We start from the raw sequence: 71106 nt of genomic DNA, 5'->3' as shown, positions 1-71106 counted from the left end.
CATATATACATATACATACACAAATACCAATTTAAAACATCACCAGCATCCACAAGAAAAGGACAAAAAAAATACATAAAAAGAATCACTTCCTATCATTGATATTACTAATAGGGGCTCCAGTTGTACCCCAAGTAGGATGATTATCGAAAGTGGAAAAAAAGAAAGAAAAAAAGAATTAATAAGAAAAGGTAAGCCAAAAGAAAAAGAAAAGGAGAGGGAAGAAAAGGAGAAAGAAAAAAAAAGGGAGAGAGGGAAACAGAAAAGAAAAGAATTAGGATAAAAGAAAATCAACAGTAAGCATCCACAGTTAATCTTCTAGATGTACTTCCACTGCTTTTACAACGGTTCATAATTCTAGTTTGTACTTTCTTCAATCTGTCATTTTTTTATACTTTCACCCTTATATACAAATCTTCAATTCTCTTCTCTACTTAACCATACTTTCATCTTTTTTATTCTAAACACAACCAGTATCTCTCATTCACTCCTTGCCTACTCAAATAATCATTAAGATATTTCCATTGATTTTTTACTATATCTTTTGATTTACCTCTGATAATATCTGTCAACTTTGCGAGTTCCAGATACTCTGACACTTTGCTTTGCTTTTTGGGGAGGAGGGGGACAAATTGGAGAAGATTAGCGTAGGTCTAGCACACCTCCAGTCTTGAGAAAACCAGGAGAGGGAGGCCGTGCTCTGGTGCAATTCCCCTACATTTTGTCGTTCTGGGAAAAATGAGAATCTGATCGCTCACCGAGTCACATCTCCCCCCCCCCTCTTTTTTTTTGCATTGGTGCAGCGACAATGATCCAGTTTTGAGAGTGGTTTAAATTTCCTGACATATTCTGTGAGCGGGTCTTTGCCTCTGCTTTGACAACATCTCATGCGAGAAGAAAGGGGAGACGAGAGAAAGGACAGCAGAAGAAAACGGGAAGGAAGTGGAAGAGTTAGGGTAGGGTGGCAAAGTCCAGTTCGCAAAGAGCAAATCGGTTAAGGCCTTGATTGTCTGAGACAGGCATGTCCAACCAGTAGATTGCGATCTACCGGTAGATCCCCAGCTGATCCTGGTAGATCGTGGGACCCTTATTGATTGATTGTGGGATTAAATAAAGTTTACCGAAAGTTAACAAATAAAAGCTGAAGAACTCTGGTCAATCCTACCCCACAAAAGCTCAACGACTCTGGGCTCAACAACTCTGGGCAATCCACCCATCCCACGCATGCTCCTCCTCCCTCCAATGGCTATGGGTAGATCACTGCCAGTTTTTTTTATACTGGGAATAGATCGCAGTCTCTTGGGAGTTGGGTGTGCCTGGTCTAAGACATTCAGAAAATCTTGCCTAATGGAGGTCTCAGGAGCAGGGCCATCTTAAGGGGATCGGCCGCCGTGGCGCAACAATCCCTCGGCGCCCCCGGCGTGCCGCCTCTCAGCCCGCCTCCCTCCCGCACTGGCCGCCCGCCCGTGGGGGCGGGTGCAGGTTGGGGAGGGGGCACCCGGTATGCCGGCGGGCTCACGGGGGTGCCCCTGGGGGGCCCAGCGCCCTGACATGCCGTGCCACCCAGGCCCTATGACGAGACGGCCCTGCTCAGGAGCGTCCCTCCTGGTTTGCACTGCAGTGGTACCTTGGTTTTCGAATGTAATCCGTTCCGGAAGCCCGTTCGACTTCTGAAATGTTCGAAAACCGAAGCATTTACTTACAGAAAAAGCATCTACTTACAGAAGCCGCATGGCATGTTCCACTTCTGAAAAGCGTTCAAAAACCGAAACAGATGCTTCTGGGTTTTCGGTGTTCAAAAGCCAAAACGTTTGACTTCCGAGATGTTTGAAAACCGAGGTACCACCGTATATTAATAAGCTGCCTCAAATGATTGGAGGACCAGAGTAGAAACATCTTAATAGACAAGGTTGTTGGATGTTGTCCTTGTCAAACCTGAAAATCATCCTCATAATTCCAAAACAGTATTGCTGGAAGTCCACCAGCCAAAGGAATACGAATGAAGCAAATGCTCTGATTAGGTAGTGAAGCTCAATCCAGATAAGACTAAGAGACTGTTAGTAGGAGGTTTCCTCGACCGAATGGATGGGAGGCTGCCTGCTCTTGAGGGGGTTACCTGCCCTTGAAAGGAGCAGGTATCAGCTTGGATCCATTGCTATGGATTGAGGTTCGGGGGGCCTCGGTGGCCCAGCTATGCCCCTATCCAGATAGCATACCATCCAAGTGTCCCAATTTTCCAGGGAAGCCGTACCTGTTACTGATTTGATCCTGGCATGTACCCCTTTTCCATTTTCCTCCCCTCCATGTCTCGGAGAACAATGAAAACTCAGGGGTGCAAGAACAGAGTCCTCTTTACACAGAAAATAATAAAACCCCTGCACCAAATGAAGGAAATGGTGAAACTAGCGTACAAAGCCCTTCCTCTAATTTTGAAGGAAAAGTTCACCAATCCACATTAAATTCTTTAATTGCAATGCTTCAGCAGCCGGCCTTTTCTGAGGAAACACAGGGAACGTCGATTCCTTTATTGTAAAGGGAGCCTCACCCTGTCTACTCAGAAGTAAGTCCCACTGCATTCCATGGAGTTTACACCCAGGTAACTGAGTAAAGATTGGGCAGTCTTACACTGCCATCCTAAGCATGTTTATTCAGAAGTCCCACTGAGTTCAATAGGATTCACTCTCTGGTATGTTCCTGATCATTCTCACAGATTCTGTTGTTGTCGATAAGGATAAGGATAAAAGTGCTGAAATCTCATTTCATTCCAGAAGGTGTTGCCAACCTCCCATTGCTCTCACATCTTTTCTTTACAGCAATCTGAGGTGGCGACTGATGCAGATGTGTCCAGAGGAGGGCAACCAAAATGGTCAAAGGCCTGGAAATGATGCCTTATGAGGAACGGCTTAGGGAGCTGGGTATGTTTAGCCTGGAGAAGAGAAGGTTAAGGGGTGATATGCTAGCCATGTTCAAATATATAAAAGGATGTCATATAGAGGAGGGTGAAAGGTTGTTTTCTGCTGCTCCAGAGAAGCGGACACGGGGCAATGGATTCAAACTACAAGAAAGAAGATTCCACCTAAACATTAGGAAGAACTTCCTGACAGTAAGAGCTGTTGGACAGTGGAATTTGCTGCCAAGGAGTGTGGTGGAGTCTCCTTCTTTGGAGGTCTTTAAGCGGAGGCTTGACAGCCATCTGTCAGGAATGCTTTGATGGTGTTTCCTGCTTGGCAGGGGGTTGGACTGGATGGCCCTTGTGGTCTCTTCCAGCTCTGTGATTCTGTGGATATTAGGTCTATGTGCACAGCAAGATTGAATGTCCCCTTTTTCATCAGAGAAATGTTGGCGGGAATGGGATGGAGATAGCCTTACTTCTGTTGCCTGTGCTGTTATACCTCTGAAGGTATAAGATTGCCTCTGAAGACAACCTGGAAGCTCCAGCTAGTGCAGAATTCAGCAGCCAGATTGCTCAGCAGGACAAGACGGGGGTTTGAGCATCTTACACTGATCCTGGCCTGATCGCATAGAATTTTGAGCTATTTTTTGCTAAATCGCACAGAATTTTGAGCTATTTTCATGGAAAGTCAGCGAACAATAACTGGATTGCTGTGCATCCGGATTTCCCCAGAAATTTTACCAAAAATTGATCTATCAATGGCCTTTTAAACTGGGGAGGCGGGGGGGGGGAGAGAGATTGCTTTCTTTTTTACATTGTTAGGCATTTTTGTGTTGTATATTGCAAACCGCCCTGTGACCCTCCAATGAAGGGCAGTACAGAAATTTAATACATAATAATAAATATAGGTACACATTTAGTAGACCTGGTTTCAAAGATTATTGCTGGCATTTGAAGTCCATTCAAAATGAAGTGCATTTTCCATGGCACCAGCTTAATATTTTACTTAAATCTTCAGCCCACTGAGCGACACAATTGAAGGCATTGGAAAACAATGTAAATCACATTGTGTTACATATGGCCTGCATCAAGGGACATTTAGATCTCCAGCAAAGTCTTTACAATGGAGCCAGGAGGAGCTCCCCGGCTGATGTTTATCACTGTATCAGTCCAGTTGCGGGTGCTATATAAAGCTCTCAGAGGAAATTGCTTTCTCCAGCCTGCGAAGTTCAGGAGTGACCAGTAAGGACGAAGGTAAGGAAAGTAGCAAGTGGTAGAGGGTTGAATTGTCCGATGAGTAGAGGGAATGGGGCAAAGAGTTGGTTGGAAAGCAACCTGGGTGGCTAAGCCACTACTTTTTTTGTTGATTAGTTGTTTAGTCGTGTCCTACTCTTTGTGACCCCATGGACCAGAGCACGCCAGGCACACCTATCCTTCACTGCCTCTCACAGTTTGGTCAGACTCATGTTGGTAGCTTCGAGAACACTGTCCAACCATCTCATCCTCTGTCGTCCCCTTCTCCTTGTGCCCTCCATCTTTCCCAACATCAGGGTCTTTTCCAGGGAGTCTTCTCTTATGAGGTGGCCAAAGTACTGGAGCCTCAGCTTCAGGATCTGTCCTTCCATTGAGCACTCAGGGCTGATTTCCTCCAGAATGGATAGGTTTGATCTTCTTGCAGTCCATGGGACTCTCAAGAGTCTCCTCCAGCACCATAATTCAAAAGCATCAATTCTTCGGCGACCAGCCTTCTTTATGGTCCAGCTCTCACTTCCATACATCACTACTGGGAAAACCATAGCTTTAACTATATGGATCCTTTGTCGGCAAGGTGATGTCTCTGCTTTTTAAGATGCTCTCTAGGTTTGTCATTGCTTTTCTCCCAAGAAGCAGGCGTCTTTTAATTTTGTGACTGCTGTCACCATCTGCATGGAACCCACTACTCTAAACATCAGCATTAATTGCAAGATGCTGTGATTTCTGTGCAAAGGCTTTGAAGGGGAGTGGGGTGGGAATGTCACAGAATAGAACAAGTAGATTCATTTGAGTCCTGTGCATTCATTAAACTGCATTTTGTTGGCACACTTCCCCCAGCTATTCAATGGGACCACAAACCTGATAATTCAGCAGAGACCCAGAGAGATTTGAGAAGTCTTTTCACTTAAGGTTTTGTTTGCAATGAAGGTTGTCAGTTTTTGGACGGATCAAACGAATGACATGGATACGTGCAGAGAACTTTGCATGCTAATACTGTAACCAGCGTGATAACAGTAGATGTAGAGCAGGCAGCAGGCAGAGATGTAGAGATGTTTCACAGCGGATTGTGGCCCTCTCGTATTTCACCAGAAATGTGCAATTCAGGGTGAATGTGGAAATGGGAGCCTAAACAAAGGATTTGAGGGATGTTGGGGGAAGCTATTCGATCAAGCAGCTGTCAGAAACAACTTTGTGGGGCTTTTCTTGCAAATCCACACAAAGGAAAGAAATAGAGTGTGCAAAAAATGGAGCTTGTGCAGGAGCTCTTCCTGATGAATGATGCTCCTGGACTCCATAAGACATTATGACTTTTACCATGCACATGTAAAAGGGTAAAAGAGTATTGGAAAATAATCTATAATGAATTTGGAGGGGGGGTGTTTAAAAGTACTTTCCCCCCCAAAACCAGAGTCCTTTCTCTTGGGGATAATTCAGATGGAAATTCCCAGGTGTCAAAAAAAGGTTATTTATGTATGCTACAACTGCGGCCCGTGTTTCGTTAGCCCCAAAATGGAAAACGAGCGAGGTCCCAACTAAAGAAGAACAGCAACTTAAACTGACGGAATATGCGCAGCTTGCAGACCTAACATATTGAATAAGAGAACAAGAAAAACATACCATATATACTTGAGTATAAGCCTAGTTTTTCAGCACATTTTTTGTGCTGAAAAAGCTGCCCTCGGCTTATACTCGAGTGAGGCGGGTGGTGGGGGTGGCGAGAAAGAAGCCCTTTCTCTCCGCTCGTGCTGCCACCCGCTCTCCCCAGTCAACCATTCCTTAAGAAGTGTACAAGAACGGCGGTTCTTTACTCTCCCCAGGCAGCTTGTTCCATTCCTGAACTGCTCGCATAAATGCAAACTTGGCAAAGGAAGAAGAGGAAGGAGCAGCCCAAAGGGTTGCTTTCGGGCTGCTCATTCCTCCTCCTCCTCCACAGCGGCAAAGGTGAACCGGCTTATACTCGAGTCAATAAGCTTTCCCAGGTTTTTGAAGGAAAATTAGGTGCCTCGGTTTATATTCGGGTCGGCTTATACTCGGGTATATACGGTATGTTTAAAGTAGGTTGGAAGACGTTAATTGAATATATGAGAAATAATTGTGTACAGCTGAAAATGCTGTCAGCATTAAGATAAATCCAACAGTGTAAATTAGTTTGATGGATACAATAATGGAATACTGATCAGTATAGTTTTTGTAAAATATGCAGGGATTTATGATATGTAAAATGAACCATGGAAAGAGAAGAAGGGAAGTCACTTATATCTTAAGGATGTAAAATGAGATTTTTAAATTGTAAAACAGAAAATTTAATAAAAATTGTGTGTGTATATATACATAATGACCTTTACCAACATTTGCTCTCTTTCCCTGCTTGAGTAAGTGACAGGAGGCAGCCTTTTCAGATATTTAAAAGGGCTAAGAAGGATGTAAATGAGAAACACTCCTGCTTTAACCTACTCATTAGAATATGTATAGATAGAGAATCCCATATTCACACAAACGCGCACGTGTGGAGGGATCTCTCCATTGTATCAGGAATCCTGCAAAATCCTGTAGATCTCCCCGCTTACAAATCTGTGTGTGGCCGATGAGCCTGGTCTTTGCACATATCAAGTCTCCAGTGGCTAGGAGAACGGGATTTGGCCCATTTATCAGCCCCATTGGTCTCTCTCTCAGGGGCTTTTTTCCGGATTACTGCTTCCTTGCATAGTTGTGATGATGACCTGGCCCAACTTTCCCAGCAGGTCTCCAGGCTCGAAGATGTGGAGCTTCTTGGGGCTGCTTGTCCTCTGCAGCCTGGTCAGCCCCCTGCAAGGAGGCACAAAAGGACCTTCACATGGGATCGTGTCCATCGTCGGTCCAGCCACTGCTCTCCAATGTAAGAATGCTTCGTGGCTCTTGTTTGCACTGGTTAGTAAGGAGATAGGCGAGGGCAGCTCCCCTCTCTGCTTGCTCCGAATCACATCCGTTGAAAACTGGTACTACCTAAACTTGTGAAAGAAACTTTTTATTGATTTCCAAGGCATTTGGCAGAGCGGCAGTCGGAAAGACTTAGGGGTTAAAGCCAAGAGCTTTGTGGGAGCTATGAAAAGGGGCTTGGGAGAAGAAAAAGAGGCGGGCATCTTCTGGGAAGCGTCTTTCAGGGATAAGCATCAACCATAAGGGTGAAGCAGCGGAAACATTCAAGGCAGAAGAAGGATGCTTCAGGGAGCTGAGTTTGGTTGAGCTGGAGAAATAGGGGTCCTGGGGAGAGATAGTTTGAGTTATGAGAACAGAGGGGTTGGCATGGTAACCTTTTGAAGGTCAAGGTGGATAAATTTGTGCTGGGTGTGGTAGTGCAGTGTTCCTCAACTTTGGGTCCCCAGATGTTTTTGGCCTACAACTCCCATCATCCATAGCTAGCAGGACCAGTGGTCAACAGTGTGATGCAGCAGCTAAAAAAGCCAATGCAATTCTGGGCTGCATCAATAGGAGTATAGTGTCTAGATCAAGGGAGGTAATAGTACCACTATATTCTGCTCTGGTCAGACCTCACCTGGAATACTGTGTCCAGTTCTGGGCACCACAGTTCAAGAAGGATACTGACAAGCTGGAACGTGTCCAGAGGAGGGCAACCAAAATGGTGCAAGGCCTGGAAATGATGCCTTATGAGGAACGGCTTAGGGAGCTGGGTATGTTTAGCCTGGAGAAGAGAAGGTTAAGGGGTGATATGATAGCCATGTTGAAATATATAAAAAGATGTCCTATAGAGGAGGGAGAAAGGTTGTTTTCTGCTGCTCTAGAGAAGCGGACACGGAGCAATGGATTCAAACTACAAGAAAGAAGATTCCACTGAAACATTAGGAAGAACTTCCTGACAGTGAGAGCTGTTCGGCAGTGGGATTTGCTGCCAAGGAGTGTGGTGGAGTCTCCTTCTTTGGAGGTCTTTAAGCGGAGGCTTGACAGCCATCTGTCAGGAATGCTTTGATGGTGTTTCCTTCTTGGCAGGGGGTTGGACTGGATGGCCCTGGTGGTCTCTTCCAACTGTATTATTCTATGATGATGGGAGTTGTAGGCCGAAAACATCTGGAGGGCCGAGGTTGAGGAACACCGTGGTAGTGGACAGGAAAGCAATCTGGGTATTTAAGGGAGACAATCGCAGTTGTTTTGAAGAGCAGGTTTGTGAACAGAGGAGACTGAGCTGAGCTGCGGTGTCCAGGTGGGGGAGCCGTGAGTTGACCTTGGCTTTCGGCACATCTTGCATCTTGCTATCACTATTATTCTTGACTGCTGCCAAAAGAGGTGTCTGCATGCTTTACAAGTGCAAAAGCCAATTTCACAAACGTTGCAATATAAAGCTCCCTAATTCAAGTAGTATGCAATAAACAAACCCACTAAAAATATGCAACAACAAAAATCTTTTAGAAAATAACAGCAAGTAAAAAAAAAGGTCGAGAAAGGTGTGTCATCACCTGCCTTTGGGAACCCCAGAGTCTTTTGGGTAAAATTTAGCCATGTTAAAATTTCTAGAAATTTTTCGCAGCTGCCTTAGCATGTCATCTGCATAACCAGCTAAGGTTGCAATCCTAGATACATTTACTGTTGAGTAGACATGGATAGCAATGGGCTGCGAGACCGTGCCCTTCGTGTATCTTCTCCTCTGCTCCAAAGTTCACCACCCCTTCCAATGCTTCCATCACGTCATCTGCAGGGCCCTGAGCCCTGGCAAAAAGAAACAAGATTTCTTGGACCAGTTTCTAGCATGACATTTCCTGAAAGTCATTGCAATAAGGCTGAATGGCTCATTGAACATTTACTTTGAGTTACCTGACAGCACTGCTTTGGTGGGACACGGGTGGCGCTGTGGGTTAAACCACTGAGCCCAGGGCTTGCCGATCAGAAGGTCAGCGGTTCTAATCCCTGCGATGGTGTGAGCTCCCGTTGCTCGGTCCCTGCTCCTGCCAACCTAGCAGTTCGAAAGCACAAAGTGAAAGTAGATAAATAGGTACCGCTCTGGCAGGAAGGTAAACAGTAAACGGCATTTCCGTGCACTGTTCTGGTTCACCAGAAGTGGCTTAGTCATGCTGGACACATGACCCTGAAGCTGTACGCCGGCTCCCTCAGCCAGTGAAGCGAGATGAGCGCCGCAAACCCAGAGTCATCCACGACTGGACCTAACGGTCAGGGGTCCCTTTATCTTCACCTTTACTGCTTTGGTGAGAGAAAACTAGTAGAGAAATACAATATAATGTATCTCAGTGTTCAGTAAACACTTAAAATGAACAAACTTAGTTGGTCTCTAAGGTGCTACTGGAAGGATTTTTTTATTTTTTATTTTGTTTTGACCGAAAATTTTGTGTGTGTGTGTGTGTGTGTGTTTAATAGTTGCGGGGGAAGGGGGGAAGCAGCACAGTATGTAATAACGGACAACCCACACCAAGCGAATTATTTTCCACCCCCAAGATCCTGTGCCATGAGTCATTTCCTGTGTGTTTCAGATGTCTCCTCCGTCTTCCTTCGGAACGAGCTTCTCCAGAGCCACTTCTTGGCCATTCAGTTCCCAGATGTCCCTCACACAGATAAGCACCCGGAAAACTGGATAAAGGAGTAAGTAAATGTCGAGGCATTTGCAGTGCCATATTTCAGAGTGGATACTGACAAGCTGGAACGTGTCCAGAAGAGGGCAACCAAAATGGTCCAAGGCCTGGAAACAATGCCTTATGAGGAACGGCTTAGGGAGCTGGGTATGTTTAGCCTGGAGAAGAGAAGGTTAAGGGGTGATATGATAGCCATGTTCAAATATATAAAAGGATGTCCTATAGAGGAGGGAGAAAGGTTGTTTTCTGCTGCTCCAGAGAAGCGGACACGGGGCAATGGATTCAAACTACAAGAAAGAAGATTCCACCTAAACATTAGGAAGAACTTCCTGACAGTGAGAGCTGTTCGGCAGTGCAATTTGCTGCCAAGGAGTGTGGTGGAGTCTCCTTCTTTGGAGGTCTTGAAGCGGAGGCTTGACAGCCACCTGTCAGGAATGCTTTGATGGTGTTTTCTGCTTGGCAGGGGGTTGGACTGGATGGCCCTTGGGGTCTCTTCCAACTCTAGGATTCTATGATTCTAAGGGGAATCAAGGAAAAGAGCTGGACCCAAAGGAGGCCTTGTGCTGGTTCCAAGGGGGCCTTTATCTCATTTTCTGGCGCAGCTGTGATTTTTAATACAATTCAATGTAGTTCTTGAGTGGGTTTGTTCTGGGCTGGCCAGGAATGCACCTGGGTTTCTTTCTTTCTTTTAGCACCTGACTGCTTAATCTTCTTTGGCTTTTGTTGGCCCAAACTCAAAGCCAGATGAGGTGCAAAGAAAACATGGCTGGCATATAAAAACAAACTTTGATGCCCGAAGGGCGCAAGTCCCACCCTGCCCCCCCCAAACAGAGAACACAATCTCCAAGATCAAGGTGGCCAGAGGTCAATGGCTGCAAGTGGTCCCTTGGCACAATGCAATTGATAGTACAGAATTCCTCCCCAAGAGACCTCTGTGCACACGTCCCTCTTTAAGTTGCATGAATCTTTCGAGAAATGTGAATTGCAGGTGCAGGGAGAACCTGTCCACACCTGGGACCATGCAAGGCATGGAGAGGGACTTAACCCCCCACCCACCCACCCCACTCACTGCCGCCTTGGTTCTTCATTTTCTTCTCTACAGGGTACCAGCGTAATTTTTTTGGTATTATTTTTACATTATAGTAAATCCTGTAAGAAGGGTTTAAACGACAGGCATGGAAATTGCAGGCTGATGCGGAAATGTGGTGAAATTAAAAAGAGTGGGGAGAGAGAGAGAGAGAGAGAGAGAGAGAGAGAGAGAGAGAGAGAGAGAGAGAGAGAGAATTTGGGTGAATATAAAGTTGACCAATTCATGCATCCCTAACCCCTTGTTTTGATGCTCTAGGAGATGGGGGGGGGGTGGAATCTGTCTCTAGATACATTCTCCAGTTCATGCATGATTTTATAAATCTCTGTCATGTATCCTCCCTGGCAATCCTTCCCCCTTTCCTTTAGTCGCATGAGTTCAGTACAGTTGCGCCCAAGTGCAGCAAAGCTTCCATGCTCAATGTCAAACTCCAGCCCATGCCACTCAAGGAGAAGACCTCAAGCGTTTTCATCTGTTATGTTCACCATGGACCACTCAGAAGGTCATCTGCTGCATCAGGCCAAAGGGGGCCATCCAACCAGATGCCCATTGTGGGGGGACCTGCAAGCAGGACCCGAGCACAAAAACAACTCTCCCTTTCTGTGGTTCCCAGCAAGTGGTACTCAGAAGCAGTGCTGCCTCCGACTGTGGAAGCAGAGCAGAGTCATCCTGGTTAGAAGCCACCTCCATGACTTTGTCTAACCCTCTTTTATAGCCATCCAAGTTGGCGACAACCACTGCCTCCTGTGGGAGGGAGTTCCATAGTTTTAGTTAAACAAAGACCAGCGAAGGACCACCTTCAGTGGATTGTGGGTTGCCATTAAAAGGCCACTCGGAGAAGACAATTGTTGTTGCCCCATTACAAGACAACGGACAGGCTGCCATGATCTCTGACCTGAGAGGTTGGCACTGAGCCTACCCGAAATAAAGGATCTCTTTTACATCTTGTGTACACAAACGCTTCTCCCGAGTCCAGGCTCTTGTTGATCTCAGATATCTTAAAGGGCAAGTGAGAGGTTGAAGTGAGCGTAAAAAGAATAATCTGGAGCTCTTTCCCCTGTTTCCGCCCTTGGGTGTAATTGAGCAATATTGCAATCCATGCCACGGAGAGGGTGTTTGCTCAGATTTGGTTTGCTCTTATGCTTGCTGGTTTCTCAAAGGCACGATGCTGGTCTGGATGAGCCATGGCCCTGATCCAGCCGATGTTCTTCCTATGAGAGCCAGTGTGGTGTAGTGGTTAAGAGCGGTAGACTTGTAATCTGGTGAACCGGGTTCGTGTCTCCGCTCCTCCACATGCAGCTGCTGGGTGACCTTGGGCTACTCACACTTCTCTGAAGTCTCTCAGCCCCACTCATTTCACAGAGTGTTTGTGGTGGGGGGAGGAAGGGAAAGGAGAATGTGAGCCGCTTTGAGACTCCTTCGGGTAGTGATAAAGTGGGATATCAAATCCAAACTCTTCTTCTCTTCTTCTTAAGTTCTTACCAGTTTGTGGGAGGGGGTGAATGGCAAAGCTACCGCCATCACTGAATAATAATAATAATAATAATAATAATAATAATAATAATAATAATGGGCTACATTGCCTGAGCCTTCTATGGGAGCTGGATCCTAACATCTGAAGGGCTGCAGGTTCCTCACCACTGCTTGACCACCAGTTCCCAGTGGATTATCTCATGCTCTTGAATTTGAGTGAGCCCCCACCACCACCACCCCCAGCGTTAGTCCGTCCCCCCCCCCCCGATATACAGCCAGCCATGGCCAACTGAACGCCCACTTCATTTCTCTCTGCTGCCTGGTTTTCAATCTTCAGGTTGCATGTTGTGAGGGTCTTCACCCCGTCTGTCATTCTGGAGCTGCACGAAAAGGGAAGTTCCTTACTGTGCATCAAGGCCAGATTTCATCTCAGCGGTAAATTGTGAGTTGCACCCTTGTTCCCCCTGCCCCCCCCCCCGTACGCTTTTCGCCTATTTCATCACTACTGGGTGCCTTTGTTTTGGATGGGGGGGGGTTGCTTCCCAAGTTAAGCCAATCCTCTGTGGATATTGTAGGGGAGGGTCTGGAAGGAAACACTAGCACAATTTATCACTTGCAGGGTTGAACATTTTGTTCCCCTGCTGTTGTTTTAAAGTGTTCTGTCCAAGTGGCACTGCCAGTTCAGGGGGGGGGCACAAGACTGTGACCTGGCAGAAAGCGGGCACCTTATCAGCCATTGAGAAATGTGCCATCCACCGGGTACAGAAAGCCCCACTGGTCAGACCAAAGGCCCATCGACCTTGACATCCTGGTTCCAACAGAGGCCTTTCAGGATGCTCACCAACAGGGCAGGAACGTGCCAGCTCCTTCCTGGTGTTTGTTCGCAGCCACTGGCCTTCAGAGATCTGCTACTGCTACTGAACCCATAAGTCTGAGCAGGACCGGTGCTAGGGTTTCTTGCGCCCTAGGCGAGACCACCTTCTGGTGCCCCCCGCCCCCCACCAAAGCCTGCTTTAGTGGGAGGTGGGGGTGGTGGAGAGGCAAGCAGCAGTTTCTCCGCTGTAGCGGAGAAGCTGCTGGTCGCACATCCTGCCACCCGCCCCCCACCAAAGCCTACTTTAGCGGGAGCCGGGGGGTGGTGTAGGGGGCAAGCAGCACCTCTCCACTACAGCGGAGAAGCTGCTGCTAGCCCGTCCCGCCCAAGCCTGGCCAGCACCCCCTCCATTTTGGCACCCTAGGCAATTGCCTAGTTCGCCTTAATGGATGCGCCAGCCCTGAGTCTGAGCAAAACTGGTTAACACCACTGGGTGGCAATGACTTGCCGGAGCTCAGCCCTTGGACTTCATAAGGAAGCTGCCATCTGATCATTTAAAGTAGAAGCATAGGAAACTGCCTTGTACCGAGTCAGGCCACAGGTCTATATAGGGCAGCATTGTCCACAGTGACTGGCAGAGGTGACGCTGGAGATGCTGGTGGAGATGGATGCAGGGGACATCTGTATGCGATGCAGATGCTCTACCCATGAGCCTTGACCCTTCCCTCCCTCAAGCTATGGACACAAGCCATAGAACCCCAAATACTGATGCTCTCTGGTGGATTAAAAACATAATGCTTTGCCCAGAAACACAGTGGTTTGGGTGGTGGTTAAGGAATGCAGTAGGGGAGGAATCTCACTGGGGTTCTGTTCAATGTCTTTTCGTCTCCTAGCTTTTTCGGCAAACACTTTGAGCGGATCGACATCATCGTAGACGTGGACTTAAAAGCGGAAGTCAGGTTTGAGGACTATTTTGCGGCCGGCGTCCACATCAGAATGCAAGTGTGCAAGAGTGAATTCATAATCGCAAGGATCACCTGCCCTTCGCAGTAAGTGCTGGCGCAAGTTGCTCAGCGGGCTCATTCCTACTGTTTCGTGTGCATGCCTTGGGCTGAGAGAGCTGCCAAAGTTCGCCCCAGAATCCTTTCAGGAAACCAGATCCCTTCCCAGCCGCAGCACACACTCAGCTTCCCTGCCAAAAGGTGGTGTTGTGGGACCATCAAAGGATAACCATCCGAAGAAGATAAGAAATAAAAAAATTCCTTCCAGTAGCACCTTAGAGACCAACTAAGTTTGTTCTTGGTATGAGCTTTCGTGTGCATGCACACTTCTTCAGATACATTTTTTATCTCCAGATCCTCAAGGAGGGTGGGGAGAAGAGCAGAGGTGGGGTGGCCTAGGCGATGTTTCTGAAAGGTCATATTTGGTTCCAGGACCTGAAGTTCCCCACCCTGCCTTAAATCCTTCAAGAGATAAGACAGCAATTCTGTGTGTGCTCTTGAGTAGCCCAAGACAACCTCACACTTACATTAATGTTGTCGACTGAGGGAGAAGTCACAGATATTGCTGTTGTCCTGCAAAACGAAAGAAAGGTAGCATGTGAGGACATGCCGGTGTCTCCATCGCTTCCTCCTAGGCTGGTTTCTTGTGAAAACAAAATCAAAAATCAAAAATTCCTTCCAGTAGCACCTTAGAGACCAACTAAGTTTGTTCTTGGTATGAGCTTCCATGTGCATGCACACTTCTTCAGATACATTCCTTATTTTGAGACATTCCTTATTTTGTTTAATTGCTTGCTGCTTGTCATCTTGGGCTTCTTTAGGAGGAAGAGTAAGATAGAAATGTAAAATATAACAATACAGTACAGTACAGTACAATACAATACAATACCACAATATTGAAAGCATGTTTCCATTCCAAGCAATGCAAAAATCTCATTAGTGGCAGAAGAAGGAAATTTGCTTCTCCTGGCAGCATGACTAGAGATTAGGACTGGGCAATATATTGATATATCATCCCAAATCAGTTTGAAATCCATATTGTGATATCGGTTTCATAATTTTTGACCTGGCAATATATCATGAATCATGGTGGGTGGGTGGGTGGGCGCTATGCAAAAATCATAGTGGGGGGGGGGACCATGAACCAGCCAACGCTTCTCTGGTAACTCTGCTGGTTCAGGGTCAATTCTGCCTCATGCAGGGAGGCAATAAATCACAAGAGTAGGTGCCAGCAAAAATCACGATGCGGGGAAAACTGAGATGACAGCAGTATATCACGGCATTTAGCTGGTGATGTGTCACAATGTTGAAAACCAGATATTGCCCAGCCATACTAGAGATGCTATGGAGTGATTTGCCCTGGGAATTCTTAGAAAAAGGAACAGAAACAGCTCATCTGTTGCGGTGGAGCTGCTATCCTAGCTTCTTGCTTACCAGTTGAGGAAAGGTGCCCACAGGCATCTGGTTGGCCACTGAGAGAGCCACTAACAGGAGCCTGCACTGGGACTTTGGCTAGTGCAATGGGGCTTTCTCTCCCTCTCTTCGCCCCTGTCCCTACCCCCCTGCTGGCAATTGACAGGCCAGGGGGTTGTTGGGAGAACCCCCAGAATACACATGGGAGCAGGAGAGCGGAGTTGGTTCCATCAGGCGAGCAGAAATGTTTGCGCTGAGCAGAGCCCTCTCCTTAGCTCTCCCATATGCCGCCGCCAGCATGGTCCGTGCTTAGGCATGGCTGGGAGATGCAGCCCAACTTCTCCAGTTCTTGGGAGTGTCTTACGCATCTGTAAGATAAGCTTTGCACTCACCAAGATTGTGGGCTTCAGAATGAGCCGATAACAAGCTGCTGCCACCCCAGACGCTTTCCTTCCCTCTTTTCTTACTTGCTTCTTCCTGCAGCTTGTTGGTGAAAAAAGTGAGGCCCGTTGTAACGACCATCCTTGCAGCATCATTCCAGAAGACGGTGAGTCGCAGCTCCATGGACTTGGCATGTGTCAGCCATGAAAGAGGGTCAAAGACGTCTTGGGGGTATCATAATACATATATCCGCAGATTACCAAGGTAGACATGATGCCCTTATAATGATGTCTTCGGATGCTTTTTAAATAAATAAATAAAGGGGCGCTCAATCAATTTTCCAGCTGGCATCCTGTGTCAGCCACTGTTTGCTCTCTTGGAGAAACCACAACTTGTGTATAACTGGATACGATAATCAAAAGGGGTTGAGGATCACTCCATGTGAACTGTGGCACATGTCCAAACTCACCATAAGGCATAAGTGCAAAGCCTAAATTCCAAGTTAAAACGGGCAGAGAGGAAGAACAGAACCATGGACAGAGCAATAGTGGGGTCCAGTGATCAATGCAAAGAGCATAAATTCTTACTCCTGGAGACATTTTGGAGATAACCCAGAAGCAAACAAGCTCAAAGATGAGAGACCAAAGCTTCTCCTTTGTATTAAATCCCTTGCCTTGCATTTCAGCTGTGCAGAGTGGTGGAAATGGTCATCAACGTGGCGAGGGTCGATTTTCTATACACTGCCAACGGTGAGTTTCTTTGACCAGCTGCCAAAACGTCTCTCTCCTTCATCCTCCTTGCCTCCTTCTTGAACGTTTGTTTCTCTTTCTTCTAGAAAAGGCTCCTGGGCCCTCAGTGCTTATGGGCAGCATAAACTTTCATTGTCAGCAGCAGCAGCAGCACTTTATAAATGCATCGGTTAAATGCATACATTCAGCTACAAGGCCCTGGTAGATAAACAGGCATAAAGGGAAAACATATAATTTCACAAACTGCTCCCGGTGGGTGCCGAGAGGCAACACCAGTTCTGACCTGCCCACGTATACTGTATTCTTTGCATGAGAACAGAGAGGTCGTTCTTTCGCCTTGGTTTATTAATAGGGTGAAAAAGTTTCCCAACAGCATAAAAACACAGGTTCCTATTGTTAGTCTTAACATTCGGTTTATTGGACCAATATTCAGTGGTTAAGTAGAGTAATATGCAGATCTTGCAGTATCCTGGTTCTTATACTTTGTAAACCACTTAGAAGCCTATTTTGGAATTTAGCAATAAATCATTATTGTTATTCCTGTTAGTTTAGTTTGTTAAATTTCTCCATCGATTCCCACTAAAAAAAATCCCCAAAGCAATGTCTTATTGTTAATAATAATCTGTTACATCCAAAAGTGAACCTTCCTGGCTAAACATGGGCACACAAGGACCTAACAGAGTTTCTCTGTTTTCACTGTTTGTTACGTTCACTGATTATTCTTCATTCAACCCTACTCAGCAACAGCTCTAACTGGGGGTCAACAAAAAGTGATGTTTTGCCACTCCCTTGGAGTGGTCCGGGTGTCCCCATATAGAATGCACTGATCCTTTCCTTATCTTCACTCCCTGTGCCGTGCACTAAATACATCCCTTGTGCCAGGCAAATGAAGCGTGGTCTGTACATGATGCCTGCGCTTAGCAGGAAATGGCTCCTTGTGAACAAGATGTACAGCCATATCCTCGTTCTTCTGCATCCCGGCTATCAGCAGCAGCTAGGATACTGTAGACAGCATATGGTGTTGCTGGCAAGGCCGTGTGCGTCTGCAATGTGCGTTTGGGAGACTGTAACGCCATCGCTGTGTTTTATTCCTTGCAGTGTTCTTCTCAGTGGGCACAGTGGCTACCATGCAATATCAGCTTGCCTGCCTGCCATTGATAACTTCAAGCCATGTCACGCTGGAATTCGACGTAAGGAGCATGTGGGACTGCAAAGTCCTCCACCCGGGGTCTCTCTCCTCCTGCAGGGAAGCTGATCTCCACACAAAACATACACGGAGCAGATCTGCCTTCCACTCAGAATTAACCTAGGGAATATTCACAGCCACGGTGCTGGCTGCTTGCAAAAAAAGGGGGCTCTTTTTAAAGGATTCAAGGAACCAGTTTGGTCGGCGGCCGTCAGCCATGGCAGCCCAAAATGGCCAGTTTCAACCCAGCTATCCCACTAGCCTGCGCTACGACTTCTGCTAGCCCAACAGGGCTTCCTCTCCTCACCTGCACCTTTCCCCCACCCCCAATTGATGTGGGGTGTTGGGAGAACCCCCAGAACAGCACGTGGGGGGGAGGAGAAGCATTTTTGCACTATTAGATTCTTAGGCGGGTGTAGTCAGCATGTCGAGATATTGCTGGGATCCAACTCCCAGATATGGGACGCAGGTAGCGCTGTGGGTTAAACCACAGAGCCTAGGGCTTGCTGATCAGAAGGTTGACGGTTCGAATCCCTGCGACGGAGTGAGCTCCTGTTGCTCGGTCCCAGCTCCTGCCAACCTAGTAGTTCGAAAGCACGTCAAAGTGCAAGTAGATAAATAGGTACCGCTCCGGCGGGAAGGTAAACGGCGTTTCCGTGCGCTGCTCTGGTTTCACCAGAAGCAGCTTAGTCATGCTGGCCACATGACCCGGAAGCTGTACGCCGGCTCCCTCGGCCAGTAACACGAGATGAATGCCGCAAACCCAGAGTCGGACTCAACTGGATCTAATGGTCAGGGGTCCCTTTACCTTTAACTCACAGATACCAAGATTGTGAGCTGGAGAGTGATCAAGGCTACCACCTTTTTGAGTAACAGCGCTGTGTTTTTCGCTCTTTCTCCAACTTCTTTCCAGATGATCATCCGAACCGGGGGGCGAGTCATTACCCTCCCTGTCGGCACAGGGCCTGTCACCCTCCCTGTCTTGCATCACCATGGTTTCTGCCTAGGGATGTCTCAGAGCAGCCTGGACGCCATCCTCATGGTTCTGATCCAGATCCGGGTGCAAGAGTTCATTTCCACCCCGGAAGTGGTGAGTGGTGGCACATCAGATAGAAGGGAACAACTGCATGTTGCAAATTTCTCCGCTTGGCTCATCAAAATTTGCAGGTGGAGGCAGAACGGGGCAGCTGCCTCTGGTGGCAGCTGCTGAGTGGCAGGGACTGGACAGAGCTGTGTGGGTCATGTGACCCCAGTGTCAGGATGTCCTACACACGAGTAGGACCTTGGAAGAGACACATGCCCAACTGGCATGTTCCCTTCCTCCTGGGCGATCATTCGGGAGCTTCAAAAGCATTCCTCAGCCCGAACATCACAGCGACTGATGCCAGAAGACATCAGCACACTTAAGGATCTGCAGGGGTTTGCGCAGTTGTGTAACAGAACTCAGCAACTCAGCATTTAGGCTAATCTACTTTATTTACATATAATTACACACGGAGCACTTCAACATGGCTTCCTTTCTCTCTGGCATCAGGCAGCAAAGAGAGAGAACAAAGGACAATAGTCCCACTTCGGGGAACACAGTAACACAAACATCCTGTCTTTGTCACATCCCATTCCTGTGGAATCAAAACGCACACCATCATGTGATAGACAACAATCCCATGACTGCACACGGGAATGAATCTCCAACACCCAACACACAGCTAGCCTTTCGCCCTTGGGTGCAGAAGAGGATGCTTACCTTTTCTTTATTTTTGAAATCATTTTTATTTGATTTTACAAATACAAAATTATAACAGTCCAAATGTATTTCCATATACAGAGATTACTCTGAATCTCGCGACTTCCCCCATCTCCTCCATGGGCCTTATTATCAACATTTACAACTTCATATTATTCCATAATCTATATTCTATGTCAACCCATATTACCCATGGTGTTTGTTACATTACAAGTGAGATTAAAATTCTGCTAATGTTTCCATCCGCTTGCGGTGGTCTCTTAAATAACTTACAAATTTTCCCCATTCTTTTTTTTAAGTTTTTGTCCTCTTGGTTCCTGAGTTTTCCAGTCAGTTTTGCCATTTCGGAGTAGTCCATCAGCTTAACTTGCCTTTCCTCTCTGGTAGGGACTTTGCCTTCTTTCCATCTCTGGGCTAGTGGCATCTGAGCCTGGGCTGTTGTCCCATACACAAAAAGTATTTTTCTGATCTTTTGGGATGTTGGTACCTAAAATTCCTAACAAATTTTTTTAAAACATTTTTAGTAGAGGACGCTTATCTATCTTGTTGCCAATGAATATGCACGTTTCAGATGACAGTGCCGTAGCTTTTTTAAAGATTTCATTTACTGTATATACTCGAGTATAAGCCGAGTTTTTCAGCACATTTTCTGAGCTGAAAAAGCTGCCCTCGGCTTATACTCGAGTGAGGCGGGTGGTGGGGGGTGGCGAGAAAGAAGCCCTTTCTCTCCGCTCGTGCCACCACCCGCTCACCCCAGTCAACCATTCCTTAAGAAGCGTACAAGAACAGCGGTTCTTTACTCTCCCCAGGCAGCTTGTTCCATTCCTGAACTGCTCACATAAATGCAAACTTTAGACCCCAGAAGGCAGAAAGCCTATCAGTTAAGGAAGTATTAAAACCCCACAGGTGCTCACTTTCCCTGGCTCCTGCTTAAACTGGACAGGATCCCAGCCTTCTCTGTATAACACAAGGGAACATTGCGCTGTGGGTTACACCACAGAGCCCTAGGGCTTGCCGATCAGAAGAATGGCGGTTCGAATCCCCGCGATGGGGTGAGCTCCACAGCGGCAAAGGAGGAAGAGGAAGGAGCAGCCCGAAGGGCTGCTTTTGGGCTGCTCGTTCCTCCTCCTCCTCCTCCACAGCCGCAAAGGTGAACCGGCTTATACTCAAGTCAATAAGCTTCCCCAGGTTTTTGTAGGAAAATTAGCTGCCTCGGCTTATATTCGGGTCGGCTTATACTCGAGTATGTAAGGTATTTATTCACTAAATTCATATCCTTCCCTTCCACCAAAGGAGCCCAGGGGGGCAGACATGCCAATGCTACAACATTATAGTTAAACATCTCAAGACAGTTAAACACTTTCCGCCATCGGATGGCTGGGAATAAAAGAATAAGGAGAGGCCTGGTGTCACCCTTCATCGCAGAAAGCAAAATGGATTCAGCGCTGCCTTCTGCTGTGTCCTTGGGGAACGGCGTTCTGACACACCAAAGCACCCCATGAACCACCTTGCATGCTGGAGGGTCAAACTGAGAGGGTCTTTGCGGTGCAACGGCGACCCACTTAATTTAAATGAAGCTTTAGAAAAGATCTGCCATTTTCAACGCAATGCCGTTTTGTGCCAACAGTTCTCCGCTGCCAGCGAGCTGACGACCGCCGTTGCGTCTCTTCTGTCACATCAAAAGGTGAGCGGATGTTTGCTTTTAAGAAGTGCGTGTCTTGTTTTATCTCCAAAAGCCACACTGCGGATAAAGATAAGGGTGAAAACCACCAAAGGGGGGGGGGAACTGTGTCGGAGCGCAGCAAAGCAAGGCAGCGGCAAATCACCCTTAGCAGGCAAAATCCAACAAAAACATTTATTTAGAAAACTGCAGAGGAGTTCATAAAGGGCACGGCCCTGTCGCAAGCAGCAGGGCCGGGGGTAGAAAATGTGCAAAAAGCCCCCAGCGAAAAAGTATCAAAGGCTTGTTGAAGCAGACAAGTCTTTGGCCGGGCATCTAAAGACAAAAGAGAAAGCATTGCTGCAGGCAGCTGAGATTGGTGCAACTTGCGACTGGCGGGCAGAAGGCAAGGAGGCCAACAGTACGGGGAGCCAGGGCCAAAGACAAGCAGAGCCAATGCCCCCAGGGCCGTCTTAAGGACATCCAGCGCCGTGGCGCAACGATCCCTCCGGCGCCCCCTGTGCCCGGGGTGGTGGGTGGGGCAGCAGGCACTGGAGGCACAGAGGAGGCCCCTTGGGAGCCGCTCCCAACACCGCCTCAGCGTCTTGGCGGGCAGTGGCTGAGGGGAATTCCAGAGGCAGAGGCAGAGGAGGTGGCGGCCTGTCTTCGTCCTCAGCCGCCGCACGGGCCGCCGCACGGGCTGCCGCCTCAGAGTCGAGGAGCGGCCACTGCTGCAGTTGCTGACATGGGCGTTGGAGAGAGACGCTCGAGGGCTGGGGACACAAAGAGGCAACACAGCGAGCGCGGCAGGGGCCATCCACACACACCGCTCTGCGCCTGCCGACGGCACGGGCGCCTCCCCCTCCCCTCCTCTGCCGCCTCGCCTTGCCAGTCCCAGCTGTGCACCCACTGGCAGGGGCGTAGCAAGGGGGCGGGAGCGGGCCGACCCGGGTTCCACAATGGAGGGGGTAACAAATTATCAAGGGACAAAATTTTTTGAAATATTTTTTTAAAATGCCTGCTCCAAAGGTCTTATCTTACTATACTAGGGATTATATAGCTATTTATGAAATTTCATGCATATTGGTTAATATCTTGACCCTCCTCCACCAAAATAGCTGTTCACTTGGCTGTTTTCCTATGTCATGAAGGCTGAAATTTCAGTTCAGAGAACACTTACTGTTCCCAACCCTAACCCTGTGGAAAGCCATCTAATTAGACTTTCATTTGATTTTGAGATGTTTTTAGGAGGTAATTTAATTATTGTTTGATTTTATACCAATGTTATGTATCTGATGTTAGCCACCCTGAGCCCGACTTCGGCCGGGGAGGGCGGGATATAAATAAACTTATAAATAAACTTATTTTTATATAAATATAAATAAACTTATAAATAAACTTTATAAATAAGTTTATATAAATAAACTTAGTTGGTCTCTAAGGTGCTACTGGAAAGAATTTTTTATTTTCTTTTGTTTTGAATATAAATAAAAGTTATTTTTAATTATTACTTGTTATTATTCCTTTGTAAGAGAATATGAAATAACGTAAAACCATTTTTGCGGGGGGGGGATCAATGGGGGAGTTGACAAGAAATTTTCCGCACCGGGTACCACCTGACCTTCCCATGCCTGGGGGCGGGGGAGTGACAAATTTTTTTGCCCCCGGGTACCAATTTACCTTGCTACGCCCCTGCCCACTGGGCACCTGGCTGCCCCCCGCTTCTCCAGCGAGCGCAAGAGTGCTCACCTCCCTGGGGTCTTGAGGGCGGCTCCAGTCGAGCGAGCCTTTCGAAGCCCAAACGAGCCAGGCGAAATGGGCACTTACTGGAGAGTGGCCGGCTCGCAGCCCGCCCAGAAGGAGGAGGAGGAGGAGGAGGAGGAGGAGCCAATGCACAAGGGAGAGGAGGTGGCGCAACGGAGCCATAGGGCTTAGTGGTTGGCGGGGCGCCCCTGAGAGGCCGGCACCGTGGTACAACGCACCACTAAGCCCTATGGGAAGGACGCCTCTGAATGCCCCCATCTTCCTTTCCCCAGCTGAGTTCTGCTGAGGCTAAGGAAGAGCAGGAAGCTGACCGACAGTTGCATCCCCTAGACCAGGGTTTCCCAAACGTGGGTCTCCAGCTGTTGTCGGACTACAACTCCCATCATCCCTAGCTAGCAGGGCCAGCGGTCAGGGATGATGGGAACTGTAGTCCAGAGCAGCTGGAAACCCGCGTTTGGGAAACCCTGCCTTGGACTGCTTTTCAGTTAAGGAGGCAGGCAAGTGGGGGCAGGCTGAGGTTTGTGGGGCAGTGCCCTGTTTGCGATGGGGTGCCCCAGTGACTCACCACAAGCACATGCCCACGTACAGGAATATTTCATTTTTGTTCAATTGTCCAATTTGTCCATCGGTTTTTCTTGCCCACGGCAACACAAAGTAACTTACAACCAAACAAACAGATAATAATAATACATTAAAACCTGGAGAGAGAAATACACCAAAAATACCCTTTGTGCCCCCCGCCCTTCACAGTGCCCCAAGTGTCCTCTGAAGGCGCCATTGAAAATCACCATCTCTTTGGTCGGAATCCGGAGGATTATCCTGGAGCCCAAGAGAGCCGTCCTTGAGCTTTCCGTCGAGATCGCCTTGTTGGCGAAAGGTCCGTCCGGGTCCCTGGTTGGCCTCTTCGTCCTGAAGGCCGTAAGTGCTGGAATAAAGAGCTTTCTGCGTGGCTTGGCTTTCAAGTCCCGTGAATGGCAGGGAGGGAGGACTTTTTCGGTCTCCCCACCCCCCACCATCTGAGACTCTCCCCCCCCCTTGTCTGATTGCAGAACTTAAAACTGAGTGTCCATGCCTCTGTTCACGGCGGCAGGCTGTTCTTCACCACGAAACTGGCCAGGTATCTTGCCTCACTGTCGCATGATCGCTTAGTCTCGGGGAGTCTAAGCAGAGCAGGGGTCCACTTCCCTGCAACTTGTGGGATGTTATTGAGCAGCCTTCCCCAACCTGGTGCCCTCCAGATCTTTTGTACTATAGCTCCCGTTGGCTGCACTCAGACCCTGCTGCTGCGCAGTTGAGCTTGGAGTGAAAGAAGCCCAACAGTTTTGTCCAGACCAGAAAATAAGCCTGACCTGGAACCAGAAGCAACCTGCTCTGGTACGCGGAGCAGCGCTCGTCCCAGGGGGCATGGCATGCGTCCCAGGGGGTATGACGCCCCGGACGTGCCGCCAATGGGGCGGTTGGCATTTTGTGTCCCCCCCTTTGGAATGGAACCCGGGGCAGGTCGTCCCCCGCCCCTCTCGGAATGCCCCTGCTCAAGGGATGTCACCTGATTCACTCTGGCCTATTGGGATAAAGACCCTTCCTTGCCTGTGTGGCTGGGTGTCCCGCAGTTCCCTATTTTGGCCAGTCCTGGCAGGCAGCCTTACGTGAATTGGCTCACTTGGGTCTTAGGTGATCTCTCTCTTAACCCTTATGTACAATTGCTTCTTTCCACAGTCTTGAGCTGCTCCTGGTTTCTTCCCAAGTTGGACCTGTTGACGTAAGCTCTTTTTCATTTAGCGGTCGGCTGAATTTCTTTGACGCCTTGATTGCACCTTCCACAGGGACAATAATAGTCTACAGTATTAAAGTAGCAGAAATAGAGACACAGCTAGCTAGCTAGACAGAGAGACAGAACGATCTGACACACAAACATAGGCTTAAATAGGGGACCCCCTAGAACAGGGGTCAGCAAACATTTTCAGCAGGGGGCCGGTCCACTGTCCCTCAGACCTTGCGGGGGGCCGGACTATATTTTTTGGGGGTGAACAAATTCCTATGCCCCACAAATAACCCAGAGATGCATTTCAAATAAAAGGACACATTCTACTCATGTAAAAACACTCTGATTCCCGAACCGTCCGCAGGCCAAGTTTAGAAGGCGAGTGGGCCTGTTTGATTCCTGGATCACTGCCTCCTCTGTTCTGTCTTACAGGTCTCTGTCCTCGTGAAGTTGATCAAGTTGCTTTTAGAAGAAACGTTTGTGCCACAAGTCAACGGTAAGGCAGCTCAAGTTCCATCTCTGACACACCCTCTATATAGGAAAAGCCCTCTCACACTCCCACATGCGCTGTGCCTAGAAAGGTCCAAGTGGCTTTCCCTCTCCTGCTCCTTTTCCAGGGAAAACCCACTCTTTAGCTCTAAATCAGAGCATACAGCAATCTGGAGAAAATTCAAATAGCTGTTTGCTCTGATGGAGCACTAAAGAGCAGTTTTCCTTGGAGAAAGCAGCAGGACGAGATGAAGTACGGATAAGCTCTAATTCCCATCTTCATGGAGCCACAACTGCAACACCGATGCATAAGAGCGTTTAGATTCTCCATTTTTACTGGTGTGTTTCTTTGTACTTGGAGTTGGACGGCGCCTTGCACGCCTCTTTCCGGCAACTCCTGCAGCCCAGCTGGTGCCAAACGTCTTGCTCTGCTTCCCTTTAGACCACGTCCGTGAGGCTGAGAGGGGGGTCTTTGTTGTGTGAGCAGCCCAGGACCTCCGGAGACACTGCCCAGGAGGTCACTTCAGTGTTGCTTATGCATCAGTTTTACTAGTCGTCTAGGCCAATGAAAAGTTTGGGGAATGCTGGTCTAGACTCAGACATAACCAGAAGAAAATGCTCCACTCTGCTCTTCTTTGCTATTGTGCTTATTCTGGTTGCTTTTTTCAGAGTGCCTGGATGTCGGGATCCCATTGCCTCCTGTGCTGCACATTCACTGGAATTATCCGGCGATTCACTTCATGCAGGTAAGTCCACCAGTGGCACCTTCCTTCCAGCCACGCATCCAAACTTGTCTGGGCTCTCTGCTCCATGTTCTCCCCATTAGCAAATCCCACACATAAGATGCTTTTCCATGAATTTCCACATGCCAGAACCACTGGACCAGCCAGATAATCTGTTTTCCAGGAGCAATATTCCTTATATATAACTTCCCTAGTCAACCCTGTTCTCTACAGTGTAGCCCTGATTCAGCTCTAGCTGTGGTAAACTATGAGTAAGAACTAGTGGCTCTGGATGGAGATGCATATCCCATGATGACATAAGATTGAGGTTAACAGATTGAGGTTGAATCCTGACAAGACAGAAGTACTGTTTAGGGGGGTCAGGGGGTGGGTGGGAGTGGGGGACTCCCTGTTCCTGAATGGGGTAACTGTGTCCCTGAAGGACCAGGGCGCAGCCTGGGAGTCATTTTGGACTCACAGGTGTCCATGGAGGCCCACGTCAATTCTGTATCCAGGGCGGCTGTCTACCAGCTCCATCTGGTACGCAGGATGAGACCCTCCCTGCCCGCAGACTGTCTCGCCAGAGTGGTGCATGCTCTGGTTATCTCTCGCTTGGACTACTGCAATGCACTCTATGTGGGGCTACCTTTGAAGGTGACCCAGAAACTACAACTAATCCAGAATGCGGCAGCTAGACTGGTGACTGGGAGCGGCTGCTGAGACCATATAACACCAGTCCTGAGAGACCTACATTGGCTCCCAGTACGTTTCCGAGCACAATTCAAAGTGTTGGTGGTGACCTTTAAAGCCCTAAACGGCCTCGGCCCAGTATCCCAGGAGGACTGTCTCCACCCCCATAGTTCAGCCCAGACACTGAGGGCCTTCTTGGTAGTGGCACCTGCCCTGTGGAACACCTTCCCTTCAGATGTCAGGGAAATAAACAACCGCATGACTTTTAGAAAACATGTTAAGGCAACCCTGTTTAGGGAAGTTTTTAATGTCTAGGGTTTTTTTAGGTTTTTTTAATTATTATTATCACTAATTCTGTTGGGAGCCACCCAGAGTGGCTGGGAAAACCCAGCCAGATGGGCAGGATAGTAGTTCAGTAGTAGTAGTAGTAGTAGTAGTAGTAGTAGTAGTTCAATCGTTCAGTCGTGTCTGACTCTTCGTGACCCCATGAACCAGAGCACACCAGGCACTCCTGTCTTCCACTGCCTCTCGCAGTTTGGCCAAACTCATGTTAGTAGCTTCGAGAACACTGTCCCACCATCTCGTCCTCTATCGTCCCCTTCTCCTTGTGCCCTCCATCCTTCCCAACATCAGGGTCTTTTCCAGGGAGTCTTCTCTTCTCATGAGGTGACCAAAGTACTGGAGCCTCAACTTCAGGATCTTTCCTTCCAGTGACCACTCAGGGCTGATTTCTTTAAGAATGGAGAGGTTTGATCTTCTTGCAGTCCGTGGGACTCTCAAGAGTCTCCTCCAGTATTAGTAGTAGTAATGCCTGCTGGATCAGGTCAGTGGCCTATCTAGTCCAGCAGCCAACCCACCAGCCAGCAAGATCCAAGCACAAGAGCACTTTCCCCTGCTGTGATTCCTAGAAATTCCCAGCAGGAGGACTGGTGTGGATAGCTGATTGGAAAAAAATGGAGAGAAATTGAAATTGACAGATTCTTCCATCCCTAGTTTCCATGGGCTGGAATGCAGATTGAAGGCATGGAGATTCCTAGATCTTCTACTCTTCGCTCCTTAGAGCTTCCCCCAGCAGTCAGCTTCTTCCTAAATTATGTAGGCCTGTCCTAATACGACCCCCACCATTTATTTATGGGAAACAATGAGCTAAACTTTTCGCTTTTCCAACATCTGCAGAAGATGCTGGCCTTGTGTGTGTGAGGTGGCCAAGGGGACCTCGCCTCCGAAGACACTCCACCTTGTTTCAGCTGCAGCAGGAAGGCAAGAAGGATGTCTTAGTGAGAAAGAAGAAACTATACCTATCTTATCCTTTATTTTCCTAACACTGAACCGCCCTGAGACCCCTGGGTATAGGGCAGTATATAAATTCTAATTAATAATAATAGTAATAGTAATAGTAATTACATTTTGCACTTTGTTTCAAGCCTGGGGTCAAGTTGAGGGCGATTTGCACAAATGCTAGATGCTAGTAGCAGGACACTCTCATATAGGAGACAGGAGCCTTTGCATAGTCCATAGGTGGTTAGGCCTCGGGTGTTTTCCATTAATGGAAAAAGATGGATACAAAAAATAATATTAGAAAGGTAAGAGTGAACTCTTAAGTTTGGCATTGCAAACCCATGCTGAATTTTAGCACGATTCCGGGTCTGAATGTGCTTCTCTGTGTTAGACTGCGGGTCCAATGCATGCAAAGGAGCAGAAGCGTAAAACACAGAAGACCAGGTAGCTCAATTACTCCATGCTGCAGGTGAAGGATCTCACATCTTAGGGCTCTCCTATGGAAACAGAGCATCTCCCTAGACATAGAAAGCTAGCAGATTGAAATGAAGAGTTTGGTATAGGCAGGGGCGTCACTGGGGAGGGGCGGTAGGGGCGGTACGCCCCCAGTGACAGGGTGACAAGCGGCGGGTGGGGGTGACAAGCGGCGGCCCCTCCCGCCACTCCCACGCGCCGCCGCTCCCTCCGTCACCCCGGGAGCAGCAGCGCTGCACGGACGGGGTGACCGGTGGTGCGTGGGGAGTGGTGGGAGGGGCCGCCGCATGTCACCCCCACGCACCGTCGCTCGCTCCGTCGCCGTGGGAGCAGCAGCGCACAGTGTGTGCAGTGCTGCTGCTCCCGGGGCGACGGAACGGCGGCACGTGGGGTGACAAGCGGCGGCCCCTCCCACGCGCCGCCGCTCCGCTCCCTGCCCACTGGGCTCAGGGAGCGGAGCCCGGGGGGGAAGGACAGGGGCAGGCCAGCAAGGGGAATGACACCCCCCTCGCTGGCCCAACCCCTCTCCTTTCCCCGGGACGGCTCCGCTCACGGAGCGCAGCGGGAGAGGGGCGGGCCAACTGGCCCGCGCGGAGGCGTTGTTCCGTGCGCATGCGTCATGACGTCATGCACATGGAGCGACGCCCCGCCCCCATGGGTGCCACTGGGCTTGCCGCCCCCGGCAGCCCAGCGGCTAGCTACGCCTCTGGGTATAGGCTTCTTCATGGCATGCTGCATTTCTGTGTGCAGGGAGGGAGGCAAAATTTTGTCGGGGGGGTGGGGCATTCAAACATACACGCCTCTACCTGCAGCCTGAGGTATGACCTTCACCACTCAACTCTGTGAATCAGGGAAATTGCCCCAGAGGGAGAAAACAATAGTTTGATACGCGCAGTTTTCAAATGACCTTATTCAAAAGCACCTGTTAGGCTTCATGCCCAAAGGCACGCTTCTCCATCATCTCCCGAGATAGATGCCAACTAAGGTTTCCTGTCCCACAATGGCTGGTACAATTTAGGTGCTTTTTAAGCTTTGAGCGCTGGATTGTGTGTGATATTCTAGGCTCATGGTGTCTCTCTTCACAATAAAACTTCTTCTCTTTTCTCAACGGCCACAGAGTGTTTCTGTTTTGTGATGCTGCCCGCCGTCCCTTGTGATTGCTTCGGCTCCTTTGGCCGCAAGCAGAAACCAGCAGCTGCATTCAGTATTTCAGGGCTGGCGTCCATAAAATGTCAGTGCAAGACTGCTCTGGGCCCCTGCAGAGAGTTACTCTCCCGGCTACGGGCTCCAGGGGGGTATTAAACCATAAACGCCTTTCACTGTGATGTGACTAATATTGCCATTTATACAGCAACTCGTTGCATCACTGTCTGGCACAAGGGCCGCTGTAAGGAAAGACTAAGGAGAAGGATGCTGGGATTAGAGTGGAAGGGGACCCAGGGGAGGAGGCGGTTGGGACCTGGAAAATAAAAATGCCACCGTGTACTTTTTAAAAGTAAGGAGGGATGAGCGTGTGGAGGGAGCTAGCTGCACATGGAACGCAGGGTGCTATAATCCAACTTGTGGATCAGGCATGGCCAAGATCCACTCAAGGGTTCCTCCTGAGCACCCCCTGCAAAATTGCAAAGGAGCCAGATGTGGCCCTCTCATATTTTAACTCTGGGCCGTAGAATGCCTTTTACATCTCCCCCTGTAGGCCTATGGGGTAAACTAGGGACTGGGGGGACCCCTAAAACAGATATGGGGGTGCATGGGGAGAGGAGGAGGTAGTCCAACCGTGAAGGCGAAAGCTCTTGTGCTGTAACTGGAGAACTTCATTGGCTAAAACCCGACAGAGTGTGATGGTGGACTGTTTCATTCTGAAAACGGCTAGAACACCCCAAGCAATTGAGTTCAGAAAGAGTATTTTAATGAGGCAAAATGACACATGATGGACATGATCCAGCTGCATTTCAGCACTTGCAAATCTCATTTATTTCCCCAGGGAAAGTTAAGCATCCATTGTAATCAACACACTTTGCTGTGGTTCGATTGCTGTCCATAGATTCAACAGCATTTACAGAAAAAGAATTGAGAAAGCAGAACACCTAATTAATGCACGAACCCGTGGCATTGCTGGGAAGTAAGTTTCCTTTAAATTGGCAGGCCTTATTTCTGAGCGAATGAGTTCCAGATCACAGGTGTGTTTCCTCTGTTTCATGCAGCAAAGAAAGGCAGACTCGCCTTCATTCTGAAGCGAAAGGATTTGCAGGTGCAAAGAGCAGAGATAAATGTGCCTTGCAGAGGAGGACTGGGCTGCCTCTGTGCTCTTCTTTTCAGCTCAGGGCTGATAGTCAAGGTCACAATTGACCTGAGCATAACCCTGCAAGTTGAAAGGCAAGGGAAGAGTCAGTATATGCTGCCAGAGAGGTCTTGGGTAGAGGCAGGGGCGTCGCGGGGGGGTGAAGGGGGCGGGGGGGCCCGGGCAGCGCCCCTGCTGGGGGTAACACATACGGTGGTGACCCTGCCCATTGGGCTTTTTAAAACTTTTTTTTAAAAAAATTCTTTTTAGGCTATTTTCGGCACTGCCGGGGTGGAGCCGCAGGGGCCGCCAGCGAGTCGGGGTGTCACCCCCCTCGCTGGACGCCCCTGCGGCTCTGCCCTGGCAGCACCGAAAATAGCCCCTGCCCTCCAGTGGCTTTTCGCGCCGCTGGCTGGCTTGCGGAGCCGGGGCAAGGAGAGGGGCGGGCCAGCGAAGAGGGGTGACACCCCTCTTCGCTGACCCGCCCCTCTCCCTGCCCCACTTGTGCTCCCCCGGGGTAGCACAGAGGGGTGCCAGGCTGCGGCTTTGGGACTCTCTGCAGCTTGCAGAGACTCCCAAAGCCCCCGCCCGGCATCCTCCGGGGGCGGGGCGTCGCCGCGTGTGCGTGCGTCATGATGCCCCCGCCCCCAGGGGTGCCTCTTGGCTTCCCGCCCCGGGCAGCCAAGGGGCTAGGAATGCCCCTGGGTAGAGGAATTTCAAATTATCCTACACAGAAGCAGTTTATTTCTGGGGCTCAGGAGACTGGGTGCAAGGTGGCACTCATTAGCCAACGCAGTGCCCCTTCAGATGGTGTTGCACTCCAAATCCCATCGGCCCAACCAGCATGGCACAAGGGTCAGCAATGATGGGAGTCGTATGTGGTCCAACAACATTTGGAGGGGCACCAGTTTGGCTGCCCATACACCTGAGCTTTATTGCTCCCACAGATAAAGATACCTGTGAATAAGGATGAAAGAAGCGCTCTTTGCTGGGTCAGGTGAAAGGGGACCCTCCTAGTCCAGCATCTTCTTCTCACAGTGCCCTCCCCCCCATGCCCCAATGGGAAGCCCACAAGGAGGGACTGAGAGCAAGACCAGCCCTCTTCCATGGGTGGTGGGTTGCCACCAAAAGACCACTCAGAGACGATGTTGTTGCCCCATGACAAGACTATGGACAGGCTGCCATGTTTTCCATAGGAGGGTCAATCTGGCCTCAGTTATCGGGTCCTCCCTCACAGAGGGCACGTGTTGCAGTGTGATCTGGCAACCAGACCCTGTGTTGTGGGTGGGGTCGTTTGGATAGCCACAACACCCTATTGGTGGGTCCCTCGATGCTGGGAGCAATTTGACCAATGGGACACAGGTAAAGGACATTGAGGGACCTATTTAAGCCCATGCACGTGTACCTGAGCTTCCTCTTCGGGCTAGTGCATCAGAACACCTGCCCACCTCTCCCTATATTAAGGGCTTGCATTTGATCTTGCTATGCCACCGTGTGTTGCCTGTCGTTGGGACAGGGGCATGACAGGAATTTTCCCCACTTGGCTGATTGGCTGTTGCCACTTGGGTTTCGCCTGCCGCATAGCAAACTGTCACAACTTGTAAGGTTGCGGATAGGCTCTTGTTCATGTGACAGGGATGCGAGGACGGTCTCGCCATCCCTATGTGAAGGGTATTCCGGTAAAGGAATCCAGGGACTCAATGGTTTGGTCAACCCTGTGAGGAGTTGTGCCCGTGCTGGAGTCCAGGGGGACATCCGGGTGGCGGACTGGTGGGGTTCCCGCCTTCCGTTGTCCCTGGTGTTCACCCTAGGCTGACCTACGACAGAGCTCTGGGTCAGCGCTGCCTGCAAGGGTGCAGGGAGCTAGTTGAACCAGAGCCTATGCAACCACTCACTTGATTGTAATCAATAAAGTTGTGGCCTAAATTCTGCCAAAAACCCAACCAAAATTTGAGTCCTGACTGAATTTATTCCTAGGGCTGGTTAAAAGGTCTAAACATGCAAATGCTCAGAGTTTAAGGAGAAGGCCTTCAGCATTTTGAGCTGTAGCGTTCATTATGGACCACTCAGAAGAACATCAGTTGCCCCAGGCCAAAGGGCCCGGCATCTAGTCCAGACATCCTGTTCTCACAGTGGCCAGCCAGACGCCCATTGTGGGGAAACCCTCAGGCAGGTGTTTTGGGGGTGTCTTAGCTAAATAAGTGGGCATTTTGGGGGCTGAAGGAAAGGACGGAGGCAGCAGAGCCAAATGAGTCTCACCTCATGAATCTCGATCTCGGGCTCAATGTACTGGACGTTGCTCAGCTTGGGAAGAGAGATCCCCACTCTCAGAGCAGCTGCAAAGGGAAAATGACAACACGGTCAACACCCCCAACTTGATGGGGCAGCTGTGGGGCATGGGCCCATGTTCTTCATACAGCCCCCCCTCCCTCTTGTCACCCCGAGAGCCTCCCCGCTCTAGGTGCTGAGATCCTAGGACCCCAGTGGAGCTGCCCCCATTACCATTCACTTGAGCCAAGAAAGCATCCTGGAATTCGGAGAGAACCACACTTCTCAAATGGGAGATCTGCCAGGGGAGAAAAGGCAATGGGTTGGTCCTAGATCTTGGCATGAGCGAGCACAGAGGAGCAAAGGAATCTCCCTTAGACAGAGTCAGGCCACCGGTCTTCCTAGCACAATTTCACCTGGACAGCAACTAGGGATGGGGGAGAAATCTGATGGACGAAGCACTGAAAGCCGATTCTATCCAATTCACACTTTCCGGAACAATAGGCAGACCGAAACGCGGGACCAGCCTCTGAAATTCACACTCATCTGAATTTTGCGATGCATTTCTGCAAGCAACCAGTGTTTACAAGAATGCATGTAGTGGAGGGGAAGTGTGCGTGGAAATGAAGATATCAGTGAAAATAAGAGGCAAAAATGCATTGGATATGGGGAAATTGCTTGCCAAAAATGTCTGCTAGTCAAAACTGCATATAAAAATGTATCTATTGGGCAAAATTTGCACCAAGATGCTAGAGAAGTTTCGCTTTATTAAATATCTCAAGTCGCTGCAAAATGTGGAGAACTGAATTTAAGAATGGAAGAAAGAGAAACTGTAGCTGCCAAAATGGACAGAGTCTTCCATGTCTTACAGCGACTCCCCAGCATAGCTGTCAACTTTCCCTTTTTTTGCAGGAAATTCCCGTATTCCAACACCGTTTCCCATTGCAAAAAAAAGGAAGGTTGACACCTCTGCTCCCCAGGGTTGTAGACTCAGGGCTCCTTCACAGCCCTACCAGCAGATGCTGTCATTCAGCCCAGACACTAAGGTCCAGCTCCGAGGGCCTTCTGGCAGTTCCCTCCCTGCGAGAAGTGAGGTTGCAGGGAACCAGGCGGAGGGCCTTCTCGGTAGTGGCCCCCGCCCTGTGGAACGCCCTCCCTTCAGATGTCAAGGAAATGAACAACTATCTTACTTTTAAAAGACATCTGAAGGCAGCCCTGTTTAGGGAAGTTTTTAATGTTTAATGTTGTGTTGTGTTTTTAATATTCGGTTGGGAGCCACCCAGCGTGGCTGGGGAAATCCAGCCAGGTGGGCAGGGTATAAATATATTATTATTATTATTATTATTATTATTATTATTATTATTATTATTATTATTATTGCAGGAAGTGAACCTGTGACTTTCTGCAATAATAATAATAATAATAATAATAATAATAATAATAATAATAATAATAATAATAATATATTATTATTATTATTATTATTATTATTATTATTATTATTATTATTTATACCTGTGGTCCTTCCCCCATAAGCAAGGGAGGTTTGGGCTGCCTGGCCCCCGGATACACATGCGCACAGAGTAAGAATGAAACAACCCTCTGCAGAGAGGCTATAATTCATTGCTGCTGAAACAACCCAGAGGATCAATGTACAGTAGGAGAGACCAAAAGTTGGAGATGACTCTTAGGGTCAGACCTGGGGCTTTTACACAACTTGGAATTTCAACACTGCAGGGGGCTGGACTAGATGACTCTTGGGGTCCCTTCCAACTCTACAATTCTACGACACCTATTAGACTCAAATCCCTTCGGTGGTCTCAACAGCAGGTCTGGAACAAGGATCTCCCTCAAAAATCTCCTGTACTTCAGACTATTCTGAACTTTTCCTTTGCAGACAAAGATGTACTTCGAAGGCACATGAGAAATGATATTTGTATCTGACGCGCTCTAGTTCTTATGACTGTTCAGTTCTGTATCTGCTATCGTCCCTTTTCTTCCAGTTTTGGAATTTTGAGTCATATGGAGGTAGGAAATAGAGACCAGGACAAAAACAGATTTCTTTTAAAAGGGCATGGCTTGGGTGTGAGAAACATGGATGGTTTTCCATTCCTGATGCCAAAACCTGCAGGTTTAAGGCTGTTACCATGAGCACCAGCAAAGAAGAAAAGAGGGACAATTAGAAGTGCAATATGACGCAGAATTCAGCCACCTGCAAAGGAGAAATCCACTTTTGCAGATCAGGATCACAAACACGCGAGACCAGTGGAAGGTGGAATAACCACGGGAAGGAAGAGGTGGGGTTTCCCCCATCCTTGACATGGGATCAGGGGAGCTAACATGGGCCCATAGGCTACCCTGTGTGTGTGACGTCGTGGTGGCACCAGAAGTCAGGTTCTGTAAGGGGCTGCTCCGGATCAGAAGATTGGGGCATGCAATCGCAGACAGAGCAGCCACAAACAGAAGAGGAGGGGGGATTCGTGCCCCCCCTTGTTTTCAGCGTTCCCTGAGACAAGAGACAAACAGACACAGAAGCTGCGCAGTCAGGGGAAGAGCTAGCCAATTTTGAGATAGTAGCTAAGCAACCAAGAGGGAGGGAGTTCTTGGGCAATACTTCAATTGAGAGTGGAGGGGAGGGGAACCCCTTTACCCCCCCCCCCGAACTTGAGGGTATGAGCATGTTGCAGAACAAAGGAAACGTTGGGGGGAGAATTTCCATTGGTGCACTTCTTGCTGCGGAAGTGGAAGGAGTCAGAATGAGCAACTGTTATCCTTGCGGAAGGTTGCCTGTTTGTGCTCTCAGTAAAGGTAAAGGGACCCCTGACCATTAGGTCCAGTGACGGACGACTCTGGGGTTGCAGCGCTCATCTCGCTTTATTGGCCGAGGGAGCCGGCATTTATCCACAGACAGCTTCCGGGTCATGCGGCCAGCATGACTAAGCCGCTTCTGGTGAACCAGAGCAGCGCATGGGAACGCTGTTTACCTTCCCACCAGAGCGGTACCTATTTATCTACTTGCACTTTGACATGCTTTCAAACTGCTAGGTGGGCAGGAGCTGGAACAGAGCAACGGGAGCGCACCCCATTGCAGGGATTCGAACCGCCGACCTTCTGATCGGCAAGCCCTAAGCTGTGTGGTTTAGACCACAGCGCCACCAACGTCGCTTTGTGCTCTCAGTATGATGTTGTAAATAAATGGACTATAAATCTTTCTTATGTTCGTTATTGGTGAACTATCAGACGGGAGAGCAGAACCTCCGTGTCTGACAGGTTCCGAGGACTTGTGAGGCCGTCAGACATGCTGGGTGAGGTCTTGTAGGACCTCAGAAGTAGAGTCAGGGACCCTGCGGTGTGGGTACTCAGGCACCGAGAGCCCCCTATAGCCAGCGCCCCTGCAGAAGACATTGCCTAAACAGGCTCAGAACAGCTATTGCGCCCACTTGGGAGCACAGCATGGGTGTAAAATACACAGCTAACTGAAGTTCTGCCCCCCCCCAACAAAAATCCTGGCTACGCCCATGGAGCTCAGCAAGGAGGGCAAACAGCGGACGGCGTACCTCTGTTATCTCCACACTGGAAGACTCCACCTCCAGACCAACATCTCTGCAAGACAAAGTAGAACGACATGAGCCACGATGGCATCAGCTGCACCAGTGAACTGGACACTCAAGTCCAACAGGTCCCTGAGGAAAGGACAGGGACTGGAGTGTCGCTTTCCTCCTTTGCCACAATGAAAGCAGAAAAGAGTTGGCCCTCGTCAGGGGAGGTGGGGTGGGGGTGGGGAGGCAGGAAGTAATATGGTAAGGAAAGTAAAATGTCTGACTGAACTCACCCATGGACGGCAACAGTCAGATGGAGACTTGTAACTGTGACATCCAGCTTGACAGCTAAGCTCAGGTCCTGCAAACAGAAGACCGGGAGGGGGTCATTTTCATGGGAGAAAGCTACAAAGGCTCTATCATTTGTTTGTTTGTTTGTTTGTTTGTTTGTTTGTTTGTTTGTTTGTTTGTGTTATGTACTGAGCTGAATCCTAGAACAATAGGATCCATTATGCAGCAGTCTGATTGGTCCTAGAACAATAGGATCCAGAATGCAGCAGTCTGATTGGTCCACAGGAGCCACCCAATCCAGCTCCAGGTGGAAGTGAATCCACATCCTGATTGGCCTACAGGAGTAGCCCGGAATTAGCCAATCACATGGGGCCCATTGTGTAAATAATGTATATATAGCAGACGTTATGGGGAAAGATCCATTCATTGCTACTATGAGCTGAATAAAGAGCATGAAATTCACACGACTCCGAGTATATTTCAGTTTCCTTGTTTGTTTATAATACTTTTATGTTGTGAACCATGCTATGATCTTCAAATGAAGGGTGGCATTCAAATTTTAATAGTAATAGTAATATACAGTCCTACCTTGGTTTTTGAACGGAATGCGTTCTGGGAGACCGTTTGACTTCCAAAATCAAGGTGCGGCTTCCGTTTGGTTTCCGATTGCGCAGGCGCACCGGAAACAATAGCGGAAGCCGCATCAGACATTCAGCTTCCCAAAAAAAGTTCAAAAACTGGTGTTCAAAAACACTCACTTCTGGGTTTTGAAAGTTCGGGAGCCAAAATGTACGAGTACCAAGGCGTTCAGCAACCAAGGCACAACTTTAGTAATAATAGGAGCTGCCACCTGTGATTGTGTTGCTTGCCAACCCCCCCTCCACCCTGGTGAATCCACCCCACCCATTGCCAACTCTCTTCCTTTTACACCTCACCCAACCTGCCCTCCATCGCCACCTGTGCAGCTTGCTTCAGCTCTCTGACCCACCCACAGCTCGCCCGAACCATTGCCCACTGAGAGCAGAAACCCTATATTTTAAAATCCTACATGGGCAGGCACACTCAGTCTCCTGAGTGTCAATGGACAAGTGCAAATATTTATAAACCACTTTACAATTGAAAGCTGCCAAAGAGGCTGATAGTAAGTTAAAATACAGATTGCAGACTTGGTAAACTAAAAGAAATAGCCCCATTTCTACAATAGTACAATTAATTTCCCCTAAAATGACCAGGTCAAACTTCAAGAGAAGACTTCTTCTTAGACGCATTGCTTGCTTGATTTTTAAGAGGGCAACGCATAAAATATCCATGTGCTACACACTTGTCATATTTGAGCTGGAGCTGCAACATTAAAAACCCAGGTTCTAGTACATGGGTAGGCAAATTAAGGCCCGGGGGCCGGATCTGGCCCAATCGCCTTCTAAATGCGGCCCGCCGACGGTCCAGGAATCAGCGTGTTTTTACATGAGTAGAATGTGTCCTTTTATTTAAAATTCATCTCTGGGTTATTTGTGGGGCCTGCCTGGTGTTTTTACATGAGTAGAATATGTGTTTTTATTTAAAATGTATCTCTGGGTTATTTGTGGGGCATAGGAATTCGTTCTTTTCCCCCCTCCAAAATATAGTCCGGCCCACCACAAGGTCTAAGGGACAGTGGACTGGCCCCCTGCTGAAAAAGTTTGCTGACCCCTGAGTACATACTAAGCACATCTCTAGGTCACGTGGTGATCTCAGGAGTGCCCTCATGTGAGGTGAGATGGTCCCTTAGGAGATCCATATGGGTGTACAACCATTATAGATGACGGTTCACACACAGGTGTGCATTTGCACCGCGAGGCTTGTCCCAGCTGCATTCAGATGGAGCCCAGCACAACAGCTGGTGTCCAGCAAGAGCTTTGACATCCAGCCTTCGTGCTGAGCGAACCGTCATCTCCCTGAGAGCTGAAAGTCGCCACGGCAGGAGAACAAGGAAACAAATGTGAGGTGCTTTTACTCACCACGCCCAGGGTGAAGAGTATCTGCGACTGTTGGAAAGATCCTGATTCAGCCACGCCCACCTGGATGGCGGGGCTGAGGCGCAGGATTGCTGCGCCCTCACGGAAGCTGATGATGGGGAGCTTGCTGACTACCACGTTGAGCATCAAGGCAACAGCCTGGGGATAACGCTGCGAGATCTATAGTGGGAATGGAAGGCGGGTTGTTATATGTATTTGTTAGGACGCCAACAAGTTGGCGTGCTGAAGTGCAGCAGTCAGTCAGATAAGCCAAGGTCGAACAGTCCGGGTCAGAAGCCAGCTGACGTCAGGTATCAGTATGGGATCAGGAGAAGCCGAAGTCAGAACAGTCCAAGTCAGGAACCAACCAAGTCAGTCAGGGAAAAGCCAGGAGCCAGGAACAAGCCAAGGGTCAGGAACAAGCCAAGGGTCAGGAACAAGCCAAGGGTCAGGAACAAGCCAGGAGTCAGGAACAAGCCAGGAGTCAGGTACAAGCCAGGAGTCAGGAACAGAATGAGCAAGAGCAACCACGCACTCAGCATAGCAGTTGCAGGTGCTAGTGAAGGGAGCATTCAGCCTTTCTTAAGTAGCTGGCCTGCAACCACGTCTCTTACGAGTTGCAGCTGCCTCTAATTGTTCCCTGCGTCTCTCAGCTCTACACTCTACAGCTGAGAAGGGAGGAGGGGAAGGGCTGTTTCTCTCCTCACAAGGGCCTGATTCTGGCTCGACTTCCTCCTCCTCCTGTTCTGGTCTTTCCCCCTCTCCATCTGACTCTTCCTCTTCCGAGGAGTGCCACCACCAGTCTTCTCCAGGTATGAACTCCTCCATTTCCCCAGGTTCTTCCGTGGGTGCAGCCTCACCAGGGGGGGCTTGCCACCACTCCTCCTCATCTGGCTCAACCCTGACATCATTGTTGTGGCCCATCGCACACCTGAAGCTGCCTTATGCAGAATTAGGCCCCTTTAGCCCTGGCAGAGACATCACCTTGCCGACAAAGGTCTGTATAGTTAAAGCTATGGTTTTCCCAGTAGTAATGTATGGAAGTGAGAGCTGGACCATAAAGAAGGCTGATCGCCGAAGAATTGATGCTTCTGAATTATGGTGCTGGAGGAGACTCTTGAGAGTCCCATGGACTGCAAGAAGATCAAACTTATCCATTTTTAAGGAAATCAGCCCTGAGTGCTCACTAGAAGGACAGATCCTGAAGTTGAGGCTCCAGTACTTTGGCCACCTCATGAGAAGAGAAGACTCCCTGGAAAAGACCCTGATGTTGGGAAAGATGGAGGGCACAAGGAGAAGGGGACGACAGAGGACGAGATGGTTGGACAGTGTTCTCGAAGCTACCAACATGAGTTTGGCCAAACTGCGGGAGGCAGTGGAAGACAGGAGGGCCTGGCGTGCTCTGGTCTATGGGGTCACGAAGAGTCGGACATGACTGAACGACTGAATAACAACAACAGCCCTGGCAGAGATGCTCTACCCAATGATGTAGTTGGGGGGGGGACCACAAGGGGCGGTTGCTGCAGGCGCAAAATTGTTAGGGGCGCAAAATGTCAACACCCGGCACTGCCTCAATACAGCTGCACGCTTCCGTTGCTGGGATCCATTGAGAATGGCTTCTCCATGCGAACCAGGAAGTGACCTCTCCAGACAATGGAACAACTCTTCTTTTCTTATCTGTGCAGCTGCAATCTCCTGAGTGACGCAGATGCAATTAGGCAGTTGCATGCACATGCGCACCCCGTCCCTGGGCACTGGCAACCCATGCTACACCACTGCCTCAACCTTCTCTCTCAGATTCCCTTAAGGACTTATTCCCACTTACCTTTTGGCCTGCTCTTAAAAACTTTAAAACTCCACATCTGAGCACTCTTTTCCCTCCCTCTTTTTTCTTTTTTTTTTTCTTTTGCAGAGCTTTTTCCTGCAAAAACCTGATCTTTAAAGCTGAAGCACAAAAAAACCAGCAATTCAGGCTCTCCACAGAAAAGGAGAAAAGGCAAGTGCGGATAAGCCCCAACTGGAAGTGCCTAGGGCACATGTGGTGGGGCTGACCTAGGACTTACGCATGAAAGCAGGGAGAAGGCCAGCCAGGGGTGTGATGGAGAGAGAGAAAGAGAGAGGTGTGTTGTTGTGTGGGGGTCTGGCCCCACCCACTGCTGGAATGTGGGCCCTGACATCTTTCCACCCAGCTAAAATACCTCTCAGATCAAATAAAGGCTTTGTCCTGGGCATTACTTACCGAGGGGATGGCCGGCTCCAGCATGGAGGTGGTGAGGTGGCTCTGAAAAGAAGCAAAGAATTCTCAGTCCCAGGCCTTGGGAACAGATTGGGACTCTCTTCTGTCCCCCTGGCTCTGAGAGCCATTTCGGGGGGAACAAATCAATGGCTGTTTCCAGAAGTCTGTCCCATTTCTGCATTACTGTATCTGCAAACACTTTTTTTTTCCTTTTAGATTCTACATGTAAACTTGCATGTCTGTATGTATAGGTGAAACTCGAAAAATTAGAATATCGCGGAAAGGTTCATTTCTTTCAGTAATTCAACTTAAAAGGTGAAACTAATATATGAGATAGACTCATGACATGCAAAGCAAGATATGTCAAGCCTTTATTTGTTATAATTGTGACGATTATGGCGTACAGCTGATGTGAACCCCAAATTAACAATCTCAGCTTGGGGGTTTCCATCCGCTGTACGCCATAATCATCACAATTATAACAAATAAAGGCTTGACATACCTCGCTTTGCATGTCATGAGTCTATCTCATATATTAAACTCCAGTAGCTAATGAAAACAATTGCTTATATAAGTGAACTTTTCCACGATATTCTAATTTTTCGAGTTTCGTGTGTGTGTGTGTGTGTGTGTGTGTGTGTTTAATTCCTTCTTAAATATTGTTTTCCTATGTGTTTAGCAGTTTCTGTTTTATCTGTAAGCCACTTTGAGCCCTTCACAGGGGAAAAGGAGGGATATGAATAAACATAATCAACAACAAAAACAACCGCTTTGATAGGGTTTTTTTTCTAATCACGCAGCAGTAGGCAAATATTGTTTTATGAATAAAGGGTATTTAAATAATTAAATTATTGTTGTGCCTTCTTCTCATTGGAAATTCTATTGTTTTATATTTTCCATAAACCACTTTGAGTGTGTGAGAGTGTTGAAACCAAGCAGGGTATAAATGCTGGGAAATGAATAGACAGGTTTGGGCTCGGCTCAGCTTAGGATGGCATTCACTCTATGCACAAATAACATGTTCGGAAAGAGGAGTGGTTAGAAGAGCTCCCTCCCTCCCTCCCTCTACTGACCGACTGGCCTCCAATCTTGAGGTTCAGGGCTCCCGATTGCTCCAGGCTGGCGAAAAGGTTGGCGAAGAGATGCTCGGAGAGGCCCATGTTCACCATGGAGTCGTCGGAAACCGTCTCCGGGGGTGGCAGAGAGAAAGGGGGCAGAGGGCCGGCGGGTTCGAAGTCAACGGGCTTACCCATCAGCGCAATGACAGCCTGTGGAGATTTGGAAAGAGACAGAGAATTAAGTGCCGCCTCCCTTCCTGCGTTTCCCAGCAACTTTTCCTGCCTCCTGTTGTGGCTGTACGGCATCGCCATCCCGGCTAATAGTCCTCAGCAGCCTTATTCTCCTCCATGAATTTGTCCGACCATCTTTTGAAGGCATCTAGGTTGGTGTTCACTCCTGTGGCAGTGAGTTCCACAGTTCCACGCTGGAAGGACTTCCATTTATCTGTCCTGAATCTCATTCCGCTTCGTTGGATGTTCTTGTGTTATGAGAGAAGGAGGGAGCTTTTAATGAGCTTTCATCATGTCCCTTCTTAGCAGTGCCGGATTTACGTATAAGCTAAAGAAGCTATAGCTTAGGGCCCCACCCTCTTGGGGGCCCCAAAAATATTTAAAGGGGGGAAAACTGGATGTCCAAAATATAAAATAAAAAACAAATGAAATAAAACCTACATACAGCAAAAGTGTTTTGTGTTGTGTAGGCTCCTATGATGTAAGTAATGGGCCCCGCCTGCTAGCCTGCTCCCTAAAATATCACTGCTTTGCTCCTTTCTATATATAGGGTGCCTACGTTCTGCATGGACTGGTTGCATGGCAACATGCGGAAATGGCTTTAGATACCTATTAGGTCCATAAATTACCATATAGCATATATTCAACACAAAAGACAGCAACCATTTGCTGTTGACAAAGGACAGCTGGACATATAAAGGGCCCCATTACCTTCAGTGGCTGAGGGCCGCATCAACCCTAAATCCGGCCCTGCTTCTTAGTCACCTTTTCTCTAAACTAAACTTAAAAATAATAAATAATCTCAAGTGCTGCAACCTTTCCTCATGGGAGAGTTTCTCCATCCCCTGCGTGATTTTGGTGGCCATTCTCTGAACATAGTAAGAGTTCTGCTAGATCAGGCCAATGGAGCACCGAGCCCAGCATCCTGTTTTCACAGAAGAGGGTCGGGCCAAAGGGTCAGGGCCCTGTTCTCACAGTGGCCAGACAGATGCCCCAATGGGAATCCCGCAAGCAGGATCCGAGCCCAAGAGCCCTCTCCCCTTCTGTGGTTTCCAGGAACTGGGATTCAGAAGCCTCCGTGAAGGGCAGTATCCTGAAGGCAGCCCTGTTTAGGGAAGTTTTTAATGTGTGACATTTTAATGTATTTTTAATCTTTGTTGGAAGCGGCCCAGAGTGGCTGGGGAAACCCAGCCAGATGGGTGGGGTACAAATAAATTATTATTATTATTATTATTATTATTATTATTATTATTATTATTACCTGGAGATGCTGATTCAGGTTGAACCTGGGACCTTCTGCATGCGGAGCAGCTGTCCTGCCCCTGAGCTATATGGCACATCAGTGTTCATTCCCAGGCTAAGGGGGAGCCCCGCAGGCTTAGGGTGGGGTGGGGGTGTAGGGAACCTACGTTTAAATCCAAATCGATGTAATCTTCGGTGATCTCAGGATCTTCCATCATGGCGTACTGGAGGCTTGACATGGGGTTGATGGAATTCAGGCCTGCGGGGGGGCGAAATGATGGCCCAAAGAGGACACTGGGTTACACCGAGGGCTCGACACTCAGTTTTAACTCTGCAGTTTCATCGTCATTCGTAAACCAATCATCGTTATGAAGTACCTTCCAATTCAAGTACTGTACAAGATGCCCTGCCCTCCTGGTCTGGACCCTGTCCACTACCTGTGCTGCTGGGTCTGATCTGGAGGGTGCTTCAGGAGAAGGGTTAAGGATCCAGCATTGCGGCAGGCTGGACTAGATGACCCTCAGGGTCCCCCCAACTCCACAGTCCTATGATTCTGTGAAGACACTAAGAAGTGCCCCGGGCATCAGCTGCAACTTTTAAGAACTTCTGCATGAATTTGCTTTTTCCTCCTCTCTCACCTTCCTCTTTCCTTGTGTGTTGTGCCTTTTTTAAAACAAACAAACAAACAAACTGCAGAGCAGGGTATAAATGTTGCAAGTAAGTATAGTAAGGTTTAAAAGTACACCCCTATGGAGGAGAAATGACCTAAACACTTTAGACTAAAATCTTTCCTGTGGATGTGAGCTTAATATGAGAAGATTTCCCAAGTTTGTTCTGATGCCATATGGATGGCTTCATACAAAACGTAGCATCTGTAACTGAATTTGTCTTGGGAGACAACACTTTGTGTTTGGCAATTGTTTTTACAGTTTTCAATAAAGTTTTTGGTTTTGTTTTTTTAATGGTGTGGGGAATCACTGCCTACAGGCTTGCAATCTCTAATTAGGGAAATGAGAAAAGATGCAAAATAATTTGTTATTGAACTATAATCATACAGCCACTAGATGGATAAATGGGCCGACTCTGCACGCTGAAACGTCATATTTTTGTGTTGATAACAAATTGGGTTCTACTCTGCCTTACAGTGGCTCATTGGGGTCTTTGCTATCTCAGCAGCCTCAGAATAGGGGACTGAAGTTGAATCTTCTATAGGGGATGCATGAGATCTACCCAATGGGGCTGTGTGGGTATCCTGAACATGGAGAAGGTCTGCCCTTTACCCAGATCTGTTGGCTTGCTGTTGAAACTGCCTCTGAGAACCCACACAAAACTGCACAGCCCCAAGATCTCATAAGAGAACTAGTATGAACCTGGTCAAAGCCAGTAGGCCAACAGAGAGCCAGTCGGGGAACGAAACTTGCAACTGTTTTCTCAGCAAAATATATCTGATATACACTCAGGAACCGTAAAGGCTCCCTAACACTTGAAAACAGTCACAAGGAACACACATAAACCCACACACGACTGCAATTCTCCGAAATATATTCCCAGCTGGCTCAGCTCCAGGACCTTGTTGCAGGAAGGTGGCTGTTGTAATCTTCTGTTGACTGAACAGATGCTGGTCAATATTGACCTTCCTCCTTACACGGCCCTTAAAGCATATTTAATTTCCCCATTAAGAGGGATCAAGAAAGGACAGAGGGGCGCAGGAGAAACTGACCCTGGGCTCTGGAGTGGGGCAAAGAGGAAGTTCCTCCTCCAACAAGGAAACTGAGCTGCACCTTGCATCAACAAGGTCCCCACACCCATCGGGTGGGTTGGTTTTCTGCCCAATCCCTTTGCAAGCAAGTTATGTAAAAGACTCAAGCCATTCCCCCTTTCTTCACCTTTCCTCTCATCGTTGGCATTTTCCGATGCCATCACGAGAAATTCTAAGAATATATAAAGAGCTTACTGGATCAGGCCATCATTGGCCCATCTAGTCCGGCATCCTGTTCTCACAGCAACTGAACAGATGCCTGCGGGAAAACGGCAAGCAGGATTTGAGCACCCTCCCCTCCTCCTGTGGCTTCTAGCCCCTGGAATTAGGAACCATCGCTGCCTCCAACTGTGGAGGGAGTATGCAGCCATCCTGCCTAGTAGCCATCGATAGCCCTCCCCTCCAGTAAGGCTGGTGTCCCTTACTGCCTCCTGTGGAAGAGAGTTCCATCGTTTAACTATGTGCTGCATGAGGAAGTTCTTTCTCTGGTGCATTTTGTAATGGGCCCTGCATTCACACTTGTCAATTTAAATGCACTTGGAATGCTGTTTCATTCATTCATAAATGCATTGAAATGGCTGTTTCATCATCAGGAAGTGGTGCTCTTATTTATTATTATTATTATTATTATTATTATTATTATTATTATTATTACAGGTGGGTAGCCGTGTTGGTCTGCCATAGTCGAAACAAAATAGAAAATTCTTTCCAGTAGCACCTTAGAGACCAACTGAGTTTGTTCTTGGTATGAGCTTTCGTGTGCATGCACACTTCTTCAGACACACTGAGACGAAAGTCACCAGATCCTTAAATATAGTGAGGGAGTGGGGAGGGGTATTACTCAGAAGGGTGGTGGGAATGGGTGATAGGTGTGGAAAACCTGTTGACGACTCTTAACGGTTGCAATTGGTCTTGCAGGGAAAGGCAAGGGGTGAGATGGCTAAAGATAGCTTTGTTATGTATAATGAGATAAGAATCCAATGTCTTTGTTCAGACCAGGTTTCTCCATGGTTTTAAGTTTGGTGATTAATTGCAATTCAGCCACTTCTCTTTCCGGTCTATTTCTGAAATTTCTTTGTATTAAGACAGCTACTTTGAGATCTTTTATAGAATGTCCTGGGAGATATTATTATTATTATTATTATTATTATTATTATTATTATTATTGCTGCTGCTGCTGTTGTTGTTGTTATCAATAATAGAATATTTTTTACTCGGCGTTTCCACAATGTGTGGTGCACAGACAGCCCTCGATTCTGCTATGAGTTATGGGATGGGCGGGCAGAGGAACCCAGAGGCTCCTGCCTTCCCCGCCTTTCGTGTGGCAACTTACCAACCAAGGTCCCCAGCCTGGCATTCAATCCCAGGACCACGCTGGAGAGGCTCAGGCACATCTGTGTGAAAGGGAAAGCGAGGGGTGGAGAAGGAGGGTCAGCGAGTCAGCTGCAAGGGGTTGGCTCTTTGTCTTGTCATCAACAGATCGCTGCGCGGCTATCAGGTGGGCAGCCCTACCTTGTGGCAACGTGTTTGACGGTGGCTCTCATATCTCCTCTCAGTCTCCTCTTTTCCAGGCTAAACATGCCCAGCTCCCTCAACCATTCTTCATCAGGCTTGGTTTCCAGACCCTTGGTCACCCTCCTCCACACACCCTCCAGCTTGTCTGTATCCTTCTTAAATTGTGGGAGCTAGAGGGGGTCAAAGAGCCACTGACTCGCTTTCCCCCAACCCTTCTACATCTTTGATTGCTTTACCCTTCCATCCATGTCTTATTGTCCTGGGGGGGGGGGAGGAGGCAAGTCAAAGGTGTCCTGCTTCTCCCATCCCAACGCACTCTGTCGACAGCAGCCCCGCTGAACCCAAGACACTCGGCTGCCTGAGATGACTGCCTCACATCGCCTCATGATCAGGTCCAGAGCAAAGACCTTTCTCGTGTGTGTGTGCTAAAATGGACAGGGAATGAGCAAAGCAGTTTACCTTGTCAACCAGGACAGCACGGATGTGGTTCTGAAGGGGTTTCAAGAAGCCCAGCAAACTGGACAGCAGGACACAGAGAAGAAGCATCAGAAAGAGCAGGTGTTCAAACACTTTCGGTTTTTCTCTTGCACACAACTTCCATATGCATATTTATTCCATTAGAAGAGACCCGTGGGTTGATCATCCACAATCCGCAATAGAGGGGGACCAAAGGCCATCCCCACAAATGACCTTTAAGGAGACAGAATCCTTGGCAGGACGGTGACATTTTCCCCACCCCACTCTTTCCTAGTCTTCTTCTCCATCACCCTCATCCCCTCTGCAAATCTATGGGCAGAGATTTCTCTCCCAGGGAGAAGAGTTTGTATCCCAAAAAATTGTGAGGTGGGGTGGAGGGAGACTGCATAGGACCCATCTGCTTGCCACCTTGAGTTCCATGATGGAAGACAAGTAGGACATACCGGGGGGGGGGGAGAATAGATAAAAATGTTCTTCAGATGTTCGCATACATAGGTGATGAGAGTTCGCTAGCAGGAGATGAATCTAGCAATAGACCCAGGCTGCTCAACAAAACTCTCTTTTTCAGGGTAGGAAAATTAAATCTAAGTCTGGGACTTCAAATTGTACTATGAGGCTGCATGTCTGGTATGGATTAGGGACTGGATAAAATTGGAAAAGGAGGAAGCTTTAGATTTGGAGGGTCATGATAACAGATATGGATGGCACGCATATCTTTGGTATGGGAAAGGAAAGGTACATAAATAATTTTATAATCATATAATTAGGAGATCATTAATGCGAGTGTGGGAAAGTTACAGAGATTTAATAGAGCAAAAAACACCTTGGTGGTTTTCACCAATCGAGGCTTTCATTGCTCAAACCACTTGGCAAAAAGGAAAAGTGACCTACATATAGAGACTTACTGAGAGATCAAGAAGGAAAATGAAATCTAGCTAAGGTGAAACATCATCCACATTGCAAGAAAGCACAAGTCAAGCCCAACCTGCGCACAGGTATCCGCTACTCACTTGCTACCTCCCAGGATGATGTCCACGTCTCCCAGAAGGGACTTGCAGGCTGTGACACTCAGGATGGGGAATCCATGGGGGCTTCTCGTGACACGGACGTCGAGCAGGATGGAGGAGCCCACCCTCAGCTCCACCGGAGCAATCAAGCTGCACCAAGGGGCAAGAGGGAAGGTCAGTTGAGGGCGCTGGGTACCCAGGGAGCTCACGCCTCTCAGTTCACCCCAAGACTAAGGAGTGCATAGCTTGCTGCCCTCATTGGAGCTGACTTAACCTGTCCACAGTTCTGTAGCTGAAATGAATTTTCTCCTCCAAAACCTCCTACACAATTTAATTTCTCAACCTCTTATTAAATGTCAAGTTGGCAAATGTGGAGCTTTGATACATAGATTCTATCAGCAAAGTTTACTCAACATAAACTCTTGTTTTGTATCCCTTGCACCTAAAACTCTGTAAAAAAAGAAAGAAAGAACAACAACAACAACAAAAACCAAGAAAGTAATAGGAGAGAGAAGGGGAGAGAGAGAGAGAGAGAGAACCCCCATTGTTCAGCCCAGACACTGAGGTCCAGCTCCGAGGACCTTCTGGCGGTTCCCTTCCTGCGAGAAGTGAGGTTACAGGAAACCAGGCAGAGGGCCTTCTCGGTAGTAGCGCCCGCCCTGTGGAATGCCCTCCCATCAGATGTCAAGGAAATAAACAACTATCTGACTTTTAGAAGACATCTGAAAGCAGCCCTGTTCAGGGAAGTTTATAATGTTTGATCTTTTATCCTGTTTTTAAAATTCTGTTGGCAGCCGCCCAGAGTGGCTGGGGAAACCCAGCCAGATGGGCAGGGTATAAATAATACAGTATTAGTATTAGTATTAGTATTAGTATTAGTATTAGTATTAGTATTAGTATTAAATAGTGGAAGAGAGCAGATCTCCCAGAGAATGTCTATGCTATAATTTGCAGCCATATTCTGATGGGCTGAAGCTTGCAAACTACATGTGGTTTTCTTAATACTTTTTAAAAAAAAGTATTTAAAGGCCCTCTCACCCACCTGGATATTCAGTCCTTCCAAATTACCTTGCTCATGGCCCTGCGGCACCTACCCTGACCCCTGGGTCTGATAGCAACAGCTAGTACCCTAAGTTAACCACCCTGTCGAACTCCGAACCGGGAGCAGGTCCACTCACATGCTTCCCCTGATATGCAGCTGGGCACTGAGGGACAGTTGGACGCCAGTCCTTGGGATCAGCTTCACGGAGAGATGAGGGAGCTCAGCGTTCAAGACTCGGATTCTGCAAAAGCAGTGGGAGGGGAGGGGAGGGGGGGAAATAAACAATCAAAACTCGAATGCAGTGGTTCCCAAACGTTTTCGGGCCACCACCTCCTTGGGTTCCAGAAACTCCTCCCTAGTAAATGACCGCCCCTCCCAACCCTGCGAGAGACATCACTCACCCCACGACCTTCAGAAGGGATCCGATAATGGTTCGTGGGCTCATGAAATTCGGGATCTGTATGACCATGAGACCTCGCACCAAGGATGGCTTCCCTTGCTGGCAGACTGTGGAGATATTAAGAGAAGGGGACATTTTTCATATAATTCTTATTACATTTTCTGTTTTACAATTTTGAATACTCAATTAAAGATCCTTACAATATCAATAACTTCTTCTCTTTCCACGGTTCATTTTTCATATCCTAAATCCCTGCATATTTTACATAAACTAAACAATTCGGTATTCCATTTTTACATCCATCAAAACTTATTTATACTGTTGAGTTTATCTTAATGCTGCCTGCGTTTTCAAGTGTACACAATTCCCCCCCCCCCATATATTCAATAAACATTTTTGCAATCTTCTTTAAACTTGTGGCGGTTCACTCCAACCTGCACAGGACCCCCCAGATGTTTAACGGTCCGTTGATACCTGCGCTCAAGACTTTGTTAATTAACCGCTGCCACCAACCAGTTTGTCTGGTATTTTACAGTACTTCACTCAGTTCAGTCAAGGAGAATATTGGAACAACTGTTTTTATTGAAGTTTAGTACATAAGCATGTGGTTTCTGAATAAACAGTTCTTTCTTGGTTGTGTTCTTGTTAGCAACAGTGCCCAACGATTTCTCCCGCCCTTGTACCTACTCCATCCCTTGCCACCCTCCTTCCAGCCTCTCAATACCCACAACAAGCCCCAAGACAAAGACAAAGACCAAGACCCTTTTCCTTCCCCGGGAGGGGTTTATATAGCCCACTTAACTCCGCCCCCCCCTTAAGGTTCTTACTGGTTAATCCTTTTAACTCCTTCTATGCCATTCCTAAGTTTGGGTGATCATCACAGCATGTTCTTCTTGTTCTCTTATTCTATATGTTAGGTCCGCAAGCTGCGCATTTTCCACCAGCTTAAGTTGCCGTCCTTCTTTAGTTGGGACCTCACTCGTTTTCCGTTTTGGGGGCTAACAAAACACCGGCCAGAGTAGTGGCATACATAAATAACCCTTTTTGACACCGTCTGAATTTTATCCTCAACATAAAGGACTCTGGTTTTTTTTGGGGGGGGGGAGGTACTTTTAAACACCCCCCCCCCCAATTCATAATGGATCATTTCCCAATACTCTTTTACCCTTTTACATGTCCACCACATATGAAAGAACGTTCCCTCTACCTCTTTGCATCTCCAGCACTTATCTGAGTCTGTCTTGTACATCTTAGGTAGCCTACTTGGAGTTAAAAACCATCTGTGAATCATTTTCAGTTGGTTCTCCTTCAAAGAATAACAAGCTGTGAAGTTCAAATTGCTTTTCCAGAGCTTTTCCTAGAGGTTAAAGGGCCGTGTCATTCGTGCTAATTCTTGTATGAATACAAAAATTCACAAATGTTGAGTCCAGGTCTTCAAGAGATGCAAGGTCCTGTGGAGAGGGCACTCACCATACTCGAGGGCTTCTTGGTTGACCCTCACTACAGTCCCTGGGGTGGACCCTTGCGAGGGGACAAGGAGGCAAAGGAGGATGCTCAGCACGCAGACCTTGAACATCTTCTGTGTTGTGGTGCAGCCGATGTGCAACCTAGGGGAAAAGGAAGAGGCACAAGAGAAAGGGCAATGGTCAAGATCCACAGGATATTGCAGCTTCTGTACGCCAGCAGCAGAAGGCCCACAGGAACAAATAGCACCTTCAACCTGCTACAACCTGAAATGCCTACTCACTCACAAGGTAAAAAGGTAAAGGACCCCTGAATGGTTAACTCCAGTCAAAGGCGACTATGGGGTTGTGGCACTCATCTTACTTATTGGCCGAGGGAGCCGACGTTTGTCCACAGACAGCTTTCTGGGTCAAGTGGCCAGCATGACTAAACCGCTTCTGGTGCAACGGGATGCCATAACGGAAGCCAGAGCGCATGGAAATACCATTTACCTTCCTGCTGCAGCAGTACCTACTTATCTACTTGCACTGGTGTGCTTTCGAACTGCTAGGCTGGCAGGAGCTGGGACAGAGCAATGGGAGCTCACCCCGTCACGCGGATTCGAACCACTGACCTTCTAATCAGCAAGCCCAAGAGGCTCTGTGGTTTAGACCACAGTGGGACTAGTAACATTCTGTGCATGCCCACCTGTCATGGATGCTTTAGTTGAGATTCCTGCATTGCAGGGGGTTAGGCTAGAGGACCCTTGGGGGGCCCTTCCAGCTATGATTCTACCCAGTACCAACTCCCACCCTACACAGCCTGGGCATTATTACTGCATGACAGAAGAAGAAGAAAAAGAGGAGGAGGAGGAGGAGGAGGAGGAGGAGGAGGAGGAGGCTGGAGAGCCATTGGTCATGGATGCTGCAGTAGCAACCTGAGTTGAGCCACAAGATTCCCTTCCAGCTCTCTGATGCTGTGATTTTTTGGCTTTTAAGGTGCAATGGAAAATGTGGTTCAGCTTTGGCTGCAGGTGGTGGACTCTCCTTCCTTGCAGGTTTCTAAAGAGAGGTTGGATGGCCGTCTTCCACCCATAGACTCAGAAAGCACAAAGAGGCCCTGCTGATCTTACCTTACTGCTTTGGGGAGGTGGTAGGTCCCAGAGACGCTGGCTGGACACCTTCTGCTGCCACCCTTGCTTCTGTGGGCGAAGGAGACTTGGCTTTTATTTGGCTACCAGGTGTGGGCGAAAAGCTGAAGGCCAGGAGACACGTCGAGTTTAGGTTTGTCGAGGGCGTGAAATGTTTACTTGTGGCTCTGAATGGAGTGGGAAACTGGGGAGCCTGCTTTCTGCACACAACCCACAATGTATATTTGGGATGCAACTAATCCATCCATCCATCCATCCATCCATCACTCTCAAAGAAGCACCGTGCCTGGTCAAACGGGGAGAGGATTAGCAGGTCAGTTAAGCTAGCTAGAATGAATTCTAAAATGTCGGATGTGTGTTGGAAATGTAAATCGTTAAAAGGTACTTTTTATCATATGTGGTGGTCGTGTTCAGGGGTAAAGGCCTTCTGGGATAAGATTTATAATGAGCTTAAGAAGGTAATGAAAATTACCTTTTGTAAGAAACCAGAGGCTTTTCTCTTGAGCATGACCAATGAGGAGATACCCAGTCAGGACAGAGTATTTTTTATGTATGCCACAACAGCTGCTAGAATTCTATTGGCAAGAACTTGGAAGGGCGAAGAGATACCGACTATTGAAGAATGGCAGATGAAATTGATGGAGTACATGGAGCTTGCAGACCTTACCGCCAGAGTCCGAGACCAGAGGGAGGAGAAGGTGTCACAAGATTGGAAGAAATTTAAAGACTATTTAGTTAATCATGTTAAAATGAATGTCTGAATGTTTGTGCAGAAATACATAAAAGAATCGGCTTTTGAAGTCTAAATAGAGTTATAAATGGCAAAGAAGACAATATTCGATTGGATAGATCTATTTGTATAAGAAGTTGATAAAATGTAGAATATAAGTTAAGGAATATTATGTTTAGATAGTTTTAAGAAATATTACAATGTTGAGTTTAAGTTAATGATAAAAGAAATGAAGCTACCTTAAAAGTATATAGGTTTTTGAAGACAGAGGAGGGACCAGGGGAAGTCCCCCTAAGAAGTTAAAACAAGTTTAGAAACAGAGATAAGGATTTAGTAAGGTTTGTATAAGTTTGTCTTGTTATATGGTTTTATTGTATTTTTTTTGGTTATTGTTTGTTTATTATGTTTTTTATGGTGTTTATATATGTAGGCTTAATGTTGTTTTGTTTGTTTCATGGAAAAATAATAAAATCTTATTAAAAAAAAAAAAAGAAATGTTTACTTGTGGCTCTGAATGGAGTGGGAAACTGGGGAGCCTGCTTTCTGCACACAACCCACAATGTATATTTGGGATGCAACTAATCCATCCATCCATCCATCCATCCATCACTCTCAAAGAAGCACCGTGCCTGGTCAAACGGGGAGAGGATTAGCAGGTCTCAGAGCTTCTGAGATGACAAGGCACCTGGGATTCAGACCCCACCAAGTCAAACTTCAGCATCCAGCAGCACCTGCTAGCCCATGGCGAGGCAAACTAAGTTTGAAGTTTTGCAAGAAAATTCATTCCCCCATCTCCCACCCAATTCAACAAATAAGACAGGGGAGATCATGAGTTCTACCGCCTTTACAGTTCATGGTTATCAAAACCAGACCACTGACAAGTCACTAGTCAACACACCGCATCGCATTATGGACAGACACTTCCAAGCTGTGACAATAATTTTGTCTCTTCGCTTGCTTTTGCAAGAGGCCCCTTTACTCAACCCATGCTATGGCCACAATAAGACAACCACCCTTCGTTCAGGGATAGATATACCCTATTACATGGGTAGGCAAACTAAGGCCTGGGAGCCGGATCTGGCCCAATCACCTTCTAAATCTGGCCCGTGGACCACCTGGGAATCAGTGTGTTTTTACATGTGTGCTTGTATTTAAAATGCATCTCTGGGTTATTTGTGGGGCCTGCCTGGTGTGTTGACATGAGTAGAATGTGCCCTTTTATTTAGAATGCATCTCTGGGTTATTTGTGGGGCATAGGAATTTGTTCATTATTATTTTTCCCAAAATATAGTCCAGCCCCACACAAAGTCTGAGGGACAGTGGACCGGCTCCCTGCTGAAAGTTTGCTGACCCCTGTGCTAGCCATTAATGACACTTTTTTTCATTTGCAAAGGGCTAAACTAATTTCGTTTGTCTGAGGGGGTCTATCTAGACGAATGCTTGGGGTCCCGAAACCGGTGTGGGTTAAAATCTAATGGAGGGTTCTACTGCTGAACAACTTTACTTGTGAGGCAATGACCTCCGCTGTCCACTTAAGGGTCCTGATCTGAAGAAGCTCTGTTGCAGGAACTGAAATGAAGGGATGCTTTTGAATTCTGGTGCTGGAGGAGACTCTTGAGAGTCCCATGGACTGCAAGAAGATCAAACCTATCCATTCTCAAGGAAATCAGCCCTGAGTGCTCACTAGAAGGACAGATCCTGAAGCTGAGGCTCCAATACTTTGGCCACCTCATGAGAAGAGAAGACTCCCTGGAAAAGATGTTGGGAAAGATGGAGGGCACAAGGAGAAGGGGATGACAGAGGACGAGATGGTTGGACAGTGTTCTCGAAGCGACTGGCATGAGTTTGGCCAAACTGCAGGAGGCAGTGGAATCATGGAATCCTAGAGTTGGAAGAGACCACAAGGGCCAACCAGATCAACCCCCTGCCAAGCAGGAAACACCATCAAAGCATTCCTGACAGATGGCTGCCAAGCCTCCGCTTAAAGACCTCCAAAGGAGGAGACTCCACCACACTCCTTGGCAGCAAATTCCACTGTCGAACAGCTCTTACTGTCAGGAAGTTCTTCCTAATGTTTAGGTGGAATCTTCTTTCTTGTAGTTTGAATCCATTGCCCCGTGTCCGCTTCTCTGGAGCAGCAGAAAACAACCTTTCTCCCTCCTCTATATGACATCCTTTGATATATTTGAACATGGCTATCATATCACCCCTTAACCTTCTCTTCTCCAGGCTAAACATACCCAGCTCCCTAAGCCGTTCCTCATAAGGCATTGTTTCCAGGCCTTGGACCATTTTGGTTGTCCTCCTCTGGACACGTTCCAGCTTGTCACTATCCTTCTTGAACTGTGGTGCCCAGAACTGGACACAGTATTCCAGGTGAGGTCTGACCAGAGCGGAATACAGTGGTACTATTACTTCCCTTGATCTAGATGCTATACTCCTATTGATGCAGCCCAGAATTGCATTGGCTTTTTTAGCTGCTGCATCACACTATTGACTCATGTCAAGTTGATGGTCTACCAAGACTCCTAGATCCTTTTCACATGTACTGCTCCCAAGCCAGGTGTCACCCATCCTGTATTTGTGCCTTTCATTTTTTTTGCCCAAGTGTAGTACTTTACATTTCTCCCTGTTAAAATTCACCTTGTTTGCTTTGACCCAGTTCTCTAATCTGTTAAGGTCATTTTGAAGTGTGATCCTGTCCTCTGGGGTATCCTCAGTGGAAGACAGGAGTGCCTGGCGTGCTCTAGTCCATGGGGTCACAAAGAGTCGGACACGACTAAACTACTAAACAACAACAACAAGTCTGTGGATTTGAACCTGGGCCTCTCCAGTCCAGCACTCTAACCACAACGCAACACAGTCTCTCCCTCCCTTGTGAGGTATGCCAGTGTTCGCAAAGCCACCCTGCAAATGGAGGACTGAGGCAGAAAGATATGGGTTTGCGCTGAGTGAGTCCAAGGAAGGCACTTCCCGGTTCATAGCTCAGCTTCTCCACCATTCCACGGCAACCATAGGCTACAGGGTTGCCTTCTAGCTAATCTTCTAAGCTGTTAGGGCATCATCTTGGTTTGGCTGCTACAGACAAATGTGGCTTCCCCTCTGGGGGCTGTTTCCTAAAATTCAGTTTGTTGCCCAAAGAACTTTTGCAAAGGAGAGGAGGTCTTTGTGCATCGCTTACAACATGCCTGGATGAGTGATTTAATCTCCTGGCTCTTTTGTTTGTTGAGACAGCACCAGAAGTGGGCGGGGGGGGGGGAATGAATGGCCTTTTTTGAAACGCCCCAGTGAAAGTTGCAAGAGCAGGGCATCTCTGAGTAAACACTCTTTCTCCTGAGTTCCTAATCCATTTAGGCACCCCTTTGTTATGAACTAGCAGGTTTATTTGCTTTTAGAGTCCTTTCCCATCTTTCAGCATCCTGATCCTGGACTTGCCAAAGAGATCTTGAAGTCGCAAAAGGGCTGCCTTCTCTGCCCCTTATGAGCAAACCACAAAGAGACTTTTGGGTTCACCTGCACTTAAGGTTCAGCACTTAGGCAGGAATAACCAGCTGCACAAACGCAAGACGGGGGACACCTGGCTTGCCAGTAGCACGTGTGAATGGAAGTCCAGGCTGCATTGACAGAAGTCTACCGTTTCAATCAAATGCAGTAGTACACTTGGGCAAAAAAAAATGAAAGGCACAAATACAGGATGGGTGACACCTGGCTTGAGAGCAGTACATGTGAAAAGGATCTAGGAGTCTTGGTAGACCACAAACTTGACATGAGTCAACAGTGTGATGCAGCAGCTAAAAAAGCCAATGCAATTCTGGGCTGCATCAATAGGAGTATAGCATCTAGTTCAAGGGAGGTAATAGTACCACTGTATTCCGCTCTGGTCAGACCTCACCTGGAATACTGTGTCCAGTTCTGGGCACCACAGTTCAAGAAGGATACTGACAAGCTGGAACGTGTCCAGAGGAGGGCAACCAAAATGGTCAAAGGCCTGGAAACGATGGGGGTGGAGACACTCCTTCAGGTGTACAGGACCGAGGCCGTTTAGGTCATGTGGCCAGCATGACTAAGCCACTTCTGGTGAACCAGAGCAGCGGACAGAAATGCCATTTACCTTCCCACCAGAGGAGTACCTATTTATCTACTTGCACTTGACGTGCTTTCGAACTGCTAGGTGGGCAGGAGCAGGGACAGAACAACGGGAGCTCACCCCGTCACGGGGATTTGAACTGCCGACCTTATGATTGGCAAGTCCTAGGCTCAGTGTTTTAGACCACAGCGCCTTAGAGACCAACTAAGTTTGTTATTGGTATGAGTTTTCGTGTGCATGCACACTTCTTCAGATACCATCTATCTTCATGGTTGTCATGTGGAACCGGTGGAGCAAGCTTGTTCTCTCCTGCTCTGCAACCAATGGCTTCAAGTTCCCAGAAAGGAGATTCCCACTAAACATCAGGAAGAACTTTCTGAGGGCTGTTCAACAGCATCCTCCCTCAAAAGGTGGTGGACTTTGAATTTTTTAGGTAGAGCATGGATGGCCACCTGTCAGCGACGCTTTAGTTGAGATCCCTGCACTGCATGGGGTTGGACTAGGTGATCCTTGGTGTCACTTCCAGCTCTACAATTCTAAGAACAGTGTCTGCTGGATCAGACCAGCATCCTGTTGTCACAGTGGCCAGCCAGATGATGCCTGCAGGAACGCAGCAAGCAGACTCGTAATCTGGGGAACCGGGTTCGTGTCTCCACTCCTCCACATGCAGCTGCTGGGTGACCTTGGGCTAGTCACACTTCTCTGAAGTCTCTCAGCCCCACTCACCTCACAGAGTGTTTGTTGTGGGGGAGGAAGGGAAAGGAGAATGTTAGCCGCTTTGAGACTCCTTCGGGTAGTAAAAAGCGGGATATCAAATCCAAACTCTTCTACCACTGACTTGCAGGTAATGGAAGTGAGTGGGGCAAAGAGGCAAGATGTGAATAATGTCTTAAAGGTAAAGGGACCCCTGACCATTAGGTCCAGTCGCGGACGACTCTGGTGTTGCAGCACTCATCTAGCTCAATAGGTCGAGGGAGCCGGCGTTTGTCCGCAGACAGCTTCCAGGTCATGTGGCCAGCATGACTAAGCCACTTCTGGCAAACCAGAGCAGCACATGGAAATGCTGTTTACCTTCCTGCCGGAGTGGTGCCTATTTATCTACTTGCACTTTGACGTGCTTTCAAACTGCTAATTGGGCAGGAGCAGGGACCAAGCAACAGGAGCTCACCCCATCGCAGGGATTTGAACCGCTGACTTTCTGATCGGCAAACCGTAGGCTCTGTGGTTTAACCCACAGCGCCACCCGCATCCCAGATGTCTTACACATTGCTATCTTTCCGCCACGCCAATTTGGCTGTGTCAATGGAACCCTCAGAAGAACCTCCCCCCTGTGTTCTCCTTCTGCAATTCAAAACTAACGTCAGGGACCTGGTGAGATGGGATGGGCAGCCCTCCCATGCTTTATCAAGCATAAAGCTCTTAGAAAACCACAGCGACTTATGAAGAGGGCGTGAGCATGGCAGAAAGGGCACCGGCTCCTCAAAGTTCAACAAAAAGTGTTTACCCAAAAGCTAAGCCAGGGCTTTGCTCTCTTTCCTCTCCATTGGCAATCCTTGGCTGACGTGTCCTACTTGCTGACATCCCTGGAGGTCTGGGGCTATGAGCCACAATGGCAAAGTTCTAAGTCAGAAAAAATAAAAAATTCCTTCCAGTAGCACCTTAGAGACCAATAAGTTTGTTCTTGGTATGAGCTTTCGTGTGCATGCACACTTCTTCAGATACACTGAAACAGAAGTCACCAGACCCTTATATATAGTGAGAGAGTGGGGAGGGGTATTACTCAGAAGGGTGGTGGGAATGGGTGATCAGCTGATAGGTGTGGAAAACGTCTTGACGACTCTTAATGGCTGCAATTAGCCTTGCAGGGAAAGGCAAGGGGTGAGATGGCTAAAGATAGCTTTGTCATGTATAATGAGATAAGAATCCAACGTCTTTGTTCAGACCAGGTCTCTCCATGGTTTTAAGTCTGGTTATTAGTTGCAATTCAGTCACTTCTCTTTCCAGTCTATTTCTGAAATTTCTTTGTATTAAGACAGCTACTTTGAGATCTTTTATAGAATGTCCTGGGAGACTGAAGTGTTCTCCTACTGGTTTCTAAGTCAGAGGCAGCAATGCTTCTGAATGCCGGTTGCTGGAGCTGCTCTTGCACTCAAATCCTACTTGCAGGTTTCCCATCATGGACATCTGGCCGGCCCCTGTGAGAACAGGAGGCTGGACTAGATGGGCCATTGGCCTGATCCAGCAGGTGCTCTTCTTATGAAATGTTCTCAGCAGCAAATAAATAAATAAATAAATAAATAAATAAGTGGTGGGGTGTTGGGCTGCGGAATCTGTTGTTCTACAAAGTAGTGATTGTGTCCCACAGACTTGAAAGGGTAAGATCCTGGTCTGTTTCGACCAGACTGAGGTTCTCACACTGTGGTCTGTGAACTGCATGAGCTCAATTTTCCAGTGGGGGGGCTCCATGATAAGGTTGCAGAACAATCAAGGGTATCTGTAAAGGTAAAGGTAAAGGGACCCCTGACCATTAGGTCCAGTCGCGGACGACTCTGGGGTTGCGGCGCTCATCTCGCTTCACTGGCCGAGGGAGCGGGCGTACAGCTTCTGGGTCATGTGGCCAGCATGACTAAGCCGCTTCTGGCGAAACCAGAGCAGTGCACGAAAATGCCGTTTACCTTCCTGCTGGAGTGGTACCTATTTATCTACTTGCACTTTTGACGTGCTTTCGAACTGCTAGGTGGGCAGGAGCAGGGACTGAACCACCGACCTTCTGATTGGCAAGCCCTAGTCTCTGTGGTTTAACCCACAGCGCCACCTGCGTCTGTAATGTGTATGTTATTATTATTATTATTATTATTATTATTATTATTATTATTATTATATTTATTGAATTCATATACCACCCTATACCCAGAGGTCTCAGGGCAGTTCACCTGATCATGCACTGAATTCCTTTTTTTTCTCACAGAGATAAAGGCAACTTTTCTTAAACAATAAAGCAAGGCTGGACTATCAAGCAGGCTGATTGTGGGCCCTGCAGTGACATTCTCCTCTTGGAATCGGCAAACAACTTTTTGGCAGAGACCAAAGCCCTCCTAGATGTGAAAACTGCTATCCGGACCTTGAAATGCTTTCTCTGAAGAAGGTTTTCCCATTCTGCCGCAGTTTGCCTTCCACCCAAAAGCACATTATTTGTTTCGCTGCCCACTGCGGCAAAATTACATGAAATACGTTGGTGTTACGTTATTCCACATGATTTATTTTGATGCAAAGGAAACATACTGCAAATAGGGGAGGGACATTATTAATCATAGTTACAGGTGGGTAGCCGTGTTGGTCTGCCATAGTCGAAACAAAATAGAAAATTCTTTCCAGTAGCACCTTAGAGACCAACTGAGTTTGTTCTTGGTGTGAGCTTTCGTGCGCATGCACACTTTTTCAGATACCGTGCACACGAAAGCTCATACCAAGAACAAACTCAGTTGGTCTCTAAGGTGCTACTGGAAAGAATTTTCTATTATTAATCATGAAGGTGGTAGATTCTCCTTCCCTGGAGGTTTTTAAGCAGAGGTTGGATAGCCATCTCTCAGGGGTGTTTTAGCTGTGATTCCTGCATTGCATGAATCACAGGGGTCCAAGATTCAAAGATACAGGTTCCTCTGTGGGTCTGTATGAACAAATGAGCACAACCGGCAATTCACACACCCAACACACATATACACACACACACACACCATCCCTCTGTGGATGCTGTTTAAACATAAACCTTCAGAAGCGCTCTCTCTCTCTCTCTCTTAAAAAAAAAACACCATAATTTTTCAAAAATACATTTATTCACATGTTATTAATAACAATACATTAAATGTTGACTTCCCTTCCACGGTTTCCTCCAAACAACAATTACTGCTGCATTTTATAATCCAACTTTACATTATTTTTCTCATCTTATTCTGAATTGGCTCTAAACCTGCTAACGATTTAACCTGCTTACAGCAGTTCTTCATACGGTCTGCAGACATTTTCCATTTCTCCTTAAATGCTGTTGCATCTTGATCTCTTTTTCTCCCCTTGGCCCGGCTGACTGGCAGATTGATTTATGTCCGGTGGTTCTAAGTTGGCTATTTACACAGCGCTCCCTCTGATCACTTGGGAAAACCTGCCAGACCTGATCTCCACGTCTCTTTTTGCTCCTCTCGTCTTCTCCCAGCTTTTCAATTTGACAAAATGGCTTGGCTGGGGGGGGGAGGGGGGGAAATCACTAAAGGAAATGATCTGCAAGGGAATGAAATAGGAACTGGGGGGGCAGCTCTTGTGGAAGGGGGATTTCAGGCACACAAAGTCAAAATGCAGGCAGGGGGTCCTACAAGAGGTTGAACTTGCTTTTCTGCAAAAAAAATAAAAAAAAATAAAATAAATTCCCCCCAGATCCAAAGAAGTGTGCATGCACATGAAAGCTCATACCAAGAACAACTTAGTTGGTCTCTAAGGTGCTACTGGAAGGATTTATTTTATTTTATTTTATTTTGTTTTGTTTTGACTATGGCAGACCAACACGGCTACCTACCTGTAATTGTTGTTTTCTGCATAAGCTCCAGAATGACAGCTTGGTCAAACTGCAGACAAAGAAACAGACACTTAAAAATGGTGTCTGGAAGGAATTTTTTTTATTTTTTATTTTGTTTTGACTTAAAAATGGCTGCAGGTCCCGCTAACTGTGCCACTGATGGGATGTATTTTCTAACGCAATGGCATGATTAGCTGCTAACATCATTGCATTAGAAAATATGTTCCCTTAGTGCTGCAGTTAGAACATAAAATAAGAATGTTGTAATATAATAATAATAATCCGTGCTGATGTATGGAAGTGAGAGCTGGACCATAAAGAAGACTGATCGCTGAAGAACTGATGCTTTTGAATTATGGTGCTGGAGGAGACTCTTGAGAGTCCCACGGACTGCAAGAAGATCAAACCTATCCATTCTGAAGGAAATCAGCCCTGAGTGCTCACTGGAAGGACAGATCCTGAAGCTGAGGCTCCAGTACTTGGGCCACCTCATGAGAAGAGAAGACTCCCTGGAAAAGACCCTGATGTTGGGAAAGATGGAGGGCACAAGGAGAAGGGGGCGACCGAGGACGAGATGGTGGGACAGTGTTCTCGAAGCTACTAACATGAGTCTGACCAAACTGGGGGAGGCAGTGGAGGAGAGGGTGCCTGGCGTACTCTGGTCCATGGGGTCACGAAGAGTTGGACACGACTGAACGACTGAACAACAATACCCCTAAACATTTTGTGAATGAGTAGGAAAATGAGAGTATCCCTAAACATTTTTTTTAAGAAAAAAGTACTGATGATAATAATAATAATAATTTATCACTTATCCTGGACCCATCTGCCTCGGCCTCCCCAGCCATTCTGAGCGGTTTCCAACAGAATCATTAAAAACATCAAACATTAAAAACTTCCCGATACAGGGCTGCCTTCAGGAATGTCTTCTAAATGTTATGTAGTTATTTATATCCTTGACATCTGCTGGGAGGGCGTTCCACAGGGCGGGTGCCACCACCGAGAAGGCCCTCTGCCTGGTTCCCTCACTTCTCACAGTGAGAGAACCGCCAGAAGGCCCTCAGAGATGGACCTCAGTGTCCGGGCTGGACAATGGGAGTGGAGACACTCCTTCAGCATTTCTGCTTCCGACAATGGAGACAGAGAAGAGCCATTCTGGCTAGGAGCCTCCTCCTCCTCCATAATCTTCTTTAAAATCCATCTAGGTTGGTGTTGTGGGACGCAGGTGGCGCTGTGGGTTAAACCACAGAGCCTAGGGCTTGCCAATCAGAAGGTCGGTGGTTCGGTCCCAGCTCCTGCCAACCTAGCAGTTCGAAAGCACATCAAAGTGCAAGTAGATCGATAGGTCCCGCTTTGGCGGGAAGGTAAACAGCGTTTCCGTGCGCTGCTCTGGTTTGCCAGAAGCGGCTTAGTCATGCTGGCCACATGACCTGGAAGCTGGACACACACCGTCTCCTTCGGCCAGTAAAGCGAGATGAGCGCTGCAACCCCAGAGTCGGACACGACTGGACCTAATGGTCAGGGGTGCCTTTACCTTTTGGTGGGTGGTAGGGTTGCCACCTATTCCTTAAAAAATGGGTCTGTTCCTTTTTGGTGGTACAGAGTCCCCTGTCTCATTTCCCCCAAATTTGTCTATTTGACTTGGGAGCAGAAAATTTCCAAAATATGTAGCTGATCTTGGATGGTGGCGAGAGACTTTCAGAATAGAGACCTGCCATTTCCTCCCCTGGCAAAGAGTGTGCGTGGGTGGCACTTTCTTTGTCATTTGTCGAAAACAGAAAAGGAGCAGGCGGGCAAGAAGGAAAGAAATTGCACAGCCTCTGCTTGTTAAGAATACCCCCAAACGAAATCCCATTACTTTGAGGCAAAGGCTAACAAATCTGTTTGCAAAGGGAGACAGCTCCTGATGGAGGCGGCTGAGTCCATAAACCATGGCCAGCGCCACCTCCGTGAGTTCAGTCCCTTAGAACTGATTGCTTCTGACAGGGAGCCACAGGTGTTGCTGAAATTGCATCAGTGACGGGAGCATCAAAGCCCGAGGGGGAAGGCGGCAGGCTGGAGAACCACTCCAGGGTGGAAATGAGACACACGAGATTCTGTGAACTAACCTCAACTACTAAAACAGCCTGCTATGAGCAGGGAAGAAGAAGAAGAAGAAGAAGAAGAAGAAGAAGAAGAAGAAGAAGAAGAAGAAGAAGAAGAAGAAGAAGAAGAAGAAGAGGGAAGGTTTCTGTGCTTTTTCTTTAATTCCAAAAAGTTCTACTCATTTCAAAAAGAAAAGCAATGACAAACCTAGACAGCATCTTAAAAAGCAGAGACATCACCTTGCCGACAAAGGCCCGTCTAGTTCAAGCTATGGTTTTCCCAGTAGTGATGTATGGAAGTGAGAGCTGGACCATCAAGAAGACTGATCACCAAAGAATTGATGCTTTTGAATTCTGGTGCTGGAGGAGACTCTTGAGAGTCCTATGGACTGCAAGAAGATATAACTTATCCATCCTTAAAGAAATCAGCCCTGAGTGCTCACTGGAAGGACAGATCCTGAAGTTGAGGCTCCAGTACTTTGGCCACCTCATGAGAAGAGAAGACTCCCTGGAAAAGACCCTGATGTTGGGAAAGATGGAGAGCACAAGGAGAAGGGGACGACAGAGGATGAGATGGTTGGACAGTGTCCTCGAAGCGACTGGCATGAGTCTGACCAAACTGCGGGAGGCAGTGGAAGACAGGAGTGCCTGGCGTGCTCTGGTCCATGGGGTCACGAAGAGTCGGACACGACTCAACGACTAAACAACAACAACAAAAGTTGAAAAAACTGAGGACTAGCTCACTGCTGAGTATAGCATCTGCCTCGTATTGTAATTGTTCAAATGCCCATGGACCCAAAATCCATGCATGTGTGTGTATAATATATATGTGTGTATACCAGACCCTCCAAGTGTCCCTATTTTCTAGGGACACCCCTGATTTACAGAAGCCATCCCGGTTTCTGATTTGATCCCGCAATGCCCCACTTTTCCTTAGGATGTCCCAATTTTCATGGGAGAAATGTTGGAGGGTATGGAGTACGCAGACTCCTGAGCTTCAGAAGGCAATCATGCACAGGGAAGGTTTTTTTAAAAAATATTTAGTGTTTCATTTTGTGTGTGTGTGTTGGAAGCTGCCCAGAGTGGCTGGGGCAACTCAGTCAGATGTGTGGGGTATAAATAGTAAATGTATCGTTGTGGAATGGGGCGCCCCTATTTTCATCAGAGAAATGTTGGAGGGTATGGTATACCCATTTTTGTATACCAAACAATATAATGTGTCAGGAGAAATTTGCACTCAAATATTGATGAATGTTCATGAAGACTTTTTAAAAAAACTGATACAGAAACACGGAGAACTGAGTTTAAGATTGCGAAAACGAGAAGCTGAGAAAAAAACGAAATTGACAGATTCTTCCACTCCTGTTCAGGAGGACTCCAGGTCTCTCAAGAGAAGTGAGAAGATGCAGAAACTGCTTGGGAAATAGGGCGTTTGCTCCCAGATCCGCACTGCAATTAATTGCTGCAGAGAGAGAAAGGGCTGAGCTGACCCAGTTCATTGTATTCTAAAAATGTATTTTTAACCTTCTGTTGGAAGCCGCCCAGAGTGGCTGGGGATAGAAATAAATTATTATTATTATTATTATTATTATTATTATTATTATTAGTTGTTGTTGTTGTTGTTCCCATGGTGGGGGGAGCCCCAACACACCCAACACATTGCTTTCCTCACTTTTCAAATGCAGTAGCCACCTGCTCAGCCTAAACTGAGCTGACATGCAGGAATTTAAGTCAGTTTGGAACCAGGCCTGCTTTCATTGGGTTAAAAACTATGTTTTTTAGGGGGTGGGGGGGGACACTTTCTGAGCTAACTGGGTTGCAAGCTCAGCTAGAAACAATCTTTGCCTTGTCTTTTAGTGCCCCCCAGTGGTAGCAAGCATAGGTGCAGCTACTTTGGGACAAACTGAAGCAGCCGTTTTTCTCTGGGTTTCTCCTGCTCAATGAAGACACAGATTCACAAATGCTCTCACAGATTCTTTCAGCTCTGTCTGGTAATGCCTTACCGGATAAAGTCTCACCAACTGGGGATCTGGGTGTGAGCCTCCATACTTGAACCCTCAAGTATACCTGAAGGAGCGTCTCCACCCCCATCGTCCAGCCCAGACACTGAGGTCCAGCTCTGAGGGCCTTCTGGTGGTTCGCTCATTACAAGAAGTGAGGTGACAGGGAACCAGGCAGGGGGCCTTCTCGGTGGTGGCGCCCGCCCTGTGGAACACCCTCCCTTCAGATGTCAAGGAAATAAACAACTACCGTATATCGTGGCGTACAAGACGACTTTTTAATCCCAGAAAATCTTCTCTACAGTCGGGGGTCGTCTTGTACGGCGGCAACGTCATGCGACGCGACGCGGGGTTCTACCCCGCCGCTGGCTGCATGTGTGCGCCATCTCTGCGTGTGTGCGTGCGTGCGCCGTCTCAGCCACCATGGAGCCCGGGTTGGGTGAGTATACCCCAACTCTGTTTTTTAATATGAAAAGTTGGGGGTCGTCTTATACACCCAGTCACCTTGTATGCCGCGATATACGGTACCTGACTTTTAGAAGACATCTGAAGGCAGCCCTGTTTAGGGAAGTTTTTAATGTTTGATGTTTTAGTGTGTTTTTAATATTCTGTTGGGAGCTGCCGAAAGTGGCCTGGGAAACCAGTTGGATTGGATATAAATAATGTTGTTGTTGTTGTTGTTGTTGTTGTTGTTGTTTGTTAAGGGGTATTTCCTCCACACACCAAAGGATGAAAGAAGCTTTAAAGGTGCCCCCCTCTCTTACACACACACACACACACACACACACACACACACACAGTCTATTTTAACCCCCATCCTCCAAGGAGCCAGAGGAAGCTCTCAGGCTTTGCCACACACCCCCCAGAGGTGGAGCAAGGTGGGTGTGGTATGCCCCAGGTGTCATCCCTGAGGGGGGGTGACATCACCGCACACCCTGGGATGCTCACCAAGGGCGGCACACCCCTGGGACACTTGCCCTGCCCCCTGGGACACTAGCCCTGCCCCCACGGGTGGCATACCCCCGCCCCACAGGTGCACGGCACAGCTAGCCCTGCCACCCCCACCCCACCTGGGGCTAGGCTGCTTCTAAGTCAGAAGGCAGCAGGGTGGGGGCTGACTGAGAGAAAACTGGAAATGTGCAAGCCTGGAAAAAACAAAATCTGAAAAATGAGGTGACTCCCTCCTCACTTTTCTGTTATTTCCCCCAAATCTTCAGAAACAAATGGGGAGGAAAAGGGGATGGAATTGTGGTGGTTTCTCCAAAAAAAAAAAAACCCCAACTTTTTGATCCTTCTTCCGGGCCTTCACACCCCTAGGAAAAACTGGGGTCGGTCAGGCAGGGCTCCACCCTCACAGACCAGCCTCTAGCGTAAAGTGCTTTGGGTTTCGAGTCGCCGGGTGACAATCAAAGGGAGTGCCAGTCCCTGCATCTCTGTGGGTCTCCTCCACACATCAGTTCCTCACTCCCGATCTGAATATAACCAGAGTGTACTTAGCTACCTCTTTGTTTCCTCCTCACTTGCAGAGCCAGCTGCATTGTGGCACGGGGACGGAGGGAGCTTTGATCGTAATTCCTCCGACATCAAAGCGTCCTCCGCGCTTTTAGTCTCGGAGCAAAAGGAGTTCTTCTAACGTGCCGTCTGCTAAATTGGCATCAAAGGGAAGAGTAGCCCGCGGGGAACTGGCACTTAACGGAGTCAGTCGGAGTGCGGAAAGCGGCAGCAAGAGAACTGCAGTTGTCTAAACCAGCCTTCGCCAACATGGCGCCCTCCGGGAACTACAAGTCCCATCAACCCACAGCCATGCCCTGGGCCCCTCCTGACCTGTGAGGGTTTCGCGGGTGTGTTCTGCAATGGGCCAGCACAAAGAGGATGGGGCAAGCTTGCTTTCTCCTGCTCTGGGGGGTAGGGAGCGGTTTGAGCTGGCTGCTCAGACCGCATGGCTCTCACCAGCCACTCTTGAATTCTTATACCAACAATTTAGGAACTTTCCCCACTTTGCAACTAAGCGAAGTTTTACTGCCTGTGCAATGAATCTGACCTTTGAAGAGTTTGCAAGTAAACCATTTTTTTTACCAGTAGTCCTTTTCCCACGCTGAGGGAAGAGGGAAACTTTGGCAATAAACTATTAAAGGAAATTTTTGGGAACTCGCCATAGGAGCCAGCGCCTAGGGGGCAAGAAATACAAAGCCTCTGTTTCTTTCTCCTCACATTATACGCTGTTTTTGTTCAGGCTAGTCAGTAAAGTGCTATCTGGATTTACAGGTGAAACTCGAAAAATTAGAATATCGTGGAAAAGTCCGTTTATGTAAGCAATTGTTTTCATTAGCTACTGGAGTTTAATAGATGAGATAGACACATGACATGCAAAGTGAGATATGTCAAGCCTTTGTTTGTTATAATTGTGATGATTATGGCGTACAGTTGATGAAAACCCCAAAGTTGAGATTATTAATTTGGGGTTCTCATCAGCTGTATGCCATAATCATCACAATTATAACAAATAAAGGCTTGACGTATCTCGCTTTGCATGTCATGAGTCTATTGCATATATTAGTTTCACCTTTTAAGTTGAATTACTGAAAGAAATGAACCTTTCCACGATATTCTAATTTTTCGGGTTTCACCTATATTTCCTCTCTGGACTCCATCTGCATTATTTAAGTGACTTTGCTAACAGATGCAGGCACCTTTTCCCCGCACCATCTCGTGGTCCTGTTTCTTTTAGCCGTGGCTTCCGTTTTGCATTATGCCACACACACCATGGCATTGTGACCGATGCCCATTGCACCTCCTTCAAATTCCATATGGGACCGTTGCCCCAAAAGATTGGAGACCCCCGTACTAATATCTAAGCAATGCACCCATGTGCAAAGAACAGCCTTGGTTAGGTGCAAATGTCTGAAGCAATGAGGAACTAGCTGAGAATTTGATCGTTTAATGCGATAGCATCTAAACTTTGGAACTCTCTGCCTCTTGAGGCCAAGCAGATGTTTTTGCCGTATTCTTTTCAGTATCTGCAGCATTCTAGTTTACACAAGCCCATCCAGAGGCTTGGAAAATTGGTGTGAGTTTTAATCTGTTTTAGCATTTTAACTCTCTGAACGCTTTAAAGTACCGCAAATTATTCCTTATTTTGTCATTTCACCTTTTCGTAAACTGCTTTGAGAGGGGTGTGTGTGTGTGTGTGTGTGTGTGTGTGTGTTAACAATCAAAACGGTGCATAAATTTTACAAAGCAATTAAATAAAGAAATAAATAAATATCAGATGCCAGAACTCAGGAATGCAGCCCAAAGATTCTTTAATGAAACAACATTCTTCTCACCCTTCAGCACTTAAAATCACCCCCTGAAAACTGCCCTTAAGCAAAACACTAGAAGGACTATAAGCACTGCTATTTTTGTAGAAAAATAGGTGCCAGAACTCACCGCAAACACCTCCCTTGTTCTCTTAGAATGGCACCCACCTGAGAGGTGCCGGAACTGAGTTACGGCGAGTTCCAGCTGGAAAAAAGCCCCGATTGCAAGATATAAAGATATGCGCAATTGAAGATACATCCCTATGCATGATTGAACCCATTCCACTAAAGAGAACGTAAAGAAATGAACCTCCCCGGTTTTTCCTCCTTTTCCCCCTTCTGAGCGAAGCAAAGGGACCGCTCTGGCTTCTGTCGAAGGGTCTTCTCCAGCCACCCGAGCTTATCAGGCCAGATAGTTCAGATCGCAGCACCACATTGCAAATTTCTGTTTTTTTAAAAAAAGGCAAGAAGAGATTGGGTGAGGATGATGAGCCTCCCATTTCTCCATTGGATCCCACCCTCATCAACTCAGGCCCCTATAAATTCTGGCATCTGAGGCAAAAAAAAGCAAACCCACAAACAGTGGACACATGCACTCCAGGGAATGGGAATTGGGGCCACTGCATTACGTCACACCCGTATCGCCTTTGTAAGAACTCAATCATTTAGTGTGGCAGCATCCAAACTTTGGAACTCCCTGCCTATTGACATCAAACTGGCACCTTCGCAGTCATTGGCGTACCCAGCGAGGGGCAGGGGGGCGCAGCTGCCCCCCCAGAAGCAAAATAAAATAAAATGGTTATAAAGTGATGAAACGAAACAAAATTAGGTAGGGTGAAATGAACTCAATCCCTCCTCCATATGACATCCTTTTATATATAGGATAGCCATGTTCAAATATATAAAAGGATGTCATATAGAGGAGGGAGAAAGGCTGTTTTCTGCTGCTCCAGAGAAGCGGACACGGGGCAATGGATTCAAACTACAAGAAAGAAGATTCCACCTAAACATTAGGAAGAACTTCCTGACAGTAAGAGCTGTTCGGCAGTGGAATTTGCTGCCAAGGAGTGTGGTGGAGTCTCCTTCTTTGGAGGTCTTTAAGCGGAGGCTTGACAGCCATCTGTCAGGAATGCTTTGAGGGTGTTTCCTGCTTGGCAGGGGGTTGGACTGGATGGCCCTTGGGGTCTCTTCCAACTCTAGGATTCTAGGATTCTATGAAATGGTGTAAAAACCGAGAAGTATCTAGAGCCACCTAGCGACTGGTAGAGGAATCTATGTCAGCCAGCCAGTGGGATTCAAGGGAGGGAGAGGTCTCTAGCAGAGAGAAGAGGGAATCTTCTAGAGGGGTCTAGTGAGTTCCGCGTCACTATATAAACTGAGCCGCCCGCCGCTAGTTGATCACTATTTTAAGTGTTTTCCGTCCACCACGGCTACTGTTGAACGATCTTTCAGTACTCTTCGAAGGGTAAAGACCTGGCTCAGAAGTACAATGGGAGAGGACAGGCTGACTGGGTTGTGTTTGATGAGCGTCCGTCGGAAATTCTTCAAGGGAAATCAGGACTGGGTTGAAATGAAAGTTTTGAACAAGTTTTCTTCAAACCCAAGAAAAATGATATTAGTATAAGACATGTAACTAGAATAATTTTTTAAAAAAATCAAGCAAATAATTGTAATAACTACCGTAATAAAGCACTGCTATAATTATATATAATTTTCTTTAAAATTTTGGTTTCATTCGCCTTTTCCGTGCTGAAATGTCACAACCTGAACGACCATGGCTCCCCCCCCCCCCAGTTTTGATCCTGGGTTCGCCTCTGTCTGCAGTACTCTATTTGGCACCTGCTAAAAACATTCTTGTTTCGACAAGCTGGTGGGACTTTTAATCTGTTTCAGTAATTAAACTTTCTGTATACATTTTCCTTGTACAATTATATTGCTTGCATTGTTGCACATTCCTTGTATAGTTACAGGGAATTATTACACATTTTCTTTTTTTGCAAGG

General features: G+C 47.7%; 1 protein-coding gene and 2 long non-coding RNA genes across 3 annotated transcripts; 2 read left to right on the top strand and 1 right to left on the bottom strand.

Moving 5' to 3' along the window:
* The first annotated feature begins 14013 nt into the window (after positions 1–14013).
* Positions 14014–16648, top strand: LOC117047832. The gene is made up of 3 exons (XR_004426781.1): positions 14014–14143; positions 15992–16055; positions 16575–16648. It is a non-coding gene; the product is annotated as an uncharacterized LOC117047832 (long non-coding RNA).
* Positions 16649–17765: 1117 nt separating this feature from the next.
* On the top strand, positions 17766–27745 carry LOC117049264 (BPI fold-containing family B member 4-like). Its single transcript, XM_033154004.1, has 9 exons — positions 17766–17828; positions 18738–18914; positions 21196–21252; positions 23743–23910; positions 24042–24109; positions 24709–24751; positions 25187–25250; positions 25913–25989; positions 27716–27745. Exons 1-9 carry the CDS (start codon positions 17766–17768, stop codon positions 27743–27745), a joined length of 747 nt encoding a protein of 248 aa, XP_033009895.1.
* Positions 27746–33205: 5460 nt separating this feature from the next.
* Positions 33206–36848, bottom strand: LOC117047900. The gene is made up of 3 exons (XR_004426783.1): positions 36789–36848; positions 36514–36559; positions 33206–33254 (listed from the first exon to the last, which is right to left on the bottom strand). It is a non-coding gene; the product is annotated as an uncharacterized LOC117047900 (long non-coding RNA).
* Positions 36849–71106: the final 34258 nt, after the last annotated feature.

Source organism: Lacerta agilis, chromosome 6, assembly GCF_009819535.1.
Source record: "Lacerta agilis isolate rLacAgi1 chromosome 6, rLacAgi1.pri, whole genome shotgun sequence".
Taxonomy (NCBI): domain Eukaryota; kingdom Metazoa; phylum Chordata; class Lepidosauria; order Squamata; family Lacertidae; genus Lacerta; species Lacerta agilis.
Note: the sequence above shows the minus strand (reverse complement) of the source record. Positions and strands in the feature narration are given on the sequence as shown.

What these genes read in the sequence shown, in the direction of transcription:
- LOC117049264 (XM_033154004.1), top strand. Translation starts at nt 17,766, where the DNA reads ATGCAATATCAGCTTGCCTGCCTGCCATTGATAACTTCAAGCCATGTC. An exon ending in GCCTCTTCGTCCTGAAGGCC is followed by an intron (nt 23,911 to 24,041) that starts GTAAGTGCTGGA and finishes GTCTGATTGCAG; the next exon opens with AACTTAAAACTGAGTGTCCA. An exon ending in GTTTGTGCCACAAGTCAACG is followed by an intron (nt 25,251 to 25,912) that starts GTAAGGCAGCTC and finishes TGCTTTTTTCAG; the next exon opens with AGTGCCTGGATGTCGGGATC.